This window comes from Melospiza melodia, chromosome 1, assembly GCF_035770615.1.
Source record: "Melospiza melodia melodia isolate bMelMel2 chromosome 1, bMelMel2.pri, whole genome shotgun sequence".
In the NCBI taxonomy this organism is placed as follows: Eukaryota; Metazoa; Chordata; class Aves; order Passeriformes; family Passerellidae; genus Melospiza; species Melospiza melodia.
In genome coordinates this window covers 28,233,791-28,305,879 of record NC_086194.1, presented here as the reverse complement: position 1 = coordinate 28,305,879, position 72,089 = coordinate 28,233,791, and the positions used below count along the sequence as shown (strand labels likewise).

Here is a 72,089-nt window from a genome sequence, read left to right as displayed (position 1 = left end):
TGGTGAAGGCAGTGTGGCTATCTAATTTGTAGTTCATTCTCCTGTAGGGTCAGTCCTTAAGGGTTCTTTTACTTTCCTAAATTAAGGTCTATTGCACTATGTACTTTCTATGTAACATTTTCTATAAGAAAAAAAAAAGATGGTTTGTGTTACTAAAGACTAGTTTGTTAGAGAAACAAAGTTCACAAATGTGTAACAAAAGTGTCATAAATACAGCCTTCAGATAAAAAGTTCAGTGTCAGCTACAGATGCATTGCCAGGTGAGCAGCCAATGACATGGGAAGAACTGATGGGCGGTGAAGTTATTTTGCTGCCTCACACACCCGCTCAGCTTTTAATTCTCTTTATAATTATATATGAGAACACATTATACAAGCAATCAGGCTCAGGGGAACTCCTCTGATTTCTTATCTGAATAAAGTACATTGACATTAAATAACTATCATGAAGAAGTAAGTCATTGTCTCCCACAGGAGAGCTGTTCTTTTATCTTGTCTCAGAGATTGATCATTTCAGAGCCCACAGACAGGTCTCATCCTCTTTACCATGTTTTTTCATTTACATATGCTAATGGCTACTCTGTAGATGGTACCACTTTCCTAAAGCCATTCTTACAGAAAATTAAATTTCTCTGAATTGATTGATGACACAGTTAAAAATGTAACTTTATTACAAGGTATAATTACTAATATGTGAGCTAACCTTGACAGAAAAAGTATACCATAAGGAGTAGACTTAAATAAGTGCTATCACAAAAAAAAAGCAACACAATACATTTCTTTTGATCCCTCAGATCCCATACCTGATGAACAAAACAGCTATTCTGCTACTGTAAAGATTAGCAGTTATTCTCCTCAAGGATATAAAATTAGTCCTTGATTCTTTTAAGTGGAAACATAACTGCCTACTTCAAATTTTATAAGGGTATTTTAAGCTTTCCAGGGTAGTAGTCATAGATGCCAATACAATTTATGTTGTTGAAAGAGGAGGAAAGAAACATATTATGCAGAAATGCCTCCTTCACTACTATGTAATTTAATGTCATGTTTATTTTCTGTGCAAAGTGCTGTGCATTAGGGTTTAAATTTCTCATATACACATCAAAGAGGAGGAAAAGAAGAAAGTAGTGTCTGTGTGTACAGCTGAATCTTTTACTGAAACTTGTATGGCACATACATTAATTTCCAGAATCCAAAGAACCTGTTGGCACGGAGGAGATAAAGTGGCACTACACCTCTTCCATCTGGGATGATTTATTTGCTGTCTACAGTTCCTCTGTTCAAAGCTCTACAGTTGCCCAGCTCTACAGTTGTGCTGAGTTCAGTAACAGATTCAGCAATGTTTCCCTCTTGACTTTGCCAAATGCCAGCTCAGTGTCAAAACACAATCATATTTCATTTATGTTCAAAAGCTGAGGTTGCATTTTGAAGCCAGATACCACACTACAAGAGATGGGCAAGAGAATGTCCTTAGGACATTGGAGGACTGGAGAGCATTGTTTAAGAAGTCTGCAGTGGCTAGAAGGAAGAGACGACAGGTTTTATGGATTATGTCTAGGGCTTCTACCAATCTATCGTTACATCTATATGTAAATGGCATAAATATATTTGAATTAATCAATGCTGAAATGGAATTGCTCAGAGAAGGTACTTAACCAGGCTGATCTTCATGTTCCAAAGGAACATGTCAGTAGGTTTTAATCTTAGAATTATAGAATTGTAGAATGGCCTGAATTGGAAGTGACCTTACAGATCGTCTAGTTCTAACTCCTGTGCCAAGTACAAGGAGATGAAGATTGGACTATTTCCATGGTCCTTCATCTGTTACTGGGCAATACTTTCCGGAGCTATCCTATATAACTTTTTTGGTGATTCTTAAAAGCTACACAAAAGAAAAAAAAAAAACCAGCAATTTTCTTATAGAAGACTTTAAGGATCTTAGCAGAGAATTGATAGTATCAGGTCATGAATGCAAAAAAGCACTCCATATATATTAAAATTTATTGTCTGTAATGTGACTTGCATTCAACACAAAACTATGGTATTATGCAGTAAAAATTATGCACAGTTGCTTTAGGCAGATTTACAGTTAAACCATAGGACAAAACAATGAGCCTATTATATTCACTAATATCATTAAGTATGTTTTATATGTGAAAGGTACATGTGTACGCATTTACACAGACATGCACAAGTATATTCTGTATATGAACTTACATACACACACATGTAAGTTATGATGAACCGCTTCAGACCAGCATTGAATGGAGGCACAAAGATGTAGAGATGGAATTTAAGATGAGAAGAAAAAAGGAACAGGAATATTTGGTGGGTTTATCTGTTTTCTAATTTGTAAACTAAATCCTAATCAATGCTCTGGAATATTGAAAATTGTCTGGAGCTTTGCTAGACAGAACAGAATACAAAGAATCAGTGGATAGTTTATAGAGCTGGACAGAAAACAAAATGTTTTAAAAATTCCACAGAATGGGGGGAAATGTTCTAAGAAATATTTGGCAATTCCTTTCTCTGCTTGCTTTTTCTCCCCAGCAAGCTTATTCTTGTCATTGCCATGTCTACATATGTAAGTTCATGAGTACACACATACACACTAAGGAGATTAGATCACTCAAAGATGATAAATCCCAGATGCAAGCCATGGATGTTCTCCATTTATACATAAAAGACAACCCCTTGGGGAATCCAGCCACTCTTCAACTGCAAAACATTTAATGGTGCAGAGAAGATGTGGATCTTGATCTTGCAAACACTTAAACATCTGCTGCAGTGTAAGCTGTTAAATAGTCTGAAGAAGTCAAGTGTGTAAAGCTAAGTACATAATTTAGTTGCAAATTGAAGGTTTTAAAACACAGCAGAATGTATTGCTTTTAAAACTGCTAATATTTTTTTCCTTAGCGATACCACACAAAGCAGGAAGAGATAATTACAACTTGAAAGTCTTTTAGTAGAATTCTTGTAAAACCAAAGATTACAGTCAGAAGGGGCAACTGTCATAACCTTTATGCTCACAGATGCCGAAAAGATGCTGGTGGTCTAGGGATTATCTTGAAATACACAATGCTAAGACTCAGCTTGAACAGCAGGATGTCTGTTCTTAGCATGGCAGCAAGTCTGGAATCAAGGAGGTAAGAACATCACAGAGTCACAGATCTGTAGAAGCAGAATTCCTAGTTCTGCAAAACAGCAAATGTAAAAGCTCTAGATTAAGTCTGTGTCATCAAAGAGGAAAGATGTAAGGTCTGACTGATTAGATTGCCTTTCCAGAGAGGGCTTAAAGACTGAATGTTTTAACTTCATTAAACAAGCTGTTAATGGGTTGTGAAGTTTAAAATGACCCTTCATCCTCAAAATGAGGATGAAGCTGAGCTTCAGATGAGCTGGCTTCTACATATGCAGCAGTATTCTGAAAAGAGAAGCCAAGGAGGTTATTAAGGACTGGGTGGGAAAGAAATGCTACAGAGGACATTTGCTTAAAAATATGTTCTTAGTTCTAAGACTGCCACTCTATGCAAGGCAAATAGCAATCTTTTAGCCTCCACTACATTATATTTCTTCTTCTTGACTGGCAGTCTCTTTTTCTATGAACAAGTCGACAAAAATGAGAACATTTTAAACCCTGTTCCTTTGTAATATGTGTAAGCATGAACCAGTCTAAATCCAGCTGAATGAAAGGAAATATTTAATTGTATTAATTGCTTTTACTTCTAAACAATTCTGAGTGATAATCACATTAGGCTAGTAACTAAACAAATCACATTTGCTTTACGACAGTTAAAGAACAGCATTGACCAGGGTAATTACTCTTTACATTGGAATGCAGAGGGCATCAGCTTGGAATAGTCGTGGTGGGACACAGGAGATGTGTTTGAGATACGTTTTATCCATCAGTCTGTACGTGAAGCTTTAAACTCTGATATTTTACATTCTCACAAGGGACTCGTAAGCATTAATTTCCAATTTCAGGGCAGGTTACAAAACAAATTTTTAACAGGTGTTTGAGGGCTGTCGAAGATACGGGAGCTTTTATTATCCGGTGCTTTTCATTGCCTTGGTTTTTGTTTTTATATTCAAGGACAGCATTTTAAATTCAAGATAGTGAATTCTGTGAAAGTATTATATGCAATGGAGAGCTAAAAACACACAAGTGAGACTGAAAGAAAACCCACTTAATGCAAATTCTTTTCCTAATTACTGGAACTGCATAAAAATGAGATAAATCCAGCAGCCAAATTTTATCAGCACAAAGTCATGTAGTTCCGTGGGGCCCACCAGTGTAACAGAGACTATTACAACAACCAACATTTTCCATTCTTTTCAAGCTTTTTCCCTCAATTTGCAATCAGACATTTGTGCAGTTCAACAGTATAACTTGGCTTTGATTTTTGCAGGTTTTTTCTGGTATCTTTTATGTTGATTTCATGTGACAGTTTCAGCAATGACATGCTGAAAGTATTCTCCAAGCCCCTGGGTGGTCTGTGAGCCATACAGAAAAGAAGTTAAAAACCGAACAGTATTGTACAGCAATAGGCCTAACAGGAGATTAATATTAATGAAGCACATTTATTTAATTTTATATTTTCATAGCTCAGACCTACAAAGATGAAGATTTAGAATACCAATGGCAGTAGGATGCTATAACAGTAATTCTGTTGCTCCTTAAAGCACTGCAGCTCCAAGCTCTTCCAGGTGATGAATTTTAAACTTTAAATTGAGATATGGCAGGAAATTGGTCTGTTTTTTAGCAGCACTAGCCTTTCCACTGCTGACAGAAGAGACATAAGGGCTTATGGCTTTGCTCTAGTCACCTATCAGAAATCTCAGGTATTTGTCAAAATCACATTTCCTCATCAGAAAGAGCACAAGCTGCCAACGTCTTCCGCATATTTTCAAGTTTGAAGGAGTGTTATATGATACCACATATATGATGCCTTGACATTAGTAATTATGAAAAACCTATGAACTCAGGTTAAGAATATTATCTTTTTTACAGCAAGGGAGGTAAGTTGCTCCAACAGGTTGGAGCAAATCTTTGCTTAAGGAACACAAAGAAGGAGTTCACTCTTAACTCAGGTGCTTATGGGTTTTCTCAAACACAAACAGCTCTGAAGCCAGACAGCTATGGTACAGAAGGGATGCATGTCTAACTGGGAAAAAAACCCAAGAAATTATGTTATGAGCATAGGGTTTGGGGAAGGATTAAGGCAAAGACAAATGTCTACACATAGTTTTTGTAGGAGACACAGTTTGGGGGAAGCAGGTTCAATACAGCCTTGAGCTAGCTGGAGAAATGAAGTCACTGGTTTCTTGGGTTTTTTAAGTAGTGGTAATATCTCAGTCTAGATTTCATTGATGATATTGTTTTATTAATTCTTGCCCTGTGTAGTCACTGGAACAAACTTGTATCATGAAAAAAAAAGAAAAAAAAGAAGTCATAAGGATTTATTTGTTCCCCCACTGACCATCTGGCTTTCATTCTCAGATCTACTTATGATCTATTGCTAAAATGACAAAACTGAGATGATTAACAATATTAAATGTCAGAATACAAAAGTTATTTTTTTATCCTTACTCAAAACTCTGTCTCCATAAGCCATTTAATTACCAGGTTCTGTCCAGTCCCATCTGGGTGCCAGAATAACATTACATTTAATACAGTTCATATCAAAATTCCTAACTCCAGAGGAAGAAAGGTAGTGAAACAGAACCTTCATGTTACAGTAACATTGAGAGCATTGCCCAAAAGACACACAATTTAAAAAATTGCATAGCATTTACCATATTTATACTGCCAATAAAATGAGAATTAATAATTTAATTTAATGTAATTTTTTTTCTGTATCTCTCAGTATAGCTTTCCTTTGACAAAATTTCTGTTCTTTCCTATTGTTATCTTAAGAACCTGAGGTATAGATTCTTGAGCCAGCTAAGGTTCCCCACTTAAATCTGGCAATGATTAGGGAGCTGTTTACCTTATAATTTTATGTAACCCTTTTTTCACATTTCTACTCTTTACTGAAGATTAAGAGCATAACGAAAATCAAACTATGTATTGCTCAATACCAGTGCCTGACAGGGACCAATACCATCCTGCTTAGAGAAAACAGAACACACAGGTGAAATAATTCCTTGTCATGTTCTCACTTTTGTCCAATCTGATGCTTGGTTTTCCTGAGCCAGAAACTGTAGCTGTGTTTAACACTTCTTCATGTCTAACACTTCACCAGATTAATAGCCCTCAATTCCATGTAATTAATTTAGCACCAGCCTTTTAAATCTGGTGTATTACTGAATTAATATTTTAGTGGATTTTCAGATTTTTTGATTTTTTAGAAATCACATTAGCAACACTACTTTGCATGAATTTGTAAAATAGTTTTTGAACACTTTGTTCACTTCTTTAAAACCAGGTCTGTGCTTTGTTCCTGTGTCAAAAGACTTCTGTCAAATCAAGTCATGCTCTATTTTTTAAAGCATAATAAAAACCAATGGTGTTAACCTAAAAATTGAGATGGTCAAACCATCAGAGAGGGAAGTAAACAGGACAGCACGCAGAGATTGTCCTTCCAGTTTTTTCAAACTATAGATGATAAAAAGCAAATTATTTTCATAATTTGCTGTGCCAAGAAAATTCCATCTGTAGATATCTTACTCCTATCCAAGAGAAAGACTTAATTTTATCTGGGGAACAGACAGGAAATATATTTTCCCTTAGAGTGAGGCAGGGGGATCTGTTTTCCTCAAAATACTTATTTAAAGCCTCAACAAAGCCCACTGGGAAGGGGAAGAAAATCACATCTGCTTCTCCCTGTGAGGACACTTCTGTTTTTTTCTTACTGTACAAAGATACACATGAAAACAGGCATGCTGGGTGAAATCCTCAGCAAAAACCAGGGGAACATCACACAGTAAAGCTACCTGATAATCTCTGCTCCGGCTCCTTTAGAGTGCATCTATTCTTACGGTTCCATCCCATATTAAGTCAATAATTATTTTCTTTCTTTACAATGCAGGGAAAGGCTTACAGAAAGTCACAGTTTAGCTCAGTGGAGTAGTTAAAGCTGAGGAACCCCTCTGCATGTGCTTGCTTCCTTTTATGATCCTCAGCTGTGAACTCCCTCTTTCAGACACTATAGAGACCTTTTCATAAAACAAAGGCAAAGAATGTGCTTTTCCTGGTTTGGTGAATGCATCTTTTTCTTACCAGGGCAGCCACAGGTTATTTGTTTTTATATTCAGGTTATCAATTAGCCTTGGACTGTGTGTAGGATGTGCCAATTATCAGGGGTGCCATGTCTGTATTTGGACACAGCCAGAGATGGCTGCTCAGTGACCTTACTGACTCACTACCCAGAAAGCTGTTCCCACATATAAAGTAAAAACTAGGAGGAGAAATTATAGGCCCAGAAAGAAGGAACACAGCTTTTAGTGCTAGGATGTGGGATTTGGGAGATTTTTAATCCCCATTCTTCTTGTGGGATTTTACTAAAACACATTTTAGTGTCTACATGATCAAAGGTTTTGGTACTAACAAAGGTAATCTAGAAATCTGAGAAAAATATTGTATTATTTGTTTCTCATCTGCATAGGTTACATATTTTAAGAGCGTTTTTTCTCATCTTAGAAGACCCCATAACTTAGTCAAGACTTTTACCAAGTAATGTTGATTTTTATTTCACAAATATAGTGGTGAAATACAAATAGAATAGTGGTGCAAATACAAATAGATGAAAGCCAGTAAGACTGAGTATGAAGTACACTGCTACCTATAAGATCAACATTTTGCACCTTACTCAAGTAGTATTTATTCTACAAAGGGTAAAGAATTAATTCTATGTTGTCCTACTTTTTAGAAATTGCTACTAAGTGAGCTGTACATACACAAATTGCATGTGAGACAGAAAGAGATCATATTCAGTTTATCAATGTAATTATATGTCAGTGCTACATTTCAGTATGTGTAAAACAAAGATTGTTCCATTAATATTCCACTAGCCAAGGGACTTCCTAGACTTCAAAATATTCTGGCACATTCTGAGTAAATACAGCTGACAGGCCATGAATTAAGGATATAAAAATACTTGAGAAAAATAAAAGAGTAAGTGGCTGATCCAAAGATGATTGAAGTTAATAAAAAGCCTAACATTGATTTTATTTGACTCTTATTAACTCCTGGAGAAACATCTCCCATGATTTACATTAGCTCTTATACTGCTTATCAAAGCCAAATTACATTAGATTTTTAAACTGAAGTCTTTTACAGCATAAGTCACATATAGTATATACAAGAGGTCAAATATAAAAGAGAATTAGGGACTAAAACATACTAAAGATGTCATTACTTCTGAAAGTTAAACAGACTGTCAATGCTGAGTACACTTACATGGCAGCTTAAAAAATACCCCCTACAAATTTTAAAAGCATTTTGGAAAACAAGTGTCACTCAAAAGCCCCTCAGTTATCTGAAAAAGCCGCCAGCAGAATAAACATGAGTAAAGTTAACCTCTTGTGATGCTGCAATATTAGCCACAGAATGACCAAAATGAATAAATGCACATGACCATTACCTATTCTCTGTTTCTATTTATTTGGTGTCAAAGATAGGAAGGGGGATAGAATCAAATAACTCATTCTGAACTGGAACAGGCAATGTGTCTTAGTGTGTCTTCCTATGTTTTAGTGATGTTTCAGGACATTAGTTTCAGAGCTGTTAAACCATGTTTTTAAATCACATGAACCTTAGCTAAGTTAAAAGTCACACAACCTACAATTTGAAGGGAAGACTGGAATTTGACTTTAAGGGCAGAATTGATTAGACAAAGAATGTTAACAATTTATTGCTTTGGAAAGGATGAGTTCACCTACCATTCACATACATGCACTGGCACAAGTAAAAAGAAATTATTTTTACACAAAGAAGGAACTAAAACTATTAAGGGGAAAATGCAAGAGGACTCATCCCTCTCTGATCCTTGTGGATCTGCCCAGGGCTGCAGGCTATCTCTCAGCCATCTGCTCCTTACAGGAGGGGTGTTATCTGCTGAAGGCAACTCTTTGCAAACATTCAGCACTTGGCAATACTGCAATAACCCTTTGAAGCCCTGCAGGGAAATTTCTCCCAGCTTCCAAGTTCTGCTCACAGCTTTATTTGGAGTGATCATCCAAGCTCTATCTCTGCACAGATAACAAATACAGCAACATAGATTTGAAGGGCTTATTCAGATTTACCTTGCCTTACACTACAGACATGCTTAATGGTACAGCATGAAAGATTCATTTAAGAAAGACTTCCATTTGTACCCTAAGCTACACAGTTGGAAAGAAAAGGTTTATAATTAATTAGATATAGTGGGCAATTTTAGCTTAAGCTTAATCAGATTCTTCTCAAAGTGTTTACCTGAGTTTACAAAACCTGGCTAAGAACTTCTGAGTGTCAGAGCAAGCAAATCCCAAAGTGTCAGACCTGGGGATTCATTGTTCAGGACAGCATCCATCTACCCAGCTGTCTTCAGCTCTCACCCTCTGCTTCCCCCTGCTTGTGCCCTACCATTCATACAAATTACTGATTATTCCAAGGAGCATACCACAAAGACTGCCTTTCTTGCAGGTGATCCTCTTATCTATCTTCCAGTTGGGGGTTTGGATACAACTAGAAAAAAACTTTTGTGGCTTTGTCTAGAAACAACTACTTTTAAAACTCAAGGTGATTTTTCATTTCCAGTTTACACCTGAGCAGCTATGCACACCTATTTGTACACATTTTGGCAAACACTGCTGATTGTTCTTCTTAGCTTAGTTACCAAAAAAGCTTTAATCAACCTGCTAGCCACTTGGCTGCTGCTCACTCTGGACTGTCCCCCTTATTGCAATGTGAGACAATGACATCTTGTTAAATAATGTATAGACATGTGCTTTCTATACATTAAGTTAATGATCTGAGGTGTACTGCTACAAACATCCCACTGGCATGTTAGCAATGGAAGTGTCACATGACAAAGTTGCTATGTTTGCTGGGTTTATGAGAAAATTCCCTTTTTTCCCTTGGACATTTTTTCCTGGGATTCCTGTTACCCATTCCCACATGCTGGAGCTGCACAGTCATGAATTTATGCAGATAACCCTTAAACCAGAACAATCTAGTTGCAGATCCAAGAACTTAACATCAAAAAAACCGCCTTCTTTGTTATCTGAGTTTTAACTCTATTTTCAGCATTGCCCAAGTTGTGTTCCTTGTCATCCAACACGTCTTCTTTCTTCAATTTAACACTGTGCTCTTCCCTGCCTTATGAGACAGTCATGAGTCAGCAAAAGCACTTCTGCTCAGGCTTTGTTCAAATAATAAATTTAATTTATTCATAGACGGGACTTCAGAATCCACCTTAAAATAAATATATATTTAAAAGCTTCACCAAACAGGCTGAGATTACTAAACTCTAAGTTCTTTTTAAAATTATTTTCAAAACCTACCTTAAATATTTCTTTCTTTCATTGTTAATCATGAAATCCACTCTGGGAAATTCTACTTTGTGTTGCAGCATCTAAATGCTCCCTAGAATTGATATCATCGTTCCTTGTGCCACATTTTCAGTGGAATATTAAGCAATGACTTGGACTACATAACCACGATAGAATCTTAAATTCTTCATTCAACACTCTTGGTTTTCCTCTCAAACATCCTGCTCTTTAATAATACACATACAAAATTGCAGTTTGACTTCACATTCCATTGTAAATGAAAGAGGTGTTTTCAATTGTGTTTTCAGTAAAACACAATTTTACCTAGCCTATGATTTACTTAATTGAAACTATGGAAATTACTGACAGAAACCATCTGAAATTCAACCTGCTGGAAAGCCCTATTCTACTATTATAAGCCCTAGAATTATTTTCGTTTTCCATAAATTCACTGTCACTGACACAACTCTATTACCCTGAGTGCCAAGAACTACTTTTGGCAAGTTGTCAGCTCTTTGAACCACAATATGCTCTTTCTCTGCTGTCACTGCAAGAGGCTACAAGGCTGATAGTAGCAGAGGGAGCTGGCAGAGGAAAACCAGTCCAGAAAAGATGAAAGGTGCCTGTACTCTAGCAGCCATTACTGCCTCCTCTTTCTATCCCCTGAGTGATCCATGACAAAAGGTGCTAATCCTCCTGTAAATACCACTCCATCATGACTAGCAGGGGTCAAAGAAGTAGCTTAATGTTTAAATTTCGTCAAAGCTTCTCACATCTCTCTTTCTAGCTCTTGACTTTGTAATTTGTTTTGTAAAATATCTCTTTTAATCCTCTTGTTTTCTTTTTAAACACGTGGTTTGGGAAAGAAGAGAAGTAAAGCTGAAACTAATTTCAGACATATACAGTATTTCAGGATAAAAGTTTGTCATATCTGCTGACAAATAATGGAGAAAGTTGAGCAAACAATTAAGAAAACTTATTGTTAAAATTTACCCAAATTTTTAGGACAAAAGTATCTTCCTTAAACAACGAGGAGGAATCCAAGACACCAGATTCAATTATCAGGCTGTGCCAGCGATTCCTTTAAGAAACTCACTGCCATCATAGAGCTGAACTGTTTCTTTCAAGGAAGAAACTCAGGATATGTGAACAAAAGATGACTGAGGTTACCCCAACAATGCTGCTTTGCCTCCGCCTTGACTCCAAGCCCTGATAGCTCTTCCTGCAGGGAAAGCTGTCCTGCAAAGAGCCATCCAGGTCAGTACCCCAAGGCAGCAGCCTTGCTAACCACTGTAGCCTGGCAGATGTTCAGTGGAGGGCAGTAAGGTGTGTTTTAGTGTCACCAACTTTTATTTTTTAGATTTAGGCATACATACGCTACAGAGATTGTGAAACATTTCTGTGTGCAACATTGGTGTGTGCAAAGTAGTTCAACGACTGCACAACCTCAGGCCTACAGTGGAAAATACCAGCAGTGCCAAATCTTGAATGCTGAGATTTGTCCTGCTCTTTGTCCTCTGACTGACATCTCTGAAGAGGAGCAACTCTTAGCAAATCTTGAAGCTTGGGCTCTTGGAACTGTTAAATATTTGCCAAACTCAGTCTGCATTAATGGTAATGAAGATTCAATATAGTAAAGGTTAAATATAAAGGTCTATTGAAGGATCAGTTTGAAATTGGGTCTTCTTCAGCATTTTACTGCACATCAGAAAATAAATACAGCTCTGGGTTGGACATTGCTCATGATGCTGATCTGCTTTGGGCCTGTTTGGACCTCTTTGAGATACGGACAAGCACCTTCACAGAGCCCCCGACAAGAACCAAGGACTGTTTGGTTTTCTCGCGGAGTCCCCATGAGGGAGCCCGGGGCAGGGGTCCCACAGCGGCCGGGTACAGGCCCCGGGCTGAGGCGGCCCCAGAGCCGGGCCGGGACACGGACACCCCCTCGGCCGGTCTGGGTCGGGCCGGGACACTGACACCCCCTCGGCCGGGCCAGGGCACGGTCACCCCCTCGGTCGGTCTCGGCCGGGCCGGGGCTCGGACACCCCCTCGGCCGGTCTGGGTCGGGCCGGGGCGCGGACGCCCCCTCGGCCGGTCTGGGTCGGGCCGGGACACTGACACCCCCTCGGCCGGTCTGGGGCGGGGGCGGGCCGAGGCCCCCGAGGGAGGGGCTGCGCGGAGGAGCGGGGTGGGCGCGGGGAGCGGCCACAGGCACCAGGAGCTGCCGGCCGGCCGGCAGCGGATCGGATCGGAGCAGAGCGGAGCGGCGGGGCCATGCCGGGCGCCGCGCCCGCAGCCCCGCGCCTCTGGCTCGGCGCGGCCGTGCTAGGATTGCTGGCGGCGGCCGGGGCTCGCCAGAGAGGTGAGGGAGCCCGGGCACAGGGAAGGGAGCCCGGGCACGGGGAAGGGCAGGTGAGCGGGCCGGAGGGGCGGGCGCGGGCGGCTCCTGTGGCAGGGTCAGCGCCGGGCTGCGTGCCACAGGTGTCACTGGAACGGGCTGAACCCTGTAGGTTCCAAGTAGGAAGTGTCCTTGTCGCAGCGCACTTGCGGGGAACACCTGCCCCGGGGAACTCCAGGAGCCAAGGTGCTGGATCTCCCACCCTCTCTCCTGTGTTGGAGCGCAGGCAGCGCCTTGGCACATCCTCACCTGGGAGCTCTGCTAAACCCGTGTCCGGATAGCTTCAAGTTTCGGATAGAAAATCTACATCAAGTGTAGAAACAACAACGTATTGCAATGAAAGCTACTAGAAAACGTTCTATAAACATGTATGTTACAGTTTCATAAGTTATGAGATTATTTACTACCTTTGCACAGCATTTCGTGCAGAAATGAAGACACGTGGCTGAAAAGTGTCTTAACACCAGTTTAATGAGGTTATTTGTAAAGATGTATTAATTTGTGCATGTTGATTCGATTTTCTTCATTGGTCCATGCATAGGAGTCACCATGTTCCTGTTCCATGGGATGGCAATACTGTCATTGCTACAACATTTTTGCTCATGTTCTTTTATAGGCCACATCAAAGAAAATGCTATTTTTTAGGTAGTTACAGTAATTTTTATGTTCTCCTTTAAAAGTATTACTCTAAAAAGTTGTTCCGGGATAACTTCTTCCAAAAAGTGAACTTTTTTCTATTTTATTCTTTTGGAAGAGTTTAGATCCAAAAATACTTTTGTTAAATTCAGTCATAGATGTAATTTCTGCCTTGGGATTTTGGTATGCTGCATCCTTTGCAGTCAGTAGATGCAATAAAAAGCACATTCATGCTCACAGTGGGCACTTACTAAAGGCACTGTTAGTTTATCAGGGGTCATTTGCCAGGCCTCAGCCTTTGGGCAGCAGGACTTATACACTTAAAAGCTATTTGTACCTAAGGGACTGGATTGCCAGTGCTGCCACTCTGCCCTTCCCTATCTGTACTCGGCTGTGGCTCTTTTTCCCTTCTCTACTGCAGTTGGTACCCAGCAGTCCTCTGTTCCTTACTGTTCCATTGGGTTGGAAACTTTCTGGACAGGTGGAAAATCATTGACCCTTCTTTGCACATGGATGGAATAGAGATGTGAATGGGAAGTTGAAAAGCCCTTCCTTTGGGGAACTCATTTTCCACCCCAGTGCCTCAGAGATAGCCATCAGGAGCCACTTCAGATCTCTTTGTGGCAAATCAGCTCCTGTGTTGACTTCAGGAACCTCTGACTTTTAGTTAAGGTGTTCAGAGGTATTATGTGACTCAGGTTACAGCAGCCATGGTAGAAACCTCAACATGTTTGCAGAGATTGCATCTGTATCTCTCCCAAAAGGCTCATCCTCTAGCACATGTGTTTAAGATGTTGCAGTTTAGGTTCACATTTCTCAGTATCCATCAGGACCAAGGAAGTCTGGGATGGATCAAAGCAAAGCTCACTGCACCAATCCTGAAGACAGTCAGGAAAAAGCAAATATGGAATCAAATTCTTCCTGCTGTGCAGAGAGACAAACTGGAGAAAGGTAGAGAGCCATGAGCAGTATATATATAAAGTGTTTGTGGAAAGAAGCACAGAATATGATAAAATAAAGTTTACTCAAATGCTAGGGAATTATCTGCATGTTTTCCCAGGATGATCTGCTTTTTTTTCAGCAGACAGTGTAGTCTGGACAATGTAGTCTGTAGTATCTGGACCACCAAACAGAATGGGAGAGTTACAACTTTCTAGAAACAAGTCTCTCCTAATAACCTATTGATAACCTTTTATGTGTATCTCCTCTAGTTTAAGTGAAAGCACAACTACACAGTCTACAAAGGAGACTGGATATCATGGTCTTATTTCTCAAGTATTCATTTGGGTATTTTATAATTGAACTTTCACTATTCTATAGCAAATATTTAAAATTAAACTTATTAAATCACTGACACATTTAAAGGTCCATAAAAGAACTAAAAATAATATTCCCATGTATATGGAAAGGTTTTTGTAAAGAACAATCATGAGTAAATGCTAAATTTTGTTAAAACTTACATGAGTTTTCTGGTTTGTGTCAGAACATGTTAGGATTTTTTGTGATGAAGTCAAGCCACGCCAGTAGCACAGAAATCTTCCCCTAATTTAATGTTCCTCACATCCTGGGCAGAGCTGGTGGGTAATCCTGCCCTGTAGGTAACCTTCCTTAGCACTTCAAAGCTATCAGAACCTGTTTTCAGATCCTTACAATTTTGTCAGATTTGAATCATCAGGAAGCCTACAAGAAAAATGGAGAAACGTCATTTACAAGGGCCTGTAGTGACAGGGCAAGCGGTGGTGATTTCAAAGTGAAAGAGAGTAGCTTTAAATTAGATATTAGAAAGACATTCTTTGCTGTGAGGGTGGTGAGGCACTGGAACAAGTTGCCCAGAGAAGCTGTGGATACCCCATCCATGGAAATGTTCAGGGTCAGCTTGAATGGAGCTCTGAGCAACCTGGTCCAGTGAAAGGTGTCCCTGCTTGTGTCGTGGAAGTTGGAACTATATGATCTTTAAAGTCCCTCTAAGCCCAAACTGCTCTATGAGTGTATAAAATTGCTGGGTGTTAGACAGAGGCAAAGCTTTTCTGGAGCATTTCAGCAAAGTCACTATTCATCATTCTGAGAATAATATTTGAAATAATCTTATATCAAAATCTGTTTTTATTTAAGGCATCCCGAATAAGGAAATCATTATTTCAATGGAAAATGTAGCCAACTCCCTCTTAAATGCTTCTGGTTGGAGCAGATCTGTTCTGCAGGGGTAACATTTTTGCAGAGAACACGACATTAATTTTTGTGTGTCTGTCCATAAACATGATAATTTATTTGTTTTTGCTGTTGCTGAAGTTAGACAGCACTTCATTTACACTCAGGTGTGCAGAAAAGTTGTTTTTATTTGTGTTATTGATGATGACAGTTATTTTTAGTTGTTTTTCAGAATGAAAAAGAAAAAAGAAAAAAAAATCAACCGGTGTTAACACAACATAAGATTGCCAAACAATAACTAGGAAAATATTAGCATGCTTCTAGAAAGGATAAAAGGATACACTGGATTCATAAAGGGCTGGATGGCCTTTTAAAGTGATATGCATGATAATAAGAAACTTATAATTTGATCTTTAGTAGGATTTATAACCCTATTACAAGTGACTACAGTCAGCTGTTTTAAAGATCTATCAAATGATGATCTAATTAAACTGTGGAGGAAAAGAAAATAAAGACTTGTCTCATGTCTAGCCTGATATATTAATGGAGAAGGTAACAGATATTAATTGTTTCAGGAGTGATTCAGTTACAAGAAAGAAAACTAATGAGGGTGCTGTATGAAAGGGAAAATTCCAGTGAAAAATAGAGAACAGGAAGAAACTTTCATCATGGTTCGTAAACTGCTTGTGCTGTAGCTTGCTTGGAAAACATTTCAATAACACACATGACTGACCTGTGATTCTTCAAGGGCTTTTCTCTAAATTCCAGTGAAGGGTAAGTTCCCTGTAAGGTCAAATTGTGTGGACATGAATAGCCCACAGGCTACTGCAAGAAACTCAGAAACACAGTGGTGGCGCAGTCAATCACTCTGACTTCCAGCTGCCCTTAGAGGATAGAAGATAAAGCTATTGTTACCTGCCTGGGTAGCCTAAAGCTGTATCAGATTAAATCTTTAGTCTTTGAAAGACTGTAGGATTCTCACACTGTGCCTGTGCTGAGAGAGATAAAGTGTATTCCTTCAATAGGGCATCTTCTCCATTTAAAGGTGGGGAATTACCTGATTTTGAAACTGTTTTATAATTGTGGTTATCTAGAACAACATGAAAAATGTGGAAGATAGTAAACTATTTTATATTAATAAACTAAAATGTTTCTAATCAGTAACACAATTATACCATGCAAAGTATACAACAAATACAGACACACCTGGGACCAAAAGCTGGAGATCAGAGCATTTATATTCAAAATGTAACATTTGACAGCTTTGCTTACAGCTGCATCTTTAAATTCAATGCATAATGAAGGCAAAAATTAAGCTTCACTGTATCATTCAGTATAACCCAAGTTTCTGTTCGCAGTTAGCATCAATTGGTATCCATTTTAAAAGCAAGTTAAATAGATAGGTATAGGTATACTTTTAGTGTCACTTATATATAAACGTTCTCTTACTTTATTTTTCCATTCTTTCACTTTCCAAGCAGATTCCTGAACAAGAATGAGTATTCAGTATGTTGTATGTAAATATGCCATTAGCCAGAACTTTTGTTGTCACTGTTTTTGACAGAAGTAAACTCACATGCCAGATCAGACTCAGAAATTCTGACATTCTGCTTTATTTCTAAATGAGTTTATGTTTAAAAAAAAAAAAAAAACAAAAAAAACCAAAACCAAAAACAAAAAAACCCAAAACCAAACAAACCAGCCAAATAAAAACAACTGTGATAAAGACTGCTTCAGATTCTGATCCTTCATTTTATCTATGAGAAAATTTGAGAGATTTTTCGAGGCCACAAGGTCACTTAGATGTCAAAAAATGTTTGGCAGTTGTGTTTCTTTATTATAATTTATTACATCATTAATGCAAATTTACTTAAAATGTCTAATCAAGTATCTACCCATTTTAATGCACACTTTTGCTGTGTTCTGCATGTATACATGCAAACTGCATGCAACTATCCAGCTATCTCTCATCCATTTGAGGGAATTGTTAATTTCAGGCAGAGGAGTTCTGTAAAATGGTAATCTATTATGAAAAAAACCTTTGGATAAACCTTACTCTACTGAGGTAAGTTTTGTATTCTCATATATCTGACACTTCATTTGTATTCAGATTTCATAAATATAAGTAAAACTGGGAAATAAGAATCCAGGTAGAATGTATAAACATATTCCTTCCCATTGGTTTTGCATCTAGGGTAAATGCCTATGTGGTTATTACTGCATTTATTGTCCACTAAAAAGTTATGACATAATGAATTCTGTTAAATTTCAAGAGTGCTAACATGCAGAGTTGTTGTTACTAGAACTTCAATATCTTCTTTCATAAATTTAGTTTTGCAAAATATCCTTATTTTCCTTTAAAAATGCTTAACATCTTTTCTAAAATACTTGTTAGGCATTCCATCTTGATACTCTAAATGCTCTTGCTCCACAGTTCTGGAATGCTCTCCTGGTGGACATCAGATCCTGCAGAGCCCTTACCGAAGTGTGCATTTTGATTCATCCCACCTCCAGCAATCAGCTATTCAGGATTTAATCTGTGACCATTCCCTGACTCCAGGATGGTATCGCTTCATGGTTTTTGATAAGCCTGCTGAGATGCCAACCAAGTGTGTGGAGGTATTGTGACAAATAGTTTCATTCTGAGAAATAGATATTTTGGTGAAGAATTTTTCAGTAGGATAGGTACAAAAAATAGTGTGATTATGGGGACTGATGTGGATCAATGCAAAGTTCCTATCTTCTCTAAATACTTGATTATATTACAATGTGTTGACTGGAAAATTAAGTCTTAAGCGTTGAAAATTTTACACTGAATGGGCAATAGCAGAGGATGATAAATCAAATCCCTTTTAGAGCCCTCAAAAACTGTAATTTCCACTCAGTTCTGAAGAAATTTTCTCAGTAGCAGCATAGCAGGGCAATCATGTTGTAAATGGAACTGTGTGATGGTCAGTGTGTCAGGAAGGCCCTGTGAGAGCAGTATAAAGGCTTGCAGCCACATGAACCCAGTAATTGTGGAGCTTTTAAAGTCATCATGTCACAGAAAAGAGATTACTCCTAAAGTGACTTGAACTAACAGAGCTAATTGAATATTAGTTGCCTTGTCATCTGCAAGCCTCCAAAGACTCAAGAGTTGCTTGAAATATTTAATACTTCAGATGACTAGTTCTTTATTTCAGAGCTTATTTGTAGCTTTATTTTGGAGCTTTGTTATATTCTAAGGAGATACATCTTTTTAGTTTCCCCTTTTTAAAACATTTATTTCCTCAAAAAACCTAAAAATGTCATTAGAATATTGTAGTCTTGATTTTTCTACTGAATTGAAATTTCCTTGTCACAGTCTCTTAAAATTAAGTGCTTTTAAATGAATCCAAACAGTTCAAACATACATGGATCTGCTGCCCACATCTCTTAAAAGAAATCCAAGAGATTAGTTGAGCCTTCAGTTGATGGCAAAGGGCAGATAAAACTTTAACACCTTTAGCTGATACTCGGTGTACTCCTGCTCTGCACTGCGTTTGCTGTGCCCTGATAGCATCCCGCAGTCGCTCACTGTAGGGTAATGGTGCCAAGTAGTGCACAAAGCCATAACACAGCTGTGAGCTTTTCTGAGCAAGCACTCAGATGTGGCTTCCTGTTGAGTTCTTCACACTCTAAATTATAGCCTGTCTTTAGAAAAAACACAAATTCACTCACACACACTCTTGCACACTCACACCCTTGCACACTACTCACACTCGTGCACACTACTCACACTCACACACACTTGCACACACACTCTTGCACTCATACTCACACCCTTCAACACTCACTCACATGCTTGCACACTACTCACACTCACACATCCTTGCACACTCACTCACACTCTTGCACACTCACAGTTGTGCACACACTTGCACAATACTCACACTCACAGCCTTGCACAATACACTCACACCCTTGCACAGTCACATTGTTGCACACTCATTCCCTTGCACACTCACTCACACCCTTGCACAATACTCACACTTGCACACTCACACTTGTGCACGCTCTTGCACACTACTCGCACACACTCTTGCACACTCGCACCCTTGCCCAATACTCACACTCTTGCACAATACTCACAGTCTTGCACACTACTTAGACTCACTCACACTCTTGCACACTCACTCACACCTTTGCACAATACTCACACTCACTCACACTCTTGCACACTCACTCACAAATTCACTTAAGTCTCTTTTGTGTGTATTTGTATTCAGCCTTGAGGAGGAAAGTCAGCAATCCCTCTGTTATACTGGCTGAACTTGGCTGAAAGCTCATGCGAGAAATTAATTACATATGTACCTCTAATTAAAGCGCAGCATTAACCATTTCCCGATGTTTTTCTCTGGTGCTGAAGATGAATCACTGTGGGACTCAGGCCCCTGTCTGGCTGTCTCTGAGGGAGTCAGAATCCATGCCTGGACCTGGTGAGATGAAGCAGTTAACAGCCTGTGCTACATGGCGGTTTTTCTTCAGCACTTCCAAAGACTGCTGCCTGTTCCGAATCCCTGTCAGGGTCAGGAACTGTGGGGATTTCTTTGTTTACTTTCTGCAGCCCACCCAAGGGTGCATGGGGTATTGTGCAGAAGGTGAGAAAATGCATGCTCTACCTCAGCTAAGTGTGTGTGTTTATGAGTAGGTGTTTTTCTGATTTATATCTGTCTGCTATTTGGTGGAGTGGAAATGTCAGGAAATAGTTATGCTAAAATTTCTTGCAATCCTTGCTTTTAATATTGATATGATAGGAGAAATGATCTGAAATGGTGAAGTGGATTCACTTCACCCCTCTTCAACTTACATGTAGCATTTGACTAATTTTCAAAGACCAGAAACTTAGGAATTGAAATTTCCCATGTAAAGAGCTGGGGTTATAAGACACATCTAGAAGTCAAAATTCAGTGTACCAAAATTCAATGTAGTTCATGGCACTCACACTGTTCAAATAGCCATTACTGAACATGCATAGAATTTTGTATCAGAATAAATTTTGTCTTAGGAACTTGAGCAAAATGTGTTTATATCAATTATTATTTAGCACTGTTAGGAGTATTTTTCTTGTAATTCTTATCATCTTTCTGGAGTGTATACATGTTGCTAGAAGAAAATTCAGCACAGAAATGCTCTACTGATACATATTTTATTAGTTCTATGAGAAAGGAGACCCTTTGCAATGTCTCCTACTGTCTTGGGTGCTTGTGCTGCAAAAGTATGTTGGTGTTGGCAGCTCAAAACTTCAGCATTTCATTATTCATGACAGATTTTTCAGATAAGCAAGCCAGGGTTAAATCCTTAGAGTTATGAATACGGTGAAACAGGGACAAATTTGTGTAATAGGAAATTGTTATTAGCTCATATAACTCACCATTATGAAAATACTAGCAGGATTTTCATTCATCGTATGCTGTATTGCTTGGAGTCATGTTCTCTGTTACTGACTACTTTCAAAAGCTTAGTAGCAAATCTATCAGTGGGCTTTCTGGTGCCTTGTTGGCCCATCATTATACCTTTAGATCCAGTTGTTAAAACATTCTCCAAGGGTTCAGCAAGCGTGTGCCTGAAACAATGAACTCTTGCACAATAGGACTTGCATTTACTTTGGATCCTGGTACATGATGAGGAAAGAAGATATACAAAACCACAGCTAGACAGCAAGCTAGCAAATTTTTACTACCTCAAAACAAAGCAGGCAAAAAGCATAACTCCTACTTGGCTCTACTGAACGCTGTAAATCTGAAACACATTTTGAGTTCAAATGCACATATTTAAGATGATGTACATATGTACATGTATACAGTTGTATATTGTACTGTTGTACTCCTTTTTGTATCTAAGTTACCATGTGGCCAGTGTTTTTTCTTTAAAAAAGAGCACTTGACAGCTGATATACCTGATACCTGTTGCAAATTTTCTATCTGTCCTCTACATGCTAAGGAGTTCAAACATTATACCACTGAAGTGTGGAACAGCAAAGTCTGCTCTTTAGTCTTTTTGGTCAATGGGATTTCCAGTGTTGCTGCTGCCCTTCTGATGTAGTTTGGGTAGAGTGACTAACTGGCATTTTCATGTTTAAGTCAAGTTCCACTTATTTTTCTGTAGCATTCAAAATACAAAACAATAGCAATGCACAAGCAATTTTTCTTAGGCTTCTGTAGGAATGGTGATACTTTTTCAATGCTGGTCTGCACTGAATTTTGCTGTCCAGGGTTACAGTTAAAGAATAAGTGTTCAGATGTGAATTTAGGGAGGCAAAATATGTATTTAAGAGAATAGTAGAATTCCTTTTTATTCACTAGCAACATGTTTAAGTATTTGCTGAGCACAGGAGCAGTAAAGGTTGTAGAGGTGGTAGGATGTTCTGTACCCTTCCTCATACATGATTTCCAGCAGAAGACATTGTGCTCACTGCTGTCCTAGCTGTTCATGGATCAGATTACAAGATTGCTTCTATTCTGAATTTTTGCACTTCAGTTAGTGTTTTGTGACATTTGGTCTATAAGAGCACTGCTGTTCATATTCTGTATGTGAATATAAAATGTAAAAACACTGTATAGTTGTTTCAGATGCAAGGCCAAAGACCTGTAGTCCTGAGGGAATGGAAATTGAAGGCGTCTGTAGCAGTGAGTATTTTGTTTTGATTTTCCAGATTTTCTGTGCATCTGTGACCCAGTAATGTCAGCACTTAGTGATATTCTGACTTGAATAAAAACGTGTTCATGTTATCAACAGTATGGCTTGGTTTGTGGCAAAATGAGCAGTTTGGAGGTAATTTCAGACAAACTTGGATTACAAAAGTTCTTTCTCAGAATATTTTGAATGGGTGTCAAAATGTAACTGTAATGATACTGAGTGATTCTTCAGGAGTAAAATATAAGAGGAATCTATGAATTATGATGTTACTTTTTATGTTTCTTTCTAAATAGCCATTTTCTTTTTCCTTTTTTCTTTTTCGTTTCCCCACTTTCTTCATAAATAGTGAAATTATTCTTCTTGTTGTAAGGCACATTCCCTTGCATGTTGCTCTCTCCTGCCTGGTAAAATAATTAATTGCATTTTATTCTCTTGTTTATGTTTTTGGTTTAGATTTATTTGGATTGAGTTTTTTTCCCTCTTTAGCACCTCCCTGTTGTCTAGAATGTAATCAAAAGCCCATAGAGAGTTTTCTGTCCATTTAATAATTATTAGCAGGAAGAGACATATTTTTCTTTGATTCTCTTAAGAAATTATGTAGCATTTCCACATATAAAAAGGTAAATATTACTAGTGCATTAATTGGCAAAAAATATGTCAATGCCATTGTATCCAATACTGATTTTGTGCAGACTAAAAAGCACAGACCACACTTCTTTTTGACCAGGTAACCTGGCTCCTACATCATCTCCAGCTGTGCCACCACCACTTCCATCTGTTCCTGAAGTTGTAGCAGAGATGATCAAAGGCAGCATCTACCTAAGGTGTACCTTTGGCATTCCTTTTGCAAACAGCTCTGTTGGATTCATTGTCACCTGGTCAAGACTTTCTCCTGAAGGTGTGAAAGAAGAACTTACACATGAAACAGCAGTTCATACCTTCTCACTTCTAGAACTTGATGGGATAAATGTCAGACTTGGAGACAGAGTATGTTAAAACATTATTATGATTTCTTTGTGTATTTGTAAATATGGCTCAGTAGACACTAAGTTTTTAGAGAGGGGTCCAGCACCTTCCTGTATAATTTTTCTTGCCAGAAGCCTACTGCCTCTACTTACTTACACCAACTGCCCATATGAATATGTAAATATCACAGAAATATAACTACCACTGCCTCTGAGGTTTTGAGACTGATTGTCTCAATGCAGTGCAGTGACCCTCCAGGAAAGTTTTTTATTGAATAATGTAAATTAAGAGGATTTTTGGATACAACTCCATCTCAGTGAGAGGCTGTAAGAGCCAGAGGTTGTGAAAAGCTGTGTTGTTGATTCATTAGATGCATATTTTTCTCTGGATGTGGGTTTGTGTCTAGGGTTTATGTTTTAATCTATGCCATCACAAGCAGTGTGATGCCTAACCTTCCGTTGTACCAGAATGAAGACTTAGGGTCTCATGGTAACTATGAGAAGCCTAAGCATTGGAAAATCAATACACCTTTCACCTATATATACCAAAATAGAGGTTAATTTTTCCTGAAGAAAATAAAACAAAAAACAAAACATGGTTGGTATGCATGTGCATGTTCAAGCCAAAGTCGGCATCCATAAGTTGGATGGCTTATGGACAGGAATAGCAATTTTTATTCCCCGAAAATCATTTGGAGACTTTGTGAAGACTTGCCTGACAGTGTTGGCTTGGTGACAGTCAAAAGGAAAGGCACAATCATAAGCTATCTCCTGCTGCTATGAATCACTTTTTTTTTCAGGATCAGAAATACTGCATATATGGTCAACACATCTCAAAATGGATACAGCAAAATAAAAACAAATGCCAAAACAAAAACCAAACCAAAGCAAAATCACAGTGTCTAGTAGCATGAAACTGGTTTCGTGGAGGGAAGTCACACTGAATTCCTCATCCTGAAGAAGATTATCCAGGTCTATAACATCAGGAAAAATATAATCTAAGATCTGATGGTCACTAAATAAAATTAAAAAGCAAAAGCTATGAAATACAAAAAAAGAGTAGTGAATAACTTGTAAACAAGTGTAAAATACATTTTCATAGATATCATTATTTGTAGAAATGCTCCAGAAAAGATTTTTAAGGTATTCATTGAATATGATTTGTGTGCAGCCATTAGTTGAATATATCTCTGCACCACTGGTAGAATATGCCAGGAAAAGGTCCTAGGATGCTCAGTCTGTTTCTGCTTTTTTTCTTTAGTCGTATTTACCTTTTACCAGTGGCAATGGTATCTTGTGGTGCAACCAGAAGACTGGCCATGATGAATCATTGAACTGACCATGATGGCAAAGTTTTGTCTTCATGTGACCACTTCATACCAAAAATATATTCTTTTATTCTGCTTTTACCCTACAGGTCTACTGTAGCAGTTCTTCTTTTTTCATGGAGAAGCCAGATATACAAAGCTCTTCAGTTGAGAGCAAGGAATTTTTTGCTGGAATTAAGGTAACTTTGTAAAAACACAATGTCATAGGAATTTTTGAGTATTGCTACAGCAGTCAGTCTTCTGACTAGAAAGCACTTAAAACGTATAAACTGTGAATTAATTGACCCTGTTGTCAGCTGAGGTGGGCTTAAATTTGTCGAAAAGCACTTGCCCCTTTACCCAACTCTTCAAGACTGTGGCTGCTGTGTCTGCATCTTCTCCTCATTATGCTGCTGCTCCTCAGCCCATGTAAATAAGCACTCCTAGCTGATTTGGAAGCAGTGCTGCAGTTTACTCACAAAGATTGCATTTTAAGCACAATTTCTTCTGTGCTAGATACATCCAGAAACATACAATATATCAGAAGATGGGAAGGAATACAGACTGACAATAGAAAGTAGCATTCCTATTCCTTGTCCTGAATTTAGCCAGCTAAAAAGTGACTGCAAAATCTCATTAACATTAAACAGTGTTGATGAAGGTAAGTATTACCCTGATTTTGTTACATTTTGTATATTTATTTTTGTATATTTTTTTATAAATACTGTGCTGGTTTCCTTCTTCAGAGAAGTGGTTACACTGTAAAATACTTTCTAAAATGTTGAAGTATTCAGTCTCTGATTGATGCTGCTGCAAAATATGAAAAAAAATATTTGTTGAAGTTTGCAGGTGTTTTGGTAGACATTGATATCAGAGCTACATTCTTTAACTTGAATAGAATACTGTAATACTTATAAAGTTTATAATTCAGGTAATTTTGTGTACGTGTTGCATTGCAAGTATTATATATGCAGTCATGAAGTCATCATTTTTTACTCTTATAGCCATTTTCTGTAATATTTTCTCAAACACAAGTCCTGTGAACCAGGAGGAGCCTTGCCTATGCAGACAACCTTTTTTTTTTTTTTCATATTATCAAGCCTATCATGATTTCCATTTGTCTGTCAAACTGGGGAATGCAAAAACATTGTCTCGGGTGTGTATATGAAGAGGTAAATAGGAGGTTTTTTGCATGAACAAACTAAACCCAAGAAAAATGCATAATTATTTTAATTTATGAAAGTGTGTGTAAATAAGTTAGTATCTACATTAGTTAGTATCTCCATATGTAGTATGGAGAATGTGACTTACTTAGAGAAGGAACTCACTAATGATATATTTTCTTTAAAACAGGTAAAGAGCAGTTAGGTCTAAACTTGGCTCTTTCTTCTTGTCATGTGGATCTTCTCCAGAAATCCTGCAATGATGGAATCTGTAGTCAAGCTGTAATTTATTTCAGTGCTGTGACAGACTTCATGCAGGATGGAGACAGGATTACCAGAATTGCAGTCGAACCTGTATCCAGTGAGAATTTCCTGTGGAATGGCTATGTTCCAGAAAGCACACAGGTTGAAAATCCTTGTGTTAAGATCTGTAAACTGTCCAGAAGTGTGGCTGGTGTTAGTGAAGCTTTTATTTCAAAAGCTTGTGACTTGCTGAGTCACACCAAAATTTTTAAGTGCTTTGTTTTTCCTTGAAATTCTCATTTGAACTTTTTGTCTTACATTTTAATATTGAAGTAACTACTAAGATTGATTAAAAGTATAATATAATATACTTATTGGAATGTAAACTACTATCACAAATAATGTAGCTGAGTGCATTTATTTCCTAACCTGACATGTTTTCTTTTTTTTCCTTTGTTTTGAAGATTACGGTTAAGGATCTACCCACTGCCTACTGTTACTCATTTACTGACCCTCATATAATTACTTTTGATGGAAGGTAATTACTGGCTTGCTGTTCTTAATTTTAAGTGTGTTGGGAGTATTTTTGGGTGGGTTTTGGAGAGTGTGTTCTGTTTCTTTAATTATCTCTATATTTAATCTAAATATGTGCTGTTGATACAAGTAAGCTGTAGTTTCCTGCAATTGCACTGAGTGGTTGACAATTTTTTTTTGACAATAAGGATTAATGTGCTTTAGTTGGTAAAATCTTGCCTGTCATGATGAGGTTTGTAATATTTGTATTTCCAAAAGCAAGTTTTGGGGTTGTGGCAAGTGAATGAAGCAAATGGATAAGAGGAGTGGTAGCTGTAGAGTCTGTCGACTGCAAAAAATAGAAATGTTCATATATTAAATATGAACCATGATAAAATGATTGAGTAAAGAAAACTTTTAATGCAAAGACGTTTCCCTATTTTTGTGTGTCAGTATCAGAATCCTTGTAAGGATCAAATTACTAGAAGCTGTCTGCTGTCTGTGTAGCATTTTGCTGCATTTATTAGTGGCATTGAAAGCAACTTATTGACTGCTGTCACTTGCACATCACTGGCCAAAAAGGATTTTGAAATGAAAACAGCTTTTGTAGCCACAGCTGGTTTTGGTGTGCTTCTTTCCTACAAGGTATTTCTGATTCACAAAGGATGTCTGAACTAACATGGGCTCCACACCTGGGAGTTTTATGTTCTTTGTTCAGCAGAAGCACATTTCAAGCACAAAGGTGAGAAGGCGAGGATATGCTGCCTCCAAAAAAGGATGTTCCACATGAAAACAGAAGGGGAAATAAAAGTTGTGATTGGTTCTCTAAAAGAACTTTGACTACTACTACTAGTAAAGTCAATGGGCCTATCCTAATCTTGCAGTTTCTCCTTCAGTAGAAGTTTTAGGGATGTCTTAACTGGGCATTGTAACCATGGATGCATTGTGATCAAGCTTTCTCATGAAGCAGTGTTTTACTGCAATGTGATCTGTCTGTAAGCATGATGCTGCAGAGAAAGAGCTCTCTTTTTTAAGGATAAATTATGTTGCTACTTTATTTTACAAACTGAAGAAACAAATTACCTACTGAATTATGGACAATACGATGCAGTCCCAGTAGTGCAGCCATCTGCAGTTTGTCTGCTGCTCCATTATACACAAAGCAAATTGACAGGTTACAATCAACTGTCAAATGCCATTTATAGCCAAGAGGCTATTAAACTTACAGCAAAAGTTTGGGGTTTTCTTTCTGTTTTTTTCTTTTTTTTTTTTTTTTTTCCTATTTTTTGCTGCTGAATCATTAAATTGGCTATTTTAACCTTGCTTCAGGGGACAGATGGCTAACCCTAAGGAAAAAAAGCAAGTTGCTATTTATGGTTTTCATCTTAAATGATCATTGGGAATAAGCACTCCCCATCTCCATCTTAATAAAGCAGACCTTTTTAAAATGATGTGACTTTCTAAATCATTTTGTCAAGGGTACTTGTGCAGTTTTCAGCAGCTGCCCCCACATGCACACTGCTGTGCATCTTATTGCTCTTGCTGCATAGGTGTACCATTGTAGACACACAAAGCTTGAGAAGTACCCTCCATATGCACTGTTAGAATCAAAGAATAGCAGTAGCTTCATGCTTCTGTTTCCATTCACAGCCATTGTCTACGTATATTCCACTCATGATCCTTCTTTTCTGCTGTAAAAATAAGATTTTTTTTTTCAATTTAGAGCTGCTCAGAGGAAGATATGATGCCATTTGCTCAGGATAAAGCTGTGTTGTGCTCTGTGAGTGGTAGTGTTTTTTCTGACTTGGGAAAAGGAGTTTCAGTATCAGTGTTCACCAAATGATTGAAATCTGCTTGAAAATAGAGTTGCTGACATGTAGTGATACTGTTATTTCACAACCAAAGTGATATCATGTGCTGTTCTTTTGATTCCAGAGTCTATGATAATTTTAAAACAGGAACATTTGTTCTCTATAAGAGTACATCTCGAGATTTTGAGGTTCATGTTCGCCAGTGGGACTGTGGAAGTCTTCACTACCCAGCGTCCTGCAACTGTGGCTTTGTTGCTAGGGAAGGAAGTGATATAATTGCATTTGACATGTGCAGTGGTCAGCTTCATGAATCACAGCCACACTTATCTGTAATAAACAGAGACACAACAGGAAGCAATGTCAGAATCACTGAATCCTACCTAGGAAGAAAAGTAACAGTAAGTGGTAAATAATTGCTTACAGAATAGGTAAAATGAAAAAGCAAGTTTCTCATGAGGCTATCTTCAATCTCATTTTAGGTTTTGTTTTCTTCTGGAGCTTTTGTTCGTGCTGATGTGAGTGAATGGGGGATGAGCCTAACACTTAAGGCACCCAGTTCAGATTACAGACATACAGTGGGACTCTGTGGCACCTTTGATGGAAATGCAGAGAATGACTATCACACTGCAAGTGGCATGGAAATCCCAAACCATGCTAATATTCCTTTTTCTTTCATTAAGGAATGGAGGTAAAAAAATGCTTCTGTTGATGAATCAAATGCCACCATTTTTGGTTCTACCTTTCCTTCACACTCTTAAAAACTTATCAAAAATAAATAATAAGACTCTGCTTATGTTTTTAAGTTGATATTAGAATGTCATAATTACATTCCATAGTTAATTTAAGAGAAAATTTAAACTGTATTGCCAAAAAAGTATTTAAGCACTATGATGTAAGATTAGTTTGATTAGGTTTGGAACAAAGCACCAAGGTATGCAGAAAGTACCCACTCATCTCAATTCTTTTATAACTTACTGTTGAGGTTTTGTGTTTTAACTGGTGTTTAAATATAACTGTGATGCAGACATGCTGTAGAAGTATGAAACAACAAAGAACAAAAAAAGTTTATACTTTAGCAACACAAAGAAAATAATTCAGATGATACAGTTTCACCTTTTCCTTTCCTCACTAGGATTTTACCAGGGGAGAGCTTGTTTGACAAGACACCTGCTTTGTTAACATCTTCTAGAAAAATGTTCTTCTGTGACTGTACACTTGAAGATACTGGATTACACCAACCAGCAAACAATCTGGAGACAGTTACTCAGTCAGAAACTCTGGCTTGTAAAGAAAGTGAAAATGGTAGATTTCTTTCTTTGATACCAGGACTGGATGTCACTGCTGAGTATCTTGGTCCTGCTGATCTTGTCAGGGGCTTAAAGAAACGTTCATCTACACATGAAATGGATTCATCTACACTTCTGCAGAGGGAGAATAATCAAACCAAACTTCACAAAACATCACTATTAAACTCACGTCTCTCTACCACCTCAGAGGGAAATACTGGTACAGAAAGAGAGGGAAGTTCAAGCTTAGACATTAGGAGAAATTCTCACTATTACAGCAGTCATTTTCAGAAAACTCAATCTGCTACAAGTAGAGGGAAACGCCAGAATTATTATGAATACCATCCAGTATTTGTCTTCCAAAGCCTCAGCCAAACAGATGTAGAGGGATATAGTTATTTTTTCCCAGAGGACCATGCCACTGACACAGATGAAAATCTCCTTCCTTCTTGGCCCACCCCTTCAGGGCTTACTGAATCTAGTGCTCTGCTCCTGTGCCAGCAGGCAATAGCTAATTCCAGCATAGGGAGGTCCTGTGGTGCCCTCCTTGGCCGCCGGACAGGGGATGCCATCGATATGTGCCTTAAAGATCTGCTGCTGAAAGATGACCTCAGCTGGGCAGAAGCCTCCTTAGCTCTGCTGGAGAATGAATGTGAGAAAAGAATTTTAGAAGAAATAAATTACAGCCCAGAGGAACTTGAAGAGTCAGTTGAGAGCCTGCTTACTGCTCTGAAGTGTCCCAGTCTCTGCAGTGGCAATGGAGAATGTACAGAATGGGGCTGTGCATGTTTTCAGGGCTACAGCTCATATGACTGCAGCATGCTGTCTGGTAAGTGGGGGGAAATCACATTTACTTCAATAATGTTCTCAGTGTTTGTGCAAAGTGTATTTCTTTTTGCACCCTTTCTCTTCTGCTTTTGTACATGGGCAAGGGTTCTCAGTTGTTTAGTTACAGTTTACTACAGCTGTAATTATTTTGCATTCAGCCTTCTTGTTTCCAAGGCCAAAAACTGAGCTTAGTTTCTAATAGGTCAGATTAAAAAAGTGACTTTGCCATGCAGAGTGTAGCCCCAAGAGACTGTCAGTGTTTCCACATGCTGTCTCCTTCAGGGAAAATATGCCACATTCATCACTCCCTTAGTTTTTTATAGTTTATGTGATCCTGCTTATTAAATCTCAGTGGGATGTTTTTGTCTTGAGTGATGTTACATCTCTGTAAGCTGTTAGATGGGATGGGAGCAGAATTGGTAGTGAAGAAAAAAGAGCTGTAACAAATAGTGCTGGGCAGGGTTTGTTTCATCTTCAGTAGGTAAGATATTCACTAAAAATTCAGTTGAACAATTACACTGGAAAAATATGAACAGTACTACTGAAGTCAGAACTCCATAAAACCTGTAAATATTTTGGTTTGCAATCATGTTTTTGTTTTAATGACTTACTTAAGAACAAATAGAGAAAGAGAGAATAGAATAATAAATGTTTGACTTCAAGAGGAATAAGATGGTTTTGGCTCATAAAAACTGCTTTTGAGTGTTCTGATCTGTCATTTTATATCCTGAAATAATTTCCTCTTTTTTTTTATAGTTTTTAGTTTTTAATAAAAAATAATCCCTATATAAATTATTGCATAAATGCCTCCTTTCCAGTTCCTATTTCTAAGGCCTTAGTTTCATTTCAGTTTTATTCTGGAAGTCTGATGTAAAGAACCATAGTTGAGAAATCAAAACATGTATTCACATGCATTTGTTACCAGTTGAAATTTCTCTGCTTCCTAATACTGAGATTCCAAGAGAAGACAGAAGCCTAGCTTTAAATTTAAAGTTTCAGTGCAGCAATATAAAGTCTTTCTGTTTATGCTTCCTTTCAGCTGGTCTCAGATCTTGTTGTTTACATAATTTTCATGGTTGGATAGAAAAATAAACATACTGCATAATGTAAATGCATATGAGTGAGTTCTCATACTAGCATTTATTGTCTAATCTCTGCTTCCAAGACCAGGCTCCAGAAATTACAGAGCTGGAGAATGCTGGGCTGTGCAATATCCGACAGTATGACTGCACATCTGTGAGAGTGTTTGGACATGGCTTCAGGGACTCATTGAACCTGAAATGTGAAATCATCAAATTGCAAGTAGGTCTCCCTGAATAGTGACAATAACATTTTAAACTTCCTAGAGAACAAGGGACAAAATGTCAAGATATTATTCATTGACGTGGGCACAGCCCAATGGTTTAGTGGAAGCTAAAAGCAAAGGTACTCAGCACTTTGCAGCAAACACTCAAGACTTTGCAAGATTGCCATTTCCTCCATGATAAGAGAAATACAAAACATAATGGGAATGTTCAGCAGCTGGGAGGGAGATAACAGCCCACAGCAGCTATCCATCAGAAGAGGGCAAGGGCAGCCCTATTAGTAACAACCAGCACATCGTTGTATTTTTAAGTGCTTATGGAGAGGAATTGAAGTACCACTTCTTTGAAAAAGGACAGCAAGGTTAAAGCCATTACTAGATTTCTGTCTCAAATCTAATGCTTGAAATAGCCTTTTATAAACATAATAAATCTATTAGGAAAAGATAAAGGCATTTTTGATATGTTGTCCATTTCCCAGAGGTAGAATACCATGGGTATTTAATGATACATCTCAGGTTTGAACAGGAGATTAAAAAATGTTTCACTGTAAACTTAAGGGGAATTTGTGTGGAGAGACTGTTGTTGCTCATTCTTAAAAAAAAAAAATCAAGGTAAATATATAAGGAATTTACAAGTTGTAGCCTGGAATAAATGGTCAGCATACAAGTTTTTATGTCATGTTAGATATGAGAAAAAAAAAACTAAAAGCAAAACTATAATTTATTGGTGTGATGATGGAAGGGGTGAGAGCTGGCAAAAGGGGAACCATTCAATGGGTTCCTGAGACAATAGTTTTTCCTTAGCTATTTCCAGCAGATGCTGGAATTTATTTTGACAGATTAGGCAAGGCTGGTTATAGATTTTTTTTAAACTCAACATATATCCACTCAAGTTGGCTTGAAATGATTGTCGAGAGTAGGTTTATGCTCCCCTTATATTAAAAGATTTTTGGACCAAGCTTCCAGTAAGATAATTATTGGGAGTTCACTTATCACAGTTTGAAATGTCTCAGTTTTAACTCATGGCAAGATATTGTGAAATCTGTCTTGGTGATGCTGTTATTTGACTCCCAACACAAAAACTTCGTAATTAGTCACTTTTAATGATGATCTTCTCACTGACAAGAGCCATTTTACTGCTGTTAGCTGTAGTTGAGGAGAAAGCTGTGATTTTTTTCCTTGAGAATACAAAAGAAAGGAAGTTTGGGGTACTGTTTTTTATTTTTTCTGGCTGGAGAAATAGTTAATTTAAGGAAATGTCAGTGAACTTGCAACAGTATAGAACTGCACATATTTTGAGATTGAACTTAAATGATCAAAATTTTGTAGAAGAGGCATGTTGACAGAATTTAGAATTTCTTTTTTATTTCAGTATTTTCACTTATGAAATGTTAAATCAAATCTATTGTTCATGGGCTATCTTACCCAGTTTAGGGTAGATATATGATACAGGTTTGGGTAGGAAATGGCCAGGAACCTATGATTACAGAGATAAAGAATTTAAAGGTAAAGGATAAGAGTATGTTTAATCACTGCAAAACAAAAATACAGTTTTATTTCCTTCTGTTTTACATTGAACTCTAGTTTCCATGAACCTTATGAGCTAGAATGCTTACAGATCTGAAGGCTTTTTAATTGGTTTTTTGAAAGGTTAAACTGTTTCTTGAAAAATTATCTGAACTTGTCTCCAGCTAGTAATAAAAGGTTTCTGAAGAAGTAGACAGTATCACATTTCAAAGGTTACAGTACTAAATGTACTCAAAATTACATGTTTAGAAATATTTAGCTTTTATACTTACCTTTGCTGTTAATTTATTAAATGAGTATAGGGTGAAAGAAAACAATGAGTGGCTGGAACAGAAGCAGCACATACGTCTTTTTAGCAAAAGTTCCTTTTTCTGCTAAAAAAAAAAAAAGGCAAGGCCTTTATCACAGATGGCTCTTCATGTGAAGATTCAGATTGACTAAATGTTTTGATTGGTTCCAGTAACTAAAAAAATGCAAGCTCAGTAAAAACTACTCAAGCTCAAAATCCTTTTTACTTGCTGTTCTCTCGATTCTTAGTCGGCCTGGAGTCTTAGTTCCATGTCATTTTATTTATTTTCCATATGCTTAACCCTACTTCCACATCAATGCTTCAGTCAAATAGTATTATCATCCTTATTCTGTTATCTTGAGCTCTCAAGATGGATCCTTAGATGTTCTGTCCTCGCAGCAGTTTAGAAGAAAAGTCTGTGAGTGTCAATAAAAGTCAATGGTGTCTTGTTCCATTGAACAACCTCTTGGCTCGTACAAGGGCTAAATGGCCAACTGCCAGTATTGCCCCGGGACCCAGAATGATTCCTGAGCCCTGCCAAAGCCCTCATCTGCTCCTTTGACTAAAGCCTGTCCTGGCATGGGAGCAGAGGCACTTGCACGTCAGATCAGCGTGTTTGAGAATCACCCACTGCTTCACCCTCCTGTTCCCTTCCAGCTGGGAGGGCTGTTTGTCCTTGGCAATGCAGTGCCAGAGGGCCATGCATCAGGACAGACTTCTCTGCCTGCTCCTCCACAGTAGCAGGATTAGGTAAAAATCTGTGTGTGCAAATACTGTCATGTAATATTTGCCACTGCATTCTAATCCAGGCACATTAGACTGGTTCAAACACTGTGCAATACATGGGGAGTTTTTCTCTGGTAAAAATGTTTTTGTGATGTATTTCAGTGAAAAAACAAATTTTCTGTCTTAACATTCAGTATAGTGATAGACAATGGATTCCTGGAGAACCTCTAACTGTGCCAGCTGCCTTCCAAAATGCCAGGACTGTTGAATGCCAGTTACCAAGTGATGGTCAGCAGTCTGATGTCATCGATGTGGTTGATGACAAACCCATTGCCAGATGGCAAATAAAGGTACTCTCAGAAATTTCAAATATTTACTTACAGATATTCCTATTAAGATGAAAATACATCACGTAGATATTATCCTTTATTTAATGGTACTAAAGGGAGAAGTCAGCTTGCTTAACTTGGGGTCTCAGTCTTGTCACCTAAACTTAAGTGTCAAGTATTGTTTGACAGTGTTGTCCTGCAAGGGTACTGGTAGATACAGCTAGGGCCTGCAGAGACACACATTCTTCAAGAGCAGAAGTTAAAGGCCAAGTAGTTATCCTAGAGTATTTCAAATGACCTTGGATCCATCTTTGGTAGAACTGAGTTGAGCTCAGCCACATGTACAAATCCCTGTGAGCAGATATTGGAGCTCTCATAGAGATGGAGTCAATAAGGTCAATACAGCCTACACAAAATTCAATTTACCTTACATACTGACATCTGCCTAGACTCCTTGGCAGATTTGATTAGATTTCTGATGATTTTTGTGAGGGTTTAGACACCTGCACGTGGGTGTCTATTAATGAATGGAAGCTCATGCTAGCAGACCAGGTGGGTCTATCAATACCTGTACCAGTTAATCAATTTTTACTGCTCACCTTGCAGGTTTCTAATGATGGATTTGTTTATAGCAACTCTGAAACAATGATATTGTATGATGGAGCCTGTCAGACATGCGAACCACAAGAATCTGGGTTATGTATGTTAAAGGTATGTGTTTCACTACTCTCTGTTATGAAAGTATGCAATTTTTTAGGCTGAAAAAAGTCTAGAAAAATTAGCAGAACATACCTGTTCTTGTTTCCAACAGGTATTATCAGTGCATAGAAAGAGAAGCTGGGATGAGGCAATTTTAAATGTAAAAAATCAAACCAAAAGTTCTTCATGTAATTACCAAGTAAAACCTAACTTGCTATCAGTTGTTTAGATTTAAAACCAAGCTTAGTTGTTTAATAGAAGTGCAGAATGATTAGATTTTATTTGATACTTACAAATTCATAGCCAGTTTGATAACCAAAACCATTAATGAATTGCATTTTCATTTCTCTGAAAGGAGAAAACATGCAACATAGATGGACTCTGTTATGGTGAAGGAGACACAAATCCAACCAGCCCTTGCTTACTGTGCAGACCTGACTTATCAAAGTTAACTTGGTCAGTTGTTGAAAGTAAGTTCTAAATGGTTATTTTTTAATACCAAATAGTCAAAAATCTGTGAAGTTTTTAAATTTATGGTAATAGTGATGCTTTAAGTTTAACTAGGTAAGTGTTTTGACATTTCTATTAGTTTCTGAAAATTATGTTGTTGTTTCCAGACCATATATGTAATATTTTAATTTACTTTCCCTGACTCTTCTGCTGTAGCAATTACAAAGAACTAATGAAGATTAACAACTTTCAGTCTAATTAATGCTTTGGAGTCTTGATATTTAACACAGCTACACCCATATATATTTGTCTTCAACATACAGGTGTAACAGGTATTTTTCAACAAATTATTCTGATGGCAAACAACTGGAGATACCAAATTAAATTAAATGACATGTCATATTTATTTAGACATTAATATCTGGGCACCATTTACATTGATGGCATAGATACATTGCCTAAATCTAAGTACATCTAAGGCTGCTGTACTCCAGTCCAGTTAGAAACCATACTATGAAGGGAAAACTTAAGTCTAAATTTTTCATTTTCCTTCTCTGTAGTACAAAGTTCCAACATAGAAGTTGTAGCTCTTTTGGTGCAGATATCAGTCTTTGGATATCCACATTAACTTGGTCCCTTCACCAAATGGAATGTTTCTTGGAGCTTTCATACTAGCCATCCAGCCTGTCCTGCCAACCCCAGCCTATAACAGCACAAATACAACCATCCTATCAGTGTCTTCATGAGTGAAAGGCTCATGAACTCAAGACTCTGCCTTGATTAGGAAAGGTCCTGTCTGAATGGGACTTCTGCTGCCTGTCCTGGTGAATCTTGTCTCATTTCAAACTTGTAGTGAAAGCCAAGGTAGATATAACTGTTCTAAAAGGATGTGATGTGAATAGAAGGAATGAAATGAAACTCATCCAGCAGAGAGGGAGTCAGTGGATTTCCATGTTATAACCATGTTATGGACTGTAATACAATACAGCCACAGTCAGAAATGAGACAAGAACGAAAACCAGAGGCAACACTCCAAACCTAAGGAGCACAACCTCTTTCTGCAAGGAGGATGATGTTAGAAATGAGGGAGTTTAGCAGCTGACACTGGTTATGCCTTCTTCTTCCTTCATGTTTTTTGGCACAATGGGTGAATTCTTGCTGACAGCATTCACTGGCTAGCATTGAAAATATCAAGTGTTTTTCCTGTGCCCTCAAATGACATCAGAATTTTTAGAGAAATAAGTATGTGGAGTTTCTTTAGTAGAAAGATATGTTCCTTTTAATTTTTATAAGTATATTGCAACTTTTCCTTAGAGGAGGAAAATATCTCCTTTGTTACAGGTAACCAGCCTCCAGTGCTTGAAACTTTTCAGGGTATGCTACAGACATTTTATGGAGAAGATTTTTTATATCAGTTTTTGGCTTCAGATCCAGAGGGCTCTGCTATTCATTTCACATTGGATTCTGGTCCAGAAGGTGCCAGTCTTTCCCCATCAGGTCTCCTTTCATGGAAAGCTGTGTCAATGAATGTCCACAAATTAACATTTTCTTTGACAGATGACTGCAATGCAACAACCAAGGTAGAAATAGAGGTAATGAATTTTACAGTAAAATGACACTTACTAATAAGACACCTAAGTTATCTATTTTCAGAACTCATTGCTAGTTCATTAAAAAAAAAGAAAACTGTCTTATTGGGCATGTCTTGTAGGTCAGTGTAAAATCATGTGATTGCCTAAATAATGGCTCATGTGTGACAAACATTAATTTCCCACCTGGAAGTGGAAGATATCTTTGTGTGTGTGTGGCTGGATTTGAAGGTGATCTCTGTCAAGTGAATACTGATGACTGTAAACTTAACCAGTGTGGTATTGGCAGATGTGTGGATGGAATAAACAGCTATTACTGTGAATGTCCACATGAACTTCAAGGTAAATTGCTGCTTTATTTCCATGCATTTATCATGTTTAGTGATAAATAGGAGTTTTTAATTTTATGTGTAAAATATTTTTTTAAATTTTTCGCTGTAAATAGCTTACTGTTGTAAGTTTAGTGTTATGAAGAAACTTTATGGTCTTGTGATACAGATATATGATATACTTCAAGATTTTTCTTGCATGAATGTAATAGTTGTTTATTTTAGTTCATTATGAAAGCTAATTTGCATTGTTCCCTCTGCAAAGGTAAATTCATCAACACAGGGAAACACAGGAGATTCCTCCTGCAGATAAGCATGTAGTCCCCACAGCCCATCTTCTCCATGTTCTACAATAAGCAAAATGCTTGATATGAGAGGAAAAATGTGAATAACAAACCTTATCATCTGTTCTTATTAGATGTGCTGAAATGGTTGCACTTTTTTTTTCTCAGCACTTGCATACATTGTACTTTTATATGCACCATCAAAGTCTAGTGACACAATATTTTAAAGAAAATTTAAATCTGTATTTCAATACAGGTAAAAATTGTCAAGAGGATGTAGATGAATGTGCATCCAGTCCTTGCTTCCCTGGAGTATTTTGTTTCAATACTTTTGGTTCTTACTATTGTGGTCCATGCCCAAATAATCTTCAAGGAGATGGGAAGTCATGTCATGGTAAAACTATTTGATTTTCAGAAGAATGGTATTGTCTTACTGTCATTCAGATAAAACATCTTTGATTGTGCTTCATGTTTCTAGCAATAACTTAAAACTCTTTTCAGTAGTCAGCAAAGCAGGGCTCTGTCTCTGCTGATGGCAATGTTGGACTGTACTGGGTCAACATAGCTGTAAAAGTCTCTCTAGCATAGAAAAAACAGATACAAAACACATCCTCATTCTTTTACATCTGAGTAGAACAATAGAGTGAAAAATTTTGGTATTTTTTGTCATTATTTTCATAATCTGAGAAATTATTAATAAAATAGTTATTGAAAAAATGTATTTTTATTAGCTTGATTAGCATAGAACTGTTTACCCAAGCCAAGGCAGTTGCCAAACTTTTATTTACATGGAATTTCTGAATAACTTGTATTTTTAAAATACTCTGCCAAAAAACTTTTAATGAATGTTTTTAAAATTTTATCTACTTTCTGAATTTTTAGTTGTTTTTATGTAATGAAATTTTAACTCTGTTTGTAATTTATTTGAATTTTAAAAAATGGAGCTACTTCTGTGCACTGCTAATGTGCCTTCACATCTTTTCAGAAAGCTTTGATGGCACTGATGTTGTATGGAAGGATTCCACAGGAGAAGTTGGAGAGAATAAAGGTGATTTTTTTCCTGAAGAAAATGGAATTTCTGATTCGCATGCTGATAAGAATATAGCTGGCAGATAAAGGTTCTAGTCAGTTTTATGCTATTCACTTTATTTTTCAGATTGACACAATTTATTAATTACTGGGGTTGTATTCTGATCTGAAAAATGAGACTAAAATGTCAATATCAACAAATCCCCTGGGTCAGTCAAATGATTTTATTAACAGTGTGATGTATGACACTCTTACAGTTGCCTTTTGTTTTAGTGACCAACCACTGACATAAAATAGGAAACATGGGGATAGGGACATCTGTTATATGAGATAAACAAAAGTTTATGGCATTATGTTGAATGCCATTTTCCTACTTCAACTCAGAGGAGAGGTGAAGGATATGGCAAGTGAATGTCTTTATTCTGAAACTCTCTAAGTGCTGTTGCTGGCATTTCCAGGTCTGTGCCTGCGGGGGTTTCTCTGTAGGAAGGTCTCATGTGTCTTTTTCCTATGTCTCTGAGTCATTTTTGGGGGGAAGGAAAACTCTCACTGCATTGCTAGGGCTGGATAATTCTTCATCAGCTGCAAAATGGTTTGCTTTTCAGCAGTGGGAAACCACACTTTAGGATGATTCAGTAAAGTTTAACCTTTTTAAAACCATTTTCCAGTTATAAATAGGTTAGAGTTTCATTCCTCCACTGCCCCATAATGCTAAAACCCCATATGCAGTATTCCACTAGTCTGGGATTACAGTGCTGTACTTCTTTGTACAAACCACACACTTTCCCTGGGCAGAATATGAAGAATTTATCATTTATTTTGTGCTCTCTTGAATGAGGAGACTGAGTCAGTATCTGATGTTTATTAAACAGTTGAAACATGCCACTACTAAAAATGCTGAGAATTTTAAACTTTCTGTACTGAAAGGCACAGAAATTCTCAGCATCCAGGGTTCCAACAAAGTTGATTAAAAAGTTTGAAGAATAGAACATGGTAATACTTGTGCTATGAGTTAATGGCTTATTCCCCTATAATATTGTCCATGGTGCATCAGTATGTATAAACATCTACATACATGTGGTTTTATCTCTGCTTCTAGTGCTTAGACACACTGATGAACCATATGCAATATGTTTTCTTTGAATTCTTTCAGTTACCTAGTTGAAAGCAATATATGGAGCTGATAATCTGCTGACAGTAAATCTGTTTATCGACATAATATGGGAAAATCTCTGCTCCTATAAATCGTGCCTCATCCTTATCTTACAGCCAAGAAAAGGCCATGGTAAGGGCAGGAGAGGTTGTAATCAGAATACCTTGATCTTCTCTAATTCTCCCAGTCTCTCTACTGCATACTTACATTCTGACATAGCACAGGGAGAGATTTCCTGAAGTACAGAATGAATGGGCAGTATGTTTATCTGTTCAGAAAACATTCCCTACCCTCAAAGGGAAAAAAGTCTGATGGTATTCACATACTTCTCCCCCCTTTCTTTCTAACATACTGTAGGTTTTCAGCCATCATCCTTTGAGAAGGTTTTAAGCGTGTCAGGTTATATTCCCAGTTCTGCAGATGTCCCAAAGAGATTTATTTCTACAGAAATGGTCAGTAGCAGCACACTACCAGCCTCCACAGTAAAAACAATCACTGCCTGGAAGACACCTGATTCTCAGAGAAGTGCTTCTGTACAACCTGTGGTTACTGGGAACATTGCTCATGCTCTAAGCACCATCAGTGGTCACCTTGCTGACGTGGAAAACAGTTCTTCAGTACCTGCTGCAAAGGCTGCATCTTCAAGGAGCCGTGCTGTATCACCTGAGAAGAAAACAAGGGCACAAGCTGAGGCCTTCAGCTATTTTGAGAGCAGCAGGAAGACTTCCCCTAGCAACAGAGCAAATATAAGCAAAGGACATTCTTCTCCAAACAAAGCATTCAGAGGTGGAAATCCTCAAAGAGTTCTGCACCTTTTAGCTAAACATCAAGCAAGTAATTTACCTTTTACCCTTGTGGAAGTCACTGTCCCACCAGAAATGCATCCTGAAGAATTGAGTGAAGCAGTGATTCCTAAAGCAGTGACCTGTGCTGATTTACCCTGTTTTCCTGGCGTGCCCTGTGAACCAAGGCAGGATGGAAGTGTCAAGTGTGGTCGTTGTCCTTATGGGTATTATGGAGATGGCTTCACTTGCAGAGGTAGTGCAAATTATTGTACTTAAATGCTTTGAAGAAAAGAATCTTGAGATGTCTTTATAATTTGCAAGTATATTGTTACTGTATTATCAGTGGAAATTGTGGTATATTGAATTTTCTCATTTTCATTATTAATATTGGCATAGCCTACGGGCTTTTAGTTGTATGGATGCACTTAAAAATACCTGATGTGTCTTAGACTCTGCATTTATGGGTAGAGACATCATGGATTCTCTGTGATCTGTTCACTACATTAGGCAAGACACAATGTGCTGAAATGCCACTTTCATTTTCCTTATTCCTTTCTTTGTTTTCTTCTTTGCCTTTCAGCAAGATGTAGACAACCCTGTGGCAAAAATATGGAGTGTGTGGCACCCAATATTTGTAAATGCAAGCCTGGTTATGCTGGTCATAACTGTCAGGCTGGTGAGTATGGCATGTTAATTTTGCCTGTGGTAACGCATAGGCACAAATTAATGATTTACAGAGTGTTGCTGTTTTTTTTTTTTTTTTTACAGCTCTATGCAGGCCTGATTGCAAAAACCATGGGAAGTGCATTAAGCCAAACATCTGTGAGTGTTTACCTGGATACAGTGGCTCCACCTGTGAGGAAGGTAAATATAGCAGTCTTTGCTTTTAAATCCCTAACTACCCAAAGGATGATGTGAAGAGCTCCCATGACTGTTCTGACAGCATGAAGGTGTGTTCATTTTACTGTCACTTTAACAGAGCTCTTGAGTTACATTTTGGTGTATGTCCTGATTTTCTTGATGCACACTGTAAATGTTGCTTATGATTGGATATTCCTAAATTTAGCTTTCACATTAAGTAGAGCAGTTCACCAGTGAATGTAGTTGCCTCTAAGCTAAACACTCCTGAAGAGTGGGAAGCACTGTCTGGAAATTGTGTCAGCTTTCTTTTATTCAAGGTAACCACCGATGTTGGGACTCTGTACTGCTGAAGTGAAGTTGTTCATGTTACTTACTCCTGTCAAAAGGCATTGCATATATCTCCTTATTTTATTTCCAGTTTTTTGCTCACTGGCAGTTACTAACATTTCATTTTTTATAAAGCATAACCAGTCCATGTATCTTTCTAGAGGCAATTCCTTGAACTTAATTCTGTATCTGCAGCACATTGTAAACCATCGTGTCAAAATGGAGGCACCTGCTTGGCCAGAAATCTCTGCACCTGCCCATATGGTTTTGTGGGACCAAGATGTGATACAAGTAAGCAAAAGAGAATAAGATAAAAATACACATATTTTTTTAAATACGGTATTTTTCCTGTTCTTCAGGAGCAAGAAAGAAAATTATGGTTTAATTTTTTATGCCTTCTGTCTAATGCTAGCAAATGACATAATACTTGTGCCTCTTTGAAGGTGCCTATACTTGGGCTTTTTAAACATCAGGCAATATTTGCACATAACTGTGAGAACATAATGCACTATAAAAGCTGTAAATAGTTTATATTTTATTGTTCACAAACATGGAAAAAATGAGTACATTGTGTATGTGATATTACCTTCAGAAAAACATGCAGCTGTTTCATATGTCCTGACAGCTTTTTAACTACTATTAGCTCATATTGATTAGATACTGGGGTACATTCAGAAGCTGGTATGTCAGAAGGACTGGAATACAGGAAAATTGAATTCAGAACCACATTATGGTGTCTTTTTTCCTTTTACCTGGCCTGAAAATTGAAAAATTTGCTGTGATCATAGCTGAAAGATTGGAATTACTTTGTCTCACATAAATTGTCTTTGACATATCAAATCATGCATGCTGCAATTTGGCAACTCCAAATTTTGGATAGATTTTATATGGGTAATTTGTATCCTTCAGAGAATCCAAATTTAGACATGCTGTTTATATATTGTTCACCTGAATGTACTATTGCTTTATTGACCCTGAATTCAGAAAATCCTTTGTCTCCTCCTCAAATCCCAGGACTTTTGGTTTTCGGTTTTTCCTGTTCTAATTTCAATTCTGACAAAAAAATGCTGCTCTTTGTCAAGGAGTACTAAAGAGAATGAGATGTTTTCCTGAAGAAGTGGTTCATGGTTTTCCCCAGACATGATATTTTAATGTCTTTGCTTGTCAGTCTCATGTTCCTGTGTGCACGCAGCTGCTCTTGCATCACGTAACACAGTCCATTTGTCTCAGGACTGCATTTCTCATTTGGTTTGGAATTTTTTATTTAAGTGTCTATGTTTTTAACACTAAATATAACCAGATCATGGATATTTGCATGGAAAGACATTTTGTTTACCTTTGTCATCTATGTTTGCTATTATGGGTTTTGAGACTAGATTACTCTGTTCAGCAATTCTTCTTCAGGTAGGAATTCTCTGTTACTTCAAGTGTTAATTTTTGGGAAAGAGCTGAAAAAAAAATTGAGAATAATTTGTGATGTATCTCTTTCTTGTCCTCCTATCCCCTGTCTCCTCCCCTGCCTTATGTTTTTTCCACATTCTTGAATGGCAGTGGTTTGCAACAGGCACTGTGAAAATGGTGGCGAATGTCTCACTCCAGACACCTGCCAGTGTAAACCTGGCTGGTATGGACCTACCTGCAGCACAGGTAACACCCCTGCAGCTTCCATGGGAGTTTCCAAGGGACCTCCCATTGTTTGAAATTCAGAACTGCATGGCTTGGGTGGCAGCAGTGGGCAGCTGCTCTCTGTGCAGGGCCTCCACACTGCCCTGAGTCTCTGCTTGTTAGTTCTGCTGCCAGCAGCACCTCTAGGAAGTCTTGTGCTGATCCTTTAATTTGGGGTAAGGACTCTATGGGAATCATGTTACCTGCAGTTACCTTAGGTGTTTAATTCCAATTCTTGAAACAGAAACACATATTTTATAGACTATATTTGGATGTCATGCTTCCCACTCTTCCTGACCCTATTTCTGCAGCAATGTGTAATCCTGTGTGTCTCAATGGTGGTTCCTGTACTAAGCCAGATGTTTGCCTGTGTCCACATGGATTCTTTGGTGCCCACTGTCAGAATGGTAATATTTTCTTTTTTTCTTCTCCCCACTCCTTAGTTGACATTATGAGGAAATCTGGGAGAAAACATTAAGACACAAAAATAACAATCAAATTATGTGCCTGAGAAGTGGTGTAAAACAGAGATTACATTATTTTTTTGATTGTATGGTGGATTCAACAACTGTCCAAGGAGAATGAAGACTCAGAATTATTCTTGTATTGCACTCAACATTTAAGCAGCTTTCATCCCATTCCATTGTATGTTATGTGTAGTCTGGTTACTTTTGTAACAGTTGCCAGCCTTGACTCCTTTTTATGTAATTTTGTCTTTACTATTGATTTTTACACCAAACCACATTAATATGATTTTTACAAGGCAGGCCTGATAGTACTGAATGTCCTGATAGTACAAGCTGTCAGAATCTTAGTGTTGCACTCTTATTTTCCAAAAGTATATCACTAAGTCAAAATGCAAACTACAGCCTTTTCCTCCTGTTTGTACCTTTTAGCTGTCTGCAGCCCTCCTTGTAAGAATGGTGGTCATTGCATGAGAAATAATGTCTGTACTTGTCCTGATGGGTACACAGGCAGAAGATGTGAAAAAAGTAAGCCAGTCTGAAAATCTTCCTGTGATCCAAAAATAAACAATAAATTACTGTGTAGTCAGTTAAATATGTTAAACAGCAGATGTTTTTGATTTTAAGGTGTCTGTGAGCCAAGGTGTATGAATGGAGGAAGATGTGTAGGCCCAAACATTTGCTCTTGTCCTTCAGGATGGAGAGGACAAAGGTGTAACACCCGTAAGTACCTTGCACTTACCAGGAGAGCTATACCTTAAAAGTTATACGAGACTCAGGGCAACTCTGCCCATGCAAGTAATACAAAGTTAGTGCCAAAGAAAGAATATTTACACATTGAAAAAACAATAGTCTGTATCTTGGCAGCAAAATTTAGGATGGAGAACTAATACCATGCAGTTCTTAGGCTAAATCATGGGACTGAAATATCTGTGAAAATCTTGTATAGCAAATATTATTTGTTTCTTTCTGGATTCTTGTCTAAATAAAAACATTTGCATTTCTTCAAAGAGAAGAGTCCAAAAAGTGAAAGAAATCCAAATTGTGCTGTAGGACATAAAACCAGATATAATAGAAAAAGAAGTTCAGTGAAATATTGGAAAACTGGAAACAGATGTGATGTGAATAAACGATGCAGTGGGCACAAGCTGTTTAGGACAGGTAGAAATTGGACTGTGGTGGTCGCACACCTGTGGGTCACATTGTATCTTAAGAAAGTTATTGATGGTGCATAAATAAATTGTGTCAGCATGGATAAAAGTACAGTCTGCATGAAAATCAGCATGAGGATGGTTAAAGTATTAGTGTCTGTCAGAGTACCCACCCAAGGCTTAAGAACTGATATGGGCAATAAGCTGTCTAATGGCATGGAGGAAAAGTAGATTTCCCTGTATTACTTTCTGTAATTATTGGAAAGGGGTTGCTTTTTGAAAAAAAATATTACCAGTATTTACAGGGGTGAGATATTCTTGGACACTGCGGAGGAGAGATTTGATTATCAAATAGTCAGCTATTAATGAATGGAAATAATTGTGGGGTAGATCATGGCTTAATAAGCAGGGACAAATGTGCAGACAAATGGGTCATAGAAAATAACTTTGGATCAAATATTCTTGAGTTGATTCATTGGGTGTTCAGTTAAATGACAGACAAAAGATCTCCCACCAAGGTATGCTTTAGAAAGGTAAATTTGGAAAAAAATATTTAATGGTCCTCTCCTAATTCAGTATTTCAGGCTTTTGTGAATATCTGTGACACAGCAGAACCTCTGAATGTGGGTTTTGGTTGTAGGGCTTTTTGTTTCTAGTTGTCTCCCTTCTTTAATATCTTATTGGCCTTAGACACATATTTGAGTGAAGATGATGTGACTCTTGGGTGCGAAAAGCATGCCACCTTTTGTGAGAGCATCCTGAAATCTGAATAACAACTCAGTATAATCACTTGGGATATAACCATACTTTTTGATGGTGTTTGTGCAGCAATCTGTCTTCAGGAGTGTAAGAATGGTGGGGAGTGTATTGGACCGAGCACCTGTCATTGTCCTCCACAGTGGGAAGGATTCCAGTGTCAAACACGTAAGAATGATGGAACCTGAAACCTCTTGCTTCTGCACAGCTCAGAGTGCTTCAGCCATGCACAGTGCAGAGAAATCCTCCTATACCTTGGATGTAGTTTATCCACATCTGTGTCAGAGGCAGGATAAAGAGTAGAGATGGCTCTGCCTGTTCTGAAGCCCTCCAGGATCTGATGGCACTCTGGGAGCGTGGCAGTGTGTGTTGGTTTGCTCCAGTGCTGTATGCTGCTGCACAAGCCCTGAGAGGCCATTGTGATAGATTGAAATAGCAAGATGTGCCAAAAACCACCTTACTCATGTTCTTTTCTCAGTCTCATTCATGCCCTCAGCATGTTCTCACACTAAATCTGCATCAAAGCAAAAGGGGGGTGGGATAGACACAAGAACACTGTTGGCTCCACATGACCTTTAAGTGTCCTTATGCTGAGGGGTGTTACCGTGTGAAAATACCTTCCAAGGTCTTGGTTCCTATAGCAAACAGAATAAGTATCTAGAGATAGCATCCATTTTTCCTTCACCAAGATGTGTCCATGAATAAAGCCTGATATGTACCTTTCTTGTTTTAGCTGTGTGCAACCAGAAGTGTCTGTTTGGAGGCAAATGCGTATTACCCAACGTGTGCTCTTGTCGTCCAGGTTATACTGGAGTCCTCTGTGGGAAGAAAATTCAGGTACATGTAGAGCCAAGACACCATCACAATACAGTTATTTGGGAGTTAATTAACTAGTGCACCTGTTTCCAGTGAAGCAGCATGATATACACCAAATGTGTATTTTGTCTGATTCCTTCCTTTCACTCTGCAGCAAGGGAAAATTAATGGAATTTCTAAGAGCTTTTCCAGTAATTTTTAGGTTCTAATACTTACAGAATTGTTCTCAGCACCAAACTTCCTTTGTTTCAAATTAAGCTGATTGTCTCTTGTCAGGCAGTAGGAATTGATAACTATCCTCTTCCCAATAACCACTATTTTCTTTTCCAGCATCTGGCCTCATTTTAGGGAAGAGTGTCCTGCTGATGACTTTCTTAGCTTGCATCAAGTCAAGCCCTGATCTTTTCCCATCTACATTGCCAGTCAGTTAATCAAGTGTTACTTGGGAATAACTTTAGTTTTTTATATCACAGGGAATGATGACCATTTCTCTGCTTTGTCATGCAATTTTCTGTTGGATTCCCTTGCTTGAGTGCCAGTGCTCACTCACCGAAGTAATTTGATGAAACATTTTGCTACAACTAACTGTTTTGTGATGTCTGAAGTAAAATCATTCTGCTCCTCTTGCATAATCTGTGGTGTTTCTCATCTTTTAATTTCAGTGTATTTAGACACATTTGTGCTGCCAGCAGAATTGAGAGATGGAGGAGATTTGTTGCAGAAATTGAAACAAAGAATTGCTCATACATATTTTGAAAACATGGAACTACTCGTCCTATATCAATGAGACTGTAATATGGATTTCCAAAATGTGACCCAAAGAGAGAAATAATTTTGATTTAAAGGTTTTCTTAAATATGTCCTGCATTGAGTTAGTCTATTTTTAGTCTAAAAAATACATATACTGTCAGTCAGACATGCTGTATCATACATTGATCAAAATGGCACATTTTCTTAATGAAATAAAAATTATAAGCCCAGGTTTCACTTAATGTTTTCATTCTGCATACCAGGCAAGCAGAGATGCATTAAAATTGTTTAATAAATTTAATCATAATAATGTGTTGCCTCATTAAAGTCTGGTTTTAATATTTGTTTTCTCTTTCCAAGGTACAAAGACATCATGGTTGAAGAAGTGTGGCAATTCAATTGGAATGCTGCATGGATGAATGAGACTTGAAAATAGCAAAAGGGTTGAAGGCAATTTCAGAGTCATTTAAATGAGAGGAATATTCAGAAGCCTTTTTTTAAAAGATTCATATAATCACAAATGTTGGTGAGCTTTAAAACAACCATCTTATAGTCATTAAAACATATGTATATTCCTGTAATTTTTTGCTACCTCATGTACAAACCCCACAGCCTCTGATGTCTTCATTGAATTCCCAGATCACATGACTGAGCCCAAAATCCTGCAGTTTATTCAACTGGACTATGGAATTTCTCTTGAGGGAACAAGACTGTAGCAGCTGTTGAGTGACTAGCAAGGAAGGCAGCACTTCTGCACTTGTGGATGGTACCTCCTGTTTACAAACACTGTTTATATAGATATTACTTGGCTGCAGACAGAAGAAAAAGCGGAACTGGTTTTTCCTATTTTGTATTTCCATTGGTCTTGTTGTAACAACAAGCCAGTGGCAAGGAAGGAGGGGAAACCAGAACAGAGGCTGGGCTACTAACAATGAAGGCAAGGCCTCCTGCCCTGTTAACAGCCAGCCAGATGCAGAATGACTCTGATTTATCTATGACAAGCCTTTGCAGACAGAAGCCAGATCCCAACTTTTGTGTTTTGACTTCATTACTTACAGTCACAAATTGGAAGAGCCAGCTACTGAATTATTCCTGTGTCTGTAAGATTTTTATGCCCCTGTCTGAGATGGCAGTTAGTAATATGAGGAAATTTTGTTCCCAAGACTCTTAGAGAATTTAACAATGCTTTCAGCAATGTTGATTCTTAAAATAGGAACTAATAAGAGGAGAAATTTGTTGTACATCATGCCATCCATACTCATCATGTCAGAAAGTATTTGTAAAGACTTCACAGAGGATGTTTTTCCATTACCAATTGCTCCAGTGAACTGTTTGCACCTACCAGCTGCCAGATAGTTTTTGAAAAAATAAAATTCCTACAGAGGACTGTTATCTTCTCCTGGAGCTGAGAAAGACATTTCAGCTCCTGCCATAACAAACATTATAGACACAAACATCCCTTTAGCTGAGACAAAGTTTACTGCTTTGGTTTTTTAAGCCAAAAATAAACATCATGACTTCCAGTTCTCCTGAGCAATATTCAGTTTATATGCACTAATTTTGAACAGGAAGAAAATAGAGGTAATTTTGCCATTTACTGCCATTCTGGGATGCTGATTACCAAATGATAGCTGTTAGCAGCTCTGTGCCTAGGTTTCTCCTTACCTTTTGATAGTTTCTTAAGTCATCTTACAAAGTCAGCTGGCATTTTGAGAGCTTAGCATCATTCCAGAATGATACCTCATGGATTTCCAAGTGCCTGACTGGTGTATTTAAAAAAGGTCCAATTCCCCACTTGCATTTTACATTTCAGTGTTTCCATAGTTTCTTTCAATCAAGCATCAATGTGGCTGATAGCCTGATGATCTAGGAACCATTACATTATTTAAAACCTAGTCCTCTTGGACACTTCCTTTCCCACATCTCAAAAGGATGTTGATGAACAAAATCTGAGTAGCTCCACAAGGTACTGAAGAAGCTTTTAGAGTACAAACACACCAATATCACATAATCTCTTATTGTAATCACTGCTGTTCCATGTGTTACAGAGGTACCGTGCAAAAAAGAAAGATAACATCTGTCTGGAGCACTGCTAATAGTACCTTGGTTAATGAGTTTGTGCAATCCTTCACTCACAAAACTTAATCAATACATATATGTGCATTTCTAAGATTTCAGGCTCAATAAAGGGGTTTTTATTATACTTGTGTTTGCTGTTCATTTTCAATGGTTTTAAAGGCAGAAATTATTTTTTTTATATTTTCCAAATGCAAGCTGTGCGAACAAAAGCACATCTAGAGTTTTGCTACAGTAGCTAAAAATGCTCAGTGCTAAGCTGTGCTATTTTTGCTGTTTTCCAGCTAGCACATGATGCAAAAAAATTATTAGTACATGCAAAATGCCAGATAGCTACTTCAAAACTGCCCAGTAATTATGTGATTAGTTGAAACTGTTTTGTTACTACATTGTCCATCATAAACATGAAACAGAATTCACTGTAATTAGAAAGCACATGGCAACAATACAGTAAAATTGCCCAGTGTAACAAGATGTGGATTTATATAGAGGGCTTGTGCACAGAGGTTGACAGAACTGCTGAAATTGTAACCTGCAATTAGGCCCAAAAGAGTTAGGGGATGTGGGAGTGGGGAGAAGGGTTGGAGTTGAAGCAGTTCCACTCTGGAGGAATGAAGGACAACTTGTATCAAACTGAAGATTTTGCAGTTTAAATTCTCAAAATCTAACATTGGGGTACATATACAAACTCAAATGTAGAGGTTAGAAAGTTTTGCTAATAACTAAAGTTGTTCATGCAATTTCTGTCATTTAAAGGTGTCATATGCTGATAACAGGTCATTTTACCAACTTCTGCCCACAGCTCAGTCTAGCTAGCAAATGGTATTTTACAGCTAAACCAAGTAAATCCATTCTTGCCAGAAGCACTTAGAGCAGAAGAGAAAACATTAATAAAAATGTGCATGTAAGTAAACTAAAAAGAAGAAACACCTCACTTTCCACGCACACTCTAGAAAGACTGAGTATCAAAAGTGCAACCACTGCAATACCCTTACAATTTTTACAGTTGTTTTTGTGAAAACCAGAGTCTCTGCAAAAGGTGTTACAGTTAGCTTTAATGAATAAGGGATCTAGCATGTTCTGTGTTGCTTTTCTCAACCTTTGAGCTTCATGCATACTTATCTCCTCACAGGAAGACACAGGTATCTCCAAAAATTACCTGCTGTAACTAGTATGTTCAATTCTCTAGCAAGCAGAAAACAAACAAAAGACAAGAATTACTGGCAGTTCTTTTAGTCTTTTTAGTATGTTTAACTGTGGAAATAATAATCTGGGGACACAGACTGTCATTAATAATACATTCTAAGATTGTTGGACTCTAACTAACTAAAAAATCACTTTTAAATTCACTTAAAGTTTAATTGAATGATAAGAAGAAATATTTCTTAAACAAAAAAATAAAAAACAAACCCAAAACCGTGAAGAAGACTGTAGCCAGTAGATGGTGCTATGTTCAAGTAATATTTCTGAAATATGCTACTGCATTCTGTGTGGCATCAAATTACTGCTTACTTCAATCATTTCTAAACAGGAAACTAAATTAGCATTTGCTTTGGCCTGTTCAGAAACACCAATTACAGATCTTTCAACGACTGCTTCTGGTCTCTTGCTCCTGACAATGCCAATATTTCTTCCAGCTTCTAGTCACTATTACTGTCACTTTTGTCTTTATTAGTAGAAGTCGGTCTTTTTGGGAATAACACTGAGATATTATGCTTCTTTGTATTTATATTGTACTGATTATTTCTTCTAGATTTTGGGTCTGGTGCAAGTAATTTTTTCCCATTCATTCCTCTGCAAACAGAGGAATGTTTGTTATGTCACCTAAGGTATTCAACCTAACTCCTGAATTTCTAAATTATGGCATGATGCAGTGGACTGTGACACAGAATTACATCATCATCATCATTATAAAATTTCAGAATCATTAATGAAATCATCTTTTTCCACACATGAGAATCAAATTTTCACCAGTAGCTCTGAAATAGCCAGTGTATCCCAGCAAAAGCAGCACAAAAAAAGTGCATTCCTCTTATGTTGTGCCCTGTCCCTGCAGGAAATCCTTCACAACGTCTCTGCAGCAGGTTTCCTCTGAGCCTCCAAAGCAAGCCCAGGAGAAACCTCAGCTATGCAATCGCTCAGAACAGGAAACAGGAGTCTCAGGAACTAAACCATTGCCTTTCAATTGCCCTCTGCACGCTTGGGCACCCTCTTGTAGAGAAGATTGGTGACTGAGAAGACCCCATTACCTTTCCCTCTTTGCTCAGTGGCTTGTAATCTCAGGAGAAACAGGTCCACCTAAGTCACTGCCCATGAGATCTACATGTTCTGGTAGTTAACCACTGTTAAAATGTTGTTCCAACAAAAAGTAATGCATAGCTGAAATTCTCACACACACACACAAAAAATTCCAGTTACATCTAGAAGACAAGGAAAATCAGTCTCTCAAAAAAAGTAAAAGCTGATCTGAGCATCATTTGGAAAGTTCACTGATTCAGTTTGCATGTTTTGGCAAAGCCTTCCTCAACAGCGCCATACAAAAACCAGCAAAATGAGACAAGGAACAACGAACACAGAAGACGCAGTCCGTTCTGCAGCCCATTCAAAAGGCTGCAAAACCTAAATGAAGCCAAACAGGAACATCTCCAGAAGATGTCACACGTTCCCCACACGTGTGACTTGTGACAGGCACAAATCCTGTGCTTTTCCTCACTGCTAGTCAGCAGCCTCCCATTATACTGCTCCCAGAACAACACAGTCTTGAATAGCATAGAATTATCAATGTATCCAGAAGAAAAAAATTATTTCCCTGTCTCACTGGGGTAAGGAAAAGAAATAATTAGATGTTGAGAGATGATCAGATAATATGACCTTAGAAGTAGTCAAGATAAGAACTCTCAGAGTATCAGCGTGGATTAAACTTTTAGAAAGTAACAGCAGAATTGACTGAACAAAAATTGGTGGGGGAGTGCTAGTTGTTGGGGTTTTTTAAAAATACTGTTTAGCTGATTGAGATCCAGATCAGATTGGAAAGGGAGGGACAGCAAGCAGACATAAAGTGATAACCATGATTTAAATAAGATGCTTTACAGTCTGGTAATGTTCCAGGAAGATGCAAACTCTGCAAGTTTCTTCTTGCAACTGTTTAATCTCAAGGCAAATTATATTTGAACTACCATTCACTTCTGATGATGTGAATTGAGGGCTTTTTGTTTCATGTGCTTTTAAAAATGTAATTATATAACACAGTAAGTTTAGTCAAAGGGGAGAAAAATCAAAAAGAGCATAGATCTATTCTGACTTGATTTGAGAAAAAATTTTATTTCAAGGTCAGCTGTATCAATCAAGAATAATACTTTTGCATATAAAGAAAAAATGCGGAGAAAAGGTGTCATACACTGCACACAGCTGGATATTTGTAACAACTTTCTTACAATCAGCAATACCTTCTTTCATATAGAAAAGCATGTACTTTATATAGTGAGGACAAAAATTTGTCTGAAATCAAGTTACCATGTTTATTTTAAGGTCCCCCACTGCTGCAGACTTCCTCTCTGTATAGTCACATCAAAAAAATGCAGAAATGCAGATTATCTTGTCTGAAATTGCTTCATTCCTTCCTTTTCTTTGCACACTGTGGCCCAGAGTATGGCAGTCGACATCTACACACATTTGGAGCGATGCATTTCCCTCCGTGCTGGCAGGGCAGTTTGCACACAGCTGAAATGAGACACCAGATACACAGCATATCCTCAGCACAACACAGGATCATTTTTCTTTTTGTCTCACTGCAGTAGCAGAATTGTTCCCTGGTGACTGCACTGGGACAGTATAAATAAAAGCATAATGGAAGAACTGAAAAGCAGTGTCTCTCAATTTATGGCATTGTGGCCTTCACTGGAATACAGGCACAGACTAGTCTTATTCATGCTCCATTTCCCTTTTAAAATACTATAATTTCTGTTCTTTAAGGCACAGGCTTTTTTTGAGATGGATGCCCCATAAAAGCAAGAGACCAATAAAATTTCCTGCTGAAACTTATTCAACCCAGTGCTTGGATCCACACCCATGACTAAACAGTCACCTCATCCTACCAGTGTCTCACACAGTGCCCTCCTCTTCCCCCACAAGAGCAGAGGAGGGCTGAGTGGGCACAGCTTCAGCTGTCCCCTGCTACCCACCAGTTCAGCTGACAAGCCAGGGGCAGCAATTTATGTATGAACATGTACACAAAAGGAGTCAAACTTGATGCAGATCTCGTTAGTTTGGAAGCTGATTATTTTGACATTAAGAACCTGACATTACTGCAGCTGCAGGGAGCTAAGTATTCTCTCTGCAACTCTCACACTTGGCTTTTAATATCACCCTCTATCTCAATACAGTGATGAATATAAACCCATTTTGATGGTCAATGGGAATACCAAAATATTACTTCTTAATGTTTGCTGGACCATCTATATTGTAGAAGAACTACACTAGCTAATTTAGTGCCACAGCCATGCCTGCAGCCATGAGAAAATATCAGATGCAGAGGACTTAATCCAGAGACTCTGAACCCACAATATCCATTTCAAAACCAATGTTTGCATGAGGGTCTTTTCAGACTCCCAGAGAGCAAAAAAAGAAACCCTTGCCTTTTGTAGTCTCAGGATTATTGCCTTTAGCATCAGGGCAGTGCTGTTACAAGCATACAAGGCCCAAGAAGTGAAGATTAAAGACTTTACAATCGCCTGCTTTTGTGAATCAAAGTTTGTGAAAATTCAAGTGGCTGTTCAGCAAGAGCGCCAGTACTAATCCTGATTAGTAGGCAGCTTTTAGAGTTCTAAGAACACATGGAGTTGATTCTATCAACTTATCCTCAAAGTAAGAAGCAAGCTTAAATTTTAAATGTCTATAAAATGAAGCTTCTAACCCACATCAGTAGCAATAGTACTTCAGTAATTTTCAGTTCCTTATACTGGGGTCTCAGTTTACAAACCATATTTCAGAAATACCAATGAAACATACCAAGTAATTAACTTGGTGACAACCAAAATCTGAATCTCTTTCAAAGTGAAAAAGTTATGTGTTTCTGACCAAATTGAACAGCCATCTACTCCCTGTACATACTTGCAAGAACCCCAGTATGTGGAAGCAGCTCTCAGTTATTATTCTAAGATACTTTCCCTGGAAGCTTTGTTAGGCCCTGAAGATTTGAACACTTTGATTGGTAAATCAAACAAGCAGAGGAAAGGATAAATGAAAAATGCCAGAAGTCATTTACCTAAGTGACATGCTCTACCGACCCATCCAGCTGGACAGCTACAAATCCCAGGAGCCACACAAGCTCCATTATTCCGACAACCTTGAGGACAAATTGCTACAAGAAAAAGAGTGGGTAAGTCAGCAGGATTTATAAAACTGATGTAAAAGAATCCTGACAGAATGAAAGATTCAGGATGATACAAGTCAAAATGGCAAAACACATTTTCTTCTAGGCCAGATATTCAATTGGTATAACTCCAAAAGCATTTCTAGGACCATGGAAATGGCAAAAAAAAATGGCAAAAAAAATAGGTACTGTGTAATGAATCTTGGTTTAAATGTGAACAGTTGTACACCTTAATGCAAAACATTTTCACATTATTTTATCTGTGCAAGCATCCACAATGTAGGTCACTCATTTCTGTAGTAATGCAATGACATTTCCATTAATACATTTAAAATGTTTTTGTTACGGCAGTTTTAGAATGAATATAAATATTTGCATGAATGTAGACACCCACCTTCCTGGCATCTTGAGCCTGTCCAGCCAGAAGCACAGAGGCACTTCACGACTCCATTGACAGAGATGCATTCCCCACCATTCTGACAGCCTCCTTCACAGCTTACTGTGGAACACAGCATACATTGGGCATTTCAGAAGCAGCATGGGACTTCAAATAATTGTCTTTAAACAGCTTGTCTGGCATCAACTATTTGTTTTATCACATCTGCAAAAACTAAAATTTCAAATGTTCAGGGCAAGGCACTGTTCTACTCTACTCCAGTGGTGTAGCTGTTCATCAGCTACACCACTGGAACTAACAACATACCAATATTGGTATCAAACTTGCAAAATCACTCTTGGTAAGCCAATAACATGTGGTGAAGGATTCACGTATTTCCTTACCTGACAGGACCTACAGATAACAAGAGGAAGGAAGAGAAGAGGATATAACTTGGCCAAATGAAACTATGACTACAGTCAAGTTAAGCAGTGCCTTCCCAAAGGCCAAATACTTGAGTTAGCCTCCTGTCGCAGACATTTTTCACAGATTTCTGCATTTTCTGGGAAGCAAGGGCCCCATAAAGAGAATGTAAACAATTGTTATCAGCTGCTGTGGAATGCAATAGGATGCACCTGTGATTGGTTCATGTTCCATGTGTACAATATTAGAGCCAATCACAGGGCAAACTCTTTGGAACACAGGGACAGAGAATTCTCTTGTTTTTAGATTTTTTTCTATTCTTGGCTTAGCTTAGCAGCCTCTGCAACTTCTCTCTATATTCCTATTTAGTATAGTTGTAATGTATTATATATCATATATCAATAAATCCAGCCTTCTGATCAAGAAACAAGATTCTCGTCCTTCTCTCACCCTGGAGACCTTATCAGGCCCCTGTAATAGCCTCCTCATTTCAGAATTGTTCTACACATCATATGCCAGACATATGATTGGTATCAACTGTGGAGAGCACAATCACTGTTCTGTACAATCAAATGCTTCCTTTCACAAGCAGTAATGTATATTCTATACCACCTTCACTGTATTTAAGGAAAACAACTATCCTTCACTGTAAAGATGGACAGTTTGGATGTCTGCTTGATAATTTAGAGATAAAATATCCAAATCTCTTGTTCAACCACCAGTACTCAGCACAATTTCAGCTAACAGATTTTTGGCACAAATACTGAACATGCAAGGACATGCGAGTCAAACCCAGCACAGCTGGAAAAGCTCTTCACTGTTTGCTTGCATATTACTTTGTGACACAATGTAAGTTAATGTATTTAATATTGATTGTATTTGATCCATCACAGTGACAGAGAGAAGTGCATGAGGACTGGGGGATGAAAGCAAATATTACTCCAGTCTTCTAGAAGGGCAAGAAGGACCCAGAGAACTACAGGCTGGTCTGCCTTACCTCAGGTCTAGTGGGGTAATGCCAGGACTGACTCTGGAAACCATTTCCAGCCACATTAAGGACAAGGAGATCACCAGCAGGTTTCACAGAGAGGGTGACCAAATGCCCGTACAGATTGCCCTGGGAATCGTGGAGTCTCTGTCCTTGGAGATATTCAAAAGCCATGAAGACATGGCCTTCAGCAGCTGACTCTAGGTAGCCCTGCTTGAGCAGGGAGATTGGAAATCATGACCTCCAGAGGTTCCTTCCAGCCTCACCCAGTCTGTGATTTTGTGAGATTCTGTAATAGCACACTGCCCCACACCACAAGTTTGTACATGTACAACAGTGTTTTCTTGGACAGCCTTTTCCAATCCATGCATATATTCAACAGACTTCACAAAGCCATCAAAACTGATCTTTGCTACACCTTCTCTGTCATCTCCCATTACCTCTCAACAATACATTGCCACACATATCCTCAGTGACTGGCCCTCAATGTTACCATCTTGCAGATACCACATAAAAGTTTCAACCACTTAATGCAGAAATATGTATCTACACAAGCCATCTCAATCAATTATTTAGAAAGAATCTGTTATAAAGCTAAATGGAATATTTACATAGCACATAAAAAGGGTATTTTCTAAGGCAAAAAACTCACTCGGATTCTCACAACACATTTCAGCACATGTACTCCATCCCATCCTCCTGCAAGCATGCAGATCCTCTAGGCCATGCCTGTCTTGATAGCAAGGTCAGAGATTTACAGAATTAAGGTTGTTATTTCAAAGTGTGTTAGACCCAGGACTTGAGGCATCCTAAATTAATTGAGTCTGTTTTCAAACTCCTTGTCTTTTCAAGCTATCACTTCCTTGGGTTTTACCTTTATGACAGTATCTCCCCCCATAGCCAGGAGGACATCTGCATTTTCCAGGTCGCAGGCACTCTCCCCCATTTTTGCATTTTGGATAACATGTAGCTGTAAGACAGACAACAAAGAAAGGTTGGATAAATATTGGTGAATCTTACTAAAGTTACTACTTAAATACATTTTAAAATTGCACATTATTATATTTTCATCAGTTTGTCTTAATATTTTCTAAGATATATCTGCCATGTCATCTTACACTGCTGATAAGGTGAAACCATTTCCCTGCATGGGGAGCACTCCACCACACTAAGCTTTTTAAGCACTCACAACTAAGGAATGTTTTGGGCCTGGACAGAATAGGCAGAAGAAACACCCACATTAAACAGGAACACAGCTGGACTGACAAAAAAGCTTTTGATAACTGGAGAAATAACAGAAAATAGGTGATAAGAAAAAACAATTCAATAAAAAGATGTTGCAACTTGAGAGGCATCATGGGATCCTTAAGAAGAAATACCAGACTTTTTACTCTTTACTGGGTTCCTACATTCCTCTTCAGAAAAACTACATGCTCTGTTCCTTATACCTCTTCTCTAAAATGTCTCCAGAAGTAAGTTAGGATTTCTTTCTCCCCCACACTCTTTTTTTGCCTTTTTTTGCTTCAGCTGGCTTTTCAGAAACCTTTCTGAAATGTACAGTGTTTGTTTAGCAAGCATCCAAGATAAATGTATCTTTTCTCATAACTCTAATAATCTGTTGGGAGAAAAGCATCTATAATCATCACAAATCCTGCAACTTTTTCATTGCTGACAGCTTGAACAAGTTTGATAAGGTATGAATAAAAATCTTTATTGCAAATGAATTACCTACCATGTAGACCCTTTGCAAGTCATATTCACCCCTGAATTAGCCCTGCTGTCTGAGAAAGGATTTGTTTATTCACACAAAGATTTTAGAAACCCATCGGTTTCTAGGAGTCTCATCTGAGTTAGCTGCTGGTGAGAGATGAGCTTTTCTACTTATTCTTTGACTGGATGGGTGAAAAGTAAAAAAGATGAACAATGAGTAACACCATCCTGATTCTGTCCTCATATGCTTATTGCACTCTCAAGACACCCAATTGAATAGAGGAATACTCTATGAATACTGTATTCTTCTATATGAAGAATACTTTTCACATTAGTACCCACAGAATGAGTACTAGCAGGCAAAGAAAGGACAGAGATGTATGTAAAAAACCAGCCAGTGCTCAGGTCTCCATAACTTTTACCAGATGCTCTCATTTCTTGGGAAGTGCCATACATACACGAGCTCCCAATTTTAGAAAAATTCTGTTTCTGTGTTATTTCACACAGTTTTCAGTTTGGTTTTTTTGACAGAACAAAGGATGAAGATTCATTTATCCATTTTTTTTTCTACATTGATGACCTTATGAGCACAAGGATCCAGTGGTTTCCTTAACAATTCCAGACAGTTCACCTCTCTAATTTAAGAACTGCTCTGCCTCTCCACCAATATTTCACCTCTCCCCTAAAACCCAAAATGTCTAGAAACATTGAACAGGGCTTAAACTAAAACTCTTCTTCACAATGTTTGCTTTTGCATATTAGGTGGCATTTTCAAAAAATACTTTGTCTCTCCATGGAAACCAACAGGAAGAGACTCCACCCTAGCTTTACACCTCCTAACGTGGAAATGGGATGTACAAATAACTCTGTGTGTCAGGTAACATCCAGAAAGGAAACAACAGTACTTTTACAAGCATAGCATATTCCAAATCAAAAGAAATCCATAAAATAACCTACTTTCTACACACTCTTCTGATGTTTTTGTTAGTGACTAGTCCTGACTAATTGCACCTAGAGATACTAATTAAATGTTGCTGTGGCTTAGAATGCTGTCAAGACTCTAAAAGCATTCAAGAACTATCTGAATGCAATCCTGTGCATTGTGCTCTAGGATGACCCTGCTTGGGCAGGGATGCTGGACCAGATGACCTCCTGGTCCTTTCCAACCTGACTGATTCTGTGATTCCTTAAATACTTACAGGAAGTATTTCAGCACGCAGTTAAAGCAGTAAGAGGAATAAAACACCAAAGCCCGTCCAGCGAGTGACCTCTTACCCACCACCCAAGTGGCAAAAAGCTCTCTATGGACCCACGGCCATTCCCGACAGCAGGGTCGGTTTACTAACGTGAGGTGTTCATGCTGGCTTTTGGCGGCGCTCCATCAGTTCGCTATCACTGAGTGTGATACAGAGTGCCTTAACTCTCTTCTTCCACCTCGCCTCCTTTAGGTCCTCCCCGGCACCTCACCACCCGCCTCACACCAGATCCAAACCCCATCTCCCCAGCCCTTCCCGCAGCGATTGCTGGCCGGAGGGCGGGCAGGACAGAGAGCGCTCGCAGCGCTTGTGCCCGTCCCTGCCGCGTCCCGGCCCGCCTTGCCTTACCGTGCTGGGCCCGGCCCGCCTTGCCTTACCGTGCTGGTCCCGGCCCGCCTTGCCTTACCGTGCTGGCCCCGGCCCGCCTTGCCTTACCGTGCTCCGGCCCGCCTTGCCTTACCGTGCTCCGGCCCGCCTTGCCTTACCGTGCTGGGCCCGGCTCGCCTTGCCTTACCGTGCTGGGCCCGGCCCGCCTTGCCTTACCGTGCTGGGCCCGGCCCGCCTTGCCTTACCGTGCTGGCAGCGCTCGCCCTCGTAGCCCTTGGAGCAGAGGCAGGAGCCGTCGGCGAGGCAGAGCCCGCCGTGCCGGCAGCGCGGGCTGCAGGCGGGGGCCGGGCCGGGGCACAGCGCCCACAGACACAGCCCCAGCAGCAGCCGCAGCCCCGCCATGGCCCGGCCCGGCAGGGCAGCCCCGGCTCGTCCCGCTCCGCTCCGCTCGCTGCCCTCCAGCCCCGCTCCTTCACGCTCCTCTCGCTTTTACCCTCTCAGTCCGCTCCCACTCCTCCTCCTCCTCCTCCTCCTCAGCGCCGGCCTCCCCGCCCGCCGCCCCCCGAGCCCCCCCGAGAGCCCGGGACCCCAGCAGGGCCGGGGCTGCCGAGAAAGGAGGCCCTGGGGTCGTCTTGTCACCTTGTCACCCTCTGCAGCTCCCTCAAAGGAGTTTGGAGCCAGGTGGGGGGTCGGGCTCTTCTCCAGGCAGCCGGCGACAGGACAGGACAAGAGGACGTACTCTAAAGCTGCACCAGGGAAGGTTTAGGTGGGACATTAGGAGGAATTTCTTCACAGAAAGGGTTTCTAGACATTGGAACGGGCTGCCCAGGGAGATGGTGGAGTCATCATCCCTCATGGTGTTCGCGGAAAGGCAGGTTGTGGCACATAGTGACTTAGTGGTGGCTCGGTCATAGATTGGACTTAATCTTCTCATAGGCCTTTTCCAACTTGACTGGTGCTGTGCTTTTATCTGCATGTCCAGAGGCCTCCAACAGCAGAGGAACAGCCACCAGGTCCAACACCAGGTGTGTTGGACAAGGAGCCCACCTCAGCACCCGGCCTGCTGGCATGCCCGACACCTGCTGGCCCTGCCACCGTCTCTAGGACAGCACAGCTCTGAACTCCTGCCCTGTTTGAGACACCACAGACTCTGATTTCCATCTTTAAAGATGCCATATGTGAATATCACACAACATTCAAAGGAGGGTTTCAGAAAGAGGGCTGAGGGACTGAGCTCACTGCCACCTGACAGAGGAGAGGAATATGGGTCTCATAGAATCATAGAATGGCTTGGTTTGGAAGGGGCCTTAAAAATCATCTGGTTCCAACACCCCAGCCATGAACAGGCACACCTTCCACTTCAAAGCCTTTTCCATCCTGGCCTTGAACACTTTCAGGGATATGACATCCACAGCTTCTGGGCAACTTGTGTAAGCGCCTCACTGCCCTCACAGTAAAGAATTTCTTCTTTTTATCTGATCTAAAATTACTCTTTTTCAGTTTGAAGACATTTGCCCCATGTCCGGTCACTCCATGCCCTTGTCAAAAGTTCCTCTCCAGCTCTTCTGTGGTCCCTTTAGGCACTGGAAGGTGCTCTAAATTCTTCCCAGAAGATTCTTTTCTTTAGGATGAATAGCCACAGCTCTCAGTCTGCCTTTATAGAAAAGGTACCCCAGCCCTCTGAGCATATTGACTTCTCTTCTCTGAACTTTCTCCTTTCCATGCTGTCTCTGGGAATGGCTTGAGTAAAATTCTGTGACAAAATAGCAATATATTTCAATTTGATCATGAAAATGTTTCTGTTGCAAAGAACACCAACATAGATGATCAGAAAACATTTTTTTCTCTCATTATTTCCAATATTTCACAAGTATTTTTTATAATTTCAAAAGTTTCCCAGAGAAAACACACACTTTCAGCATCAAGACTCAGCCCAACAAAGCTTTTTCAGGTGCACTGGAATGAGCAGTAGTGAAAAAGATTATAAGCACCTACACAAAGTATCTGCAGAAAAGTGAAATAAACCTCGTGCCTTTTGACAAACTAAGGGAAAACCAAGTCTTGTTGTTTACTGTGAGAGTTGACTTTAAATTACTTTTGCAAGTGGCATAAAACAGCTTAATTTGTTTCCCAGATGAAGCAGGAGTATGATTTGGTAACTGCTTTCACTTTGACTGGAAATTAAAATTTGTGTGACTGCCTTGTAATTGACAGAATAAAAGCCAAAGCTACTTCTGTTGTAAAACTGGTTTTAATCCCTTTTCACACCTACAGAGCATGGAACATACAGCTCATAGCAGGAGTAGAATACAAGGCAGATCTGCTGCCAATAGCATGAGGTGCTGTCTGGCTTCTTGCAAAGGTTAAGGCACATATAACATTATCTTTGCAAGACTGCATTTAGACTTTCAAGTAGCAAAATACCATTACATGATTAACAAAGAGTAACATGAGACTACAACACTGAATAATTGCCTAAAACATGCACAATTCCCTTTTGCTTGTGCTTAGGCAAGCAAAGCAACATTTAGGGGACACATACACTTGTCCTGTGCAAATTCACACAGCAAATATTCTTTCAGGTAGTAATGATGAAGCAAAAAGCCCTGGTGATTTAGTTACACAAGCATAAATTGCCATAGTGTGCTGATTTCCTGTCTAGAATAAGAACATCCAAACCCCTGTTGCAGTTCCAGCTGTGGTGAGGAGAGCAGGGTCTCCTGTTCTCACATGTACTCCTTGCAAGGACAGGAGTAATAGGATTATACAGTGACACCATTTTTAGTAAAACTACTTGCCAGAAATATATTGTGGAATAAATTCTTCCCAAAAGGAATAGCTTCCTTTATGCCATCCCCACAAGAGCAAAATGAGAAAAGAACTGAAGACACTGAATCTGGGCTGTATTGTTCTCTGAGTATATCATAATTTTGCACCTCCTTGACTTCTGGCAATAATTTTGTGCATATTGATTTCTTCACAGAAATATTTTTTCCATTACTGTCTTTCCTCTATAAGACAGTTTTATGTGGAAGTGTGTCTTTCTGATATTAATGCCTAGCAACAACTCCTTCATATAGAATTCTTTTCAGATTTTAAGAGCTATTCTTCATTATTCATGATTTTTAAAGCACTATTTATTTTCAGTTCCATATTCTATCTTCTCTATTGCAGCAAGATGACTTTTGGTGGCTCAGGTTAATTAAGACCCCCTTTTTATTTCTCCCCTGGTTTCCTTTGAGGATCTTAAAATAATTAATACCAAAGAAAATAATCATACTTTGAAATATGGCATGTGCTCCATCAGAGGGGATAATTAAATGCAAAGACTATATTAAATAAACTTGCCCAGGTGTTTCACTGAATGAAATAAATTTGTTTAAACATTATCTTCTGTAGGAAGGATTAGGCTATTTCACCATTTTTGTGCATCTAAATTAATCTGAGAGCTTATCAAATTTGCTGAGTGCATGTCTGCATTTACAAATGATTGAATCATGTTAACAGAGGTTCTCACTGAAAACAGAAATGCTTCCAGGCATCCAACATGCTTTAGCCTTAGAAGCACAGTCTGATAAAAAAAAAAAAAGGCAAAACAAAACCCAGCAGGTAGTTTGAAAAAAAATGAAGTTTTTAATTAGAAAATTAGACAAAGAGAATTAAGATTCATTCACTAATGTCATAATGGTCATATTTAATACTTCTTTTCAAAATAAAACCAAAATAAGGCAGTTTTAGCAGTAGGACATTCACAGGCTCAATTTTGTGTCATCCTCCTGTATACTGTATCATAGCAATATGTAATAGCCTTTTGAGGGACACTGCTGGGCACTCCAGAGAAGAAGACAGGGAAGAAATGAGCTCTCCATTATAATCAGAGTTAAGGTACTCTGTGGAGTGATACATTATGGGAATAAGGATGCTCACCTGGAGCCTGGAGTTCTGCCCCATCCAAGGCAAAGCAGGTACAAAACTGGGGTCCCCAAGAACCCTGTGGGAAGTCACCACTTCTGGCCAGCTTAGAGCATGTACAAGTGTCTCTTGCCTATTTCAATGACTTTTATTTCATTTCAGTGTGAAAAACATTCAGGAAGTACAAGCTCAGATCTTCATATGCCATGGGAATTTATGGGCCAGCCAGCTGTAATACAGCACAACCTCCTCTCAGTAACTTCTAAGAAAACAATAAGCTTAGAACTTGGGATACAAAACCTTAGAGGGTGCTTGTGCAGAGGTGATGCACAACCAGCTAATAAAATGTCAGTATCCCAATAATCAACTGGAATTGCTTGGATGAGAGGTAATTTTAGAAGGTGTATTGCAGAGCTGCCTCTTCAGTAGCCCTGTGCAGTATGTGCAGTTCCAAGCTCTGGCACAGTCATCCTTGCTCTGTTACAGCTGCACTGGGTGCTGTGCTTAAGTACACCTAAAAAAATGTGTCATCCAGAGATGATGCTTTTTTATCAGAGTCACATTACAGGTAGAAACCCCATTTATAAGAGCTTTTCAGCATAATTTGGTCTCTGTTCTACCATGTATGGGTGAGCCATCAGTTAATGGTACAGTTAAGTAGCATTGATCACACCTGTATCTTGACTCAAGCCCACATCAGGGCTGTCAGATAATAGGACTTATGACCAACATCAGTCTTTTTGATGACAGCTTGAATATTGATCTGTCTTCCAGTGCAATTGGGCTTCAGTGGCATTTCAATGAAAGTCACTTTAGTTCTGCTAAAAGAAGGAAAATAATATATGGGTTTATTTTCAAACATGCCCATGTGTGAATTAAGTGAGCAGAAATATTATACATGCACAGGCTATGTACAAACATTCATCCACAACTGCCAGGCACATCTCTTCTTGGTGTCCAAAATTAGGGGCCTTTGTGAATTGCATATACAGATTGTCCTCATTAGTGCACCTGGCCCTGGTTCCATAATATGAAACCCTATTTTAATTTATATGAAATTAATACATTAATCCAAATGATGCCAGCCCTGTATGCAACTTCAAAACCATTATTCTAATAAGTAATTTTCTTCACATAACAAACTCTCAATACATGAGGTTTAGTCAGCAAGACTGATGTGCACTGAAGTGCCTGTTCACAGATTTATCTTGCTTACTAGATAGAAACATGAAAAAGGTATTTGTTAGTGAGATACTTCAGAATTAACACTTCAATCATTGCAATTAGTTATAAATCTCTCAGATTGCCACCTTATGTAGGCATTTGCAATTAGAGTGCAGAATAAATCTGTGCCTGTGGACTCTGGGTAACCCAGAGTAGTACAGGAGTATTGTCAAAAGACCAGCCAGGCTCACTCAAACAGTTTAACTCTCTTTGAAGCTTTGTTCTGTGCAAGTCAAGGTCACCCAGTCACTACTCTCTCTTTTGAATATTGGATGTAAATTGCCTGACAGGAAAAGAAACAACATTTCTTCTGCCCATTAAAGACTACTGAGAAAAAAGATCAAGGTTTGTCTTGCTGCTTGGCAAACAGCACAGCTTTCAGCAGTAACCCTAATTTGTTGTTGGAACTGGTTCTATCTTTCAGGATAGTTTGGTGATGTCTAAGAAACCTTCCATTTCTACAGAGCCAGTAGATCAGTGACTCTTTAACTTATTTCACAAGCATAAAGCATTACTTCAAAATTGCAATTTTTTAAAACAAGCCCTTAACATTCCACTGCAGGCCACCTGGATTAGTCACTGCAACCAGGAGAGACCAAATCTCTGCACAAATTTAACATCCAATTTAACTTGAGCTAAGGTCAGTATCACCTTAATAGAGAGATTTTCTGCTCATGCTAAAGGTGTTGAGATCAGCCCCATTCTATAGATGCACCATCTGAAACATGCTGAGCAGATATCCATCAGTGGAACCCCAAACCTTTGATTAATACTCAAAAATAATTTAAGGACCAAAGTCCAGCTAAAGCAAGACTGCAAGACAGTTAAGTATCATATCCAGTTTCTTTTAGAGACATCTGGAAACCTCCTTATTTTTGTCAGTACTATAGTTTCAGACCCTATATTCTGGGAAATAAAAGGGCAGATGCTGCAAGGTTACTTCCAAAGTTACCTTGAATTCTATTCAGCCTGGAGTTTAGAGGACTTAGTATCTCACAATACCATCAAAGCCAAACTGAAATAGTCCTCTTCTCATGTGCTTTTCTTTCTGATTTGCATGAAGTTGGCTTGCAAGTAAGTGAAAATTAATTTTTTCACCACTCATGGGCTCTCAGCCATGTCCCTCAGAAATACATATGGAGTTTTTTTGGTCCCAGAATCTTATATTTTTTCCTCAAAGAAGTTTGGTATAATATTCAGTGAAAAGAGTTATTGAATAGTACTTGGTGTAACTGTTGAGTATAACTCAGATACCACTACTGTACACAGTTTAAATACCAGGGGCCCAATGTTGTGTAAATTAGTTGAAGTGGAAAGTCCATATTCACAATTCATCTTCATTAACTTGAGGAAAAAAAGATAGAGGCAAATTAATAATTCTAAGATAGGGATTTTTTAATATAGAGTAGTGAATTTTACAGAATTCAGCTCTATATCAATCAACTTCCTGCAGTATCAAGTACAAGTGATGATTTAGTACTTATATAGTTGTTATTGTATCATAATTCCCATACGCACACTGCTGTAAGTCAGAGCAGACACTACTGAAGCTGTCCCAGAGTAAAACTAGTATGAGTGGAAGCATTCAGAGAATCATCCTTAAGAAATAAAGATATCACTTTGTCTGCCCCAGAAACACTGCCAGTTTTAGGGTGAATGTGGCTACTGTTCAGCAGGGCCCAGCCAACATCATCCACCAGTGTGAAACAGGAAATGAGCAAAAAACCCCCACATCTAATTGATATTTAAATATGGTAGGATGTAATTACTCATGCTGGAATTCATTCAAAGAATCAGGACTCTCAATGCTCCCTTATTTAAAAAAAGTAAAAAGTACAATCAGTTCTTTACTGTCCACCAGCAGAGAAGACTTAGGTTTGGCAGCTGATTGTTAAAAAATTGCTTCAAGACATATTTCTCTGGTTTTCCTGTCATCATTATTTCTATTGCGCTTCAAATCTACACCTGAACAAAGAAAGTGGTAGCTCAGTAAAACAGTACTTGGAAGTTCTTTCTTTTAAAGTTTCTTTACATGTTTAAAATTAATTATAAATGTTTCCAGCTTGTATTCATTTTCACAGTACTTCTGAGGTAAATTAAACAGCAGAACCACTTTACAAATGATGAGACAACAAAAAAGTGCTTTGGCAACTCATATTTAGAGCTAAGGTATTGTTTGGGCCACAATTGAAATATGACAACATGACTAATGGAAATGTGTCTTCATGTGATCTGGGGCTGTCTGGCCAGGAAATTAATATGTGAAAAGAAGGAAGTCAGACAGTAATTTATTTCTAAAGAGCTCTGTCACTCATCTAAAAACCACTGGCAAGTGTCATCTTTCCTAACTGCATAGGTATGAGCATGTCAAGGGAGCACACCTCTAACTTAAACAGAGCTGCAATCTGATCCCTAGAAACTTAGAAAGTGACAATTCCTAAACATAAATTCTTAATGACTACAGAGCAAACAGGTTGATAATGAATTAAAATTCATGTTAGCCAACAAACAAAAAAAGGGAAAATGATCATTAGTACCAATGAAAATGCCTCAAGTCTACTCTGACTCATAAATGTGTGGGTTACAGGTGGAGGAAATTTATGTATCCAGAAAATTTTAACATTTGTAGGAAAAAACTCCATCTCTGTCATTGTCCATCTTTAAACATCACATTACATAGGTGATCTCCAGTTATTCTGCTCAGCTCTCCTCTCTACCATTTATATGCCACTGTGCTCCACTTAAACTCAACCCCTAGATGGACACTAACTCTGATGGACACTTTCTTCTGCACTGATTGAATTTTAAAACTTGTGACAACGAATTAAGAATGTAATCCTAGAAAACTAAAGCAAATAAACCAAATTTTTACACTATGATATCAGTTTGTTTACTTTATTTATCTGTGTGTGTATATCTTTTGAACTCCTAGGATATGTAACAATAATCCTAATTTCACTTTTTATAAGTGCAAAATAGCAACTTTGTACATACATGCACAGCTGGGAACACATGTCCATGAAACAGAGCCTGAGGTGGCCTGGCATTCTAGCACAGTCCGAGTCCAAAAGTCCTGAAAATCAGACTTCCAAGACGTAAGATTCTCCTTTTGCTGATTTAGACATCTCATGTACAAGCGCCAGCAATGTAATCCCTTGCATTATCTCAAATGATTTTGACATTTGACTTTTCTTTAAACCAATTTCTTAGGCTGTATCTCTTCTGGGAAGCTTCCTTCTCTTTCTTACAAAATTGCAATTGCAAGTTTATGAGAATCTCCAGTGAGAGGACAATTCTTATTTTATCACCTGATCATTTCACAACTTCCCATTTTATTTATGATTGTTCTTAAGTGATTCAAATGCAGCACTGACATAGTTGGCAGATACCAAAGTCTGGGATCCTGGTCCTCACAAGTGGTAATTCAATGTAAATAAAAGAGATCTTTTTGCATTTAACTGCCATTCATTGGGAGACTTAGAACTCCTTGGGTGAAATGTATCCCATGTGCACAAAATGATCACATATCTCTGTGCTGATTCTACCCAGAGCTGTATAATGGAAATTGCACCACATATATAAAACTTAGATGCTGAACAGAAGAGTGCAGAGCTGTGGCAAACACAGCTCTGCCTTGGAATACAGTAGAAGAAAGCTCAGCAAAAATGTTTCAGACAATTTAAACCAAAACACTGACTGTACAAATTTAACTGAGTACACTTGATTAAGATGTGACTAATAAAAGCCCAGCTGCTTAGCACTTTTGACTTTCAGCTCACACTGCTTGTATGCAAGATGATTTTGGTTCCAAACTGAATGTTGCTCGCTGGAGATGGATAGGTAGGCTGAACATATGCTCTCTATCTTGTTTTAGGAGAAAAGAATAACCAAAGTTGAAAATGTGAAGTCTGAAAAGCAGCCTCAATAAATCAAACAGATCTTAAAGCAGCATCTTCCTCTCTGCAATGATTAATACTACTGTCAAAATCTTTCGTTTTTACTGATTTCAGTGATGAAAATGTCCAGTCCTGCATTACTAGCCTCTTCTGTGCCTTAAACAAGAAAACCAGACAATATCTAACAGACCTTCCCCATTTTTAGGTTTTAAACATACTTTCATTAAGGGCCTTAGCACTTTTATAAATCAAAACAGAATAAAACAGCACAAATACAATTTAGTTAATACTGTTAGATTATGATATCTCTATCCTCTCTTTAGAGTGTTGCCCAGTGGCAGCAGTTTTCATTTCTAAACATAATTTTGTACCTATAATTTTATTTTGCCGCAAATAAAACTAGTAACAAAGATGTCATCAATAGTATTTGCCAACAAAATCTTTCAAAAAGTAGCATATCTGTATTTAAAAATTGTGTAACATTCTCATACATATTTGCTCATTTTTTGAGATACGCTGCTCTGTCTTAAGACCCTATATTGGTGATTACAGAGGCTGCCAAAAATACTAGAGTAAAGGATGTCAAATGTTGCTCTGTGAAGATATTTGAAGAGCCTTTTAAGGTGGATTGCAGAATTAGTGTCGGTTGCAGGACCCTGTTTTAAGACAAATCATTGTTAGAAGGTGTTTAACTTAATTTTTATTGGGCTGATATTTTCACACTTTATGTATTATCTTATAGGCTAAAATAAACCAGATGACTGATGAAGTGAAGATGAAACTTATTTTTTTCTGTCTGGTAGAATTTCTAGAGTTGGTCACTTGCTTTGAGCAAGTTGGTGTCCTGCTTCTCTGGCACCTTAAATTAAGATGGCCCTGCATGCGCAAATCAATATATATATTTGCAAGGAAGAAATGACAAAACAGGCATGCTCTTTTCCATAAATCATCCATCCTCCAATTCCCTTTCTTTGTAATGGCACTCAGAGGAGCATGCAGGCTGCCGATCACAAAAGGGGAGCCAACACTTCCCTCCCTAGCCAGCTCAAGGGTGGCAGTCAAGTGTTTCAGATGCAATTCAAACTGCCCTTTACACTTGGTAACCAATTTGAAACATCACTAATGTCTGACTCTCTGTTAGAAGTGTTTTTTTATACTGCCAAAAGAAGGTAAGGCTAATGGGAACCTGCACTATCCCAACGGTTCCAAGACTCTGGGTCACTTCACCCCTTCTTAGCCCTCTGAGCAATCCAGCACCAGCATCCTGCACAAACAAAAACATGGAATTAACCTCTTGAGAAAATTGTGTTGATCCTCAGAAAAAAACCCAAATATATGAAAGACATTGCCAAAGCTCCATGTGCTTAAACCTGCATGGAATTATCTTAGAGAAAAATTAGAGAAGCCGAATAGCCCTAAGAAGGGAATGTTTCCCATCATAAAGAAATACCCCAGTAGCGGCTGCCTGCCAGCAGAGACTGTGAGAAAGAGAGGAGGACACCAGCTCCTCTGGAGCAGCTCCATCAAAACCATGTAGCATTCTGCCTACTCAAAAATCATCCCATTGGAGTCTCCCAGTGCAAAACCTGTGCTGTGGCCCAGGTACTGGCCAGTAGCAGGCCACTGCTACTATTTTGGGGCATGCTTGTGGATATAGTTTTCATGAGTTACTGTCAGTGTCCCAGTGAGGCTAATCACAGAAATAAAATAAGCAGTATATAGCCAAAGCGAAGCAAGACTGATTTAAAAGTAGTATCAAACAAGGGAAATTACAAAAATTAAAATTGTAGAAGTATAGAAGCATGTGTTATATTTCTGTTTCGTAACAAGAATAAAAATAGTAGCCTGGAAAAAGAAAGCTCTATTTCTTATTTTCAGTGCTAAGAGCACCTACATGGAATAATTCCATATTCATAGCTGTTTCTCCTCTACAGCTATTATCTGTAAGCTGACATGGAAGCCAACATACAATGCAGTCTGGTGCAGTGAATGGAGTTATTATGAGACTGTAAGAACTTTTGTCTTCCTTGGAACCCTCACACTAGCTACCGGCAATTATGAATTTGCAATAGAAGGAGAGGACCCAGCAATCTGCACAGCCCACATAGTGCATCACATTGTCTCACTGGCACAGATTATGGGTACAGCAGAGCTAAAGTGGAGTGCAAATACCTTAGTGTCTTCCTTGCTTATGTCATTCCTGAGCATTAGCTCTCCATCTGTAGAATATTGTCTGAGCTGCTACAGACATGTCTATTCAAATGTGTCTTCATATTCAGCTGACTGTGCCTTTTTGACATGTCCCATCAAATAGCCAATAATGATGTCTTTTTTGGCATTCCTAAAACTGCTCCCCATGTCTCTCAATTACTTGCCCCCAGCAAAATGGCTGCAGTTATTAGCTTGTGCTTCACTGTGTCATTTGTGTTTTTCCAGTTCAATGTGAAGTATGACTTCCTGCCACTTATTTGCTGATGGCAACTAGTTGCCTTTCCTTCTCCCCTGAGGTTTTGTTTCCCCTCCAAAACATACTAGATTTTTCACTGGCCAGAAGCATAATTATTCTTCACTGTCAGTAAATTCCTCAGTTTCTGTTCTGTTTAGGTTCTGTTCACATTCAGCATACAGGTACTATACTTAGTAACAAATAAACTTATAGAGTATAATTAAGTGGTATTTTCAAAATACCAAATTAAAACAGCATACAATATACTATCTGACATGGTCAAAAAAAGACAGCCACAGAAAAATTACTTGGAACTTATGATTATGATTTTTTGGTTGGTGTTGTTGATCACCTTGGATTGTAGTCTTTGACTCC

The 72,089-nt window shown here is 38.5% G+C and overlaps 2 protein-coding genes across 2 annotated transcripts; one reads left to right on the top strand and one right to left on the bottom strand.

Annotated features, from left to right (window-relative positions):
* The first annotated feature begins 18,213 nt into the window (after positions 1-18,213).
* VWDE (von Willebrand factor D and EGF domains) lies at positions 18,214-48,090 on the top strand. The gene is given in 30 exon segments (XM_063176662.1): positions 18,214-18,273; positions 20,042-20,273; positions 22,236-22,301; positions 23,039-23,298; positions 24,694-24,783; positions 25,100-25,244; positions 25,937-26,151; positions 26,454-26,527; positions 28,438-28,711; positions 28,793-29,001; positions 29,446-30,428; positions 31,593-31,729; positions 34,467-34,622; positions 35,208-35,312; positions 35,656-35,770; positions 37,092-37,342; positions 37,462-37,681; positions 38,209-38,346; positions 38,938-39,000; positions 40,492-41,172; positions 41,500-41,672; positions 41,675-41,783; positions 42,303-42,398; positions 43,659-43,754; positions 44,084-44,179; positions 44,669-44,764; positions 44,864-44,959; positions 46,216-46,311; positions 46,877-46,980; positions 48,070-48,090. Coding segments are annotated over 30 exon segments (5,442 nt in total). The 5' UTR covers positions 18,214-18,228.
* A 4,996-nt stretch (positions 48,091-53,086) lies between these two features.
* LOC134427015 (von Willebrand factor D and EGF domain-containing protein-like) lies at positions 53,087-61,092 on the bottom strand. Its single transcript, XM_063176497.1, has 6 exons — positions 61,047-61,092; positions 60,482-60,619; positions 57,818-57,913; positions 55,551-55,655; positions 55,049-55,144; positions 53,087-53,505 (listed from the first exon to the last, which is right to left on the bottom strand). Exons 1-6 carry the CDS (start codon positions 61,090-61,092, stop codon positions 53,396-53,398), a joined length of 591 nt encoding a protein of 196 aa, XP_063032567.1. The 3' UTR covers positions 53,087-53,395.
* Between the last annotated feature and the right edge of the window lie 10,997 nt (positions 61,093-72,089).

Bases quoted from the DNA above. Each gene is read 5' to 3' on its own strand.
- LOC134427015 (XM_063176497.1), bottom strand. From the start codon at position 61,092: ATGAGGGATGATGACTCCACCATCTCCCTGGGCAGCCCGTTCCAAT. The intron at 57,914-60,481 runs GTAAGGCAAGGC...TCTGTCTTACAG, and splicing joins GGGCGAGCGCTGCCAGCACG to CTACATGTTATCCAAAATGC. The intron at 55,145-55,550 runs GTGGGTGTCTAC...TTTTTCTTGTAG, and splicing joins AGGCTCAAGATGCCAGGAAG to CAATTTGTCCTCAAGGTTGT.